Here is a 72089-nt window from a genome sequence, read left to right as displayed (position 1 = left end):
CTTCCATTTCCCCTTCTCTCAAGTTCCTTCTCTCCCCTACAAATCTAGTCTCTCTCTCTCTCTCTCTCTCTCTCTCTCTCTCTCTCTCTCTCTCTCTCTCTCTCTCGTTGAAATCATGAATTTACTAGGAAGAGATGAATTAGAGAGGAAAGGTGGACAGGAAGATGGTGTTAAAGTGGAGGTGTACTGGAGTAGTTTCTTATCCTTGTCCTTCTTCAATTGCATTATAAACTTAGATAATTCTACCGTGCCTGCCCTTCCCCTACCCTCCCACCAGCCTTCTTTCCACACTCTCTTTATCCTTTTCCTTTCTCTCCTCTTCCTTTCTTTCCCTCTCTTCCTCGCCCTCATCTCTTCTCTTCGTACCTCTGCCTCCCTTCCTTCCCTCCAACTCAAGCATTCTTATTTCCACATTCAACACTCCCTTCACCCTTCCGTGTCTATCCTCTCCCTTCCTTCCCTTCTCCCCCTCTATCACCATCATCTCTCCTTCCTTCCTTCCTTGTCTCCCTCCCTACCTACCCTCCATCTTATGCACCTCAAACCCTAAAATACTGAACGAGTACATAAAAAGTTTGATATTTACTTGGAACAAACGACGCTACTTCACCACTTAGCCACCAGAGGAAGCCTTAGGGGAGCTCTACGATAAGGGAGGTGAGGGGAGACTCTGCTTGGGTAGGCAGAGCTGGAAGGAGTGTAGCAGAGTTGACTGGAATAACCTGCTTGACTTGAGTGCATGGGTGTGAAGCAGGTGGTGATGATGGTGTGTGTGTGTGTGTGTGTGTGTGTGTGTGTGTGTGTGTGTGTATCTTTGTCCCTGTATGCGTATGTACGTGTTTATCACCATTTCAGTCTACAGAAGGGGACTACCGTAAAGAAAAGATACACTACTGTCATACTTCATCATCCCCGGTAAATAAATAAAACGATTCACCTCATAACATATATCTCCTGAGCCTCTGACATTTCCTCCCATAATATTTTGGACCATAGATAAAAACAGAAAAAAAACAAAAAAACATAATAGGTAAAAAATAGTGCTTCTTCTAGGTATAAGTTGATGGGATTTTTATCAGTTTGCCCTGAATTTTTGAATAAGAAAATGAGTTAATGTTGGTACAGAAAACGTAGAGAGAGAGAGAGAGAGAGAGAGAGAGAGAGAGAGAGAGAGAAGGGTTCTGTCGAGGTGTGTGTGTGTGTAGGGAGGAGAAACATCCAAATATAAACAGTGCCGCCATTATTCACCTTCATTGACTTATATGCAACCTCAGGCATCAACATTCATCACAGAGTTCCATTTTTGGCCTTATTAAAAAAAAAAAATACGTAAATAAGTTAATGACAAGTACAAAATTCGAAACAAACGCGAACCAGTAAAAATTAAGCTTGTAAACAGAAATAAACCAATACCCGGTATATATAAAAACACGAGGTATACAGGGAGAGCAACATCCAGGCCCACAGCTGGTCTATAGGCCGAATATTTGATCCTGCCCTGTTGCCCTGACCTTCGACACATTACCCTCAAAGTCGACTTACTTCACTCTTACCTAATCAACGACAAAGATGGCTGTGTTGACTTCGCCCAGTGACCCTGTTCTGTGATTCTTCCTCGTGACCTTCACCTTTGACTGACTGTTCTCAAAATCAATTCTCTTCCATCCTTGTTTTAACCTGAAGCCTTCCACGAAGCTTAGTCAACATGGGAGGAAATCGAACTTGATCTGGCAGTGTGACCTTGACCTCTGACCTGTTGTTCTCAGTAACAGTGGGCCAACCTCTTGGGTGATTCTCAACCCAGCTAAGTCAGGTTAAAACTGTAAGTTATTTTGTTCATCGACAGACACACGGGTCTATATTTGATCCTGTCCGTGACCTTCACCTCTGACTGACTGTCATCATAAATGAACCGCCTCGTTCATGCCTGACGCTTAACACTTTCACCAAGTTTAGTGCAATCAGATAAAAAAAATTTAAACTGATATTGCTCTGTGACCTTGGTTTTTGAGACTCCCTGTGGCCTTCACCTTTAACTGACTGTTTTTAAAGTCTAATCTTTATTGTTCCCTGACCTTCAACCCTTCCACCAACTTTGGTTAAAATCGGGTCAAAACTGTTGGACTAGTTTGCTAACAAACGCACTAACGGGTAGAAATTTGACCATGCCCTTTGACCTCGACATTGGACTGTTCTTAAAACTGAATCCTTTCCTTCTACCAGGACTCTTGACTCTTTACCAAAGTTTGGTATAAACTGATAAACAACTTTACGTTTACCTTAACTTTTTCGCTATTTTTACGTTGACCTTGACTTTTCACTTTTTCTATAAAAAAAAAGTTCCTTGGCTGACCCTCAACACTTCCACCAAGTTTAGATAAAATCGAATGAAATGTTTATTTTCTTAACACACCCACTCGGGTCGAACTTATACTTTTCCCTGTAACCTTGACCTCTGACTAGTTGTTCTGAAAATCAAATAGCTTCATTTTTACGTAACTAAAATTCTTGGCTAATTTTGCTATATCAGCTCTTGGTCTATTGTTCTATAAAACTATAGGTTTCTATATGGGCTGGCCCTCCAACCGTTCACCAAGTTTGGTTAAAATCTGTTGACAACTCAGTTATTTATTAAAACACACACACACACACACACACACACACACACACACACACACACACACCGCAAAGAAACATAACACCCGCTCTCGCATCGCCAGACGAATGTCTATCTATCTATCTATATACCTAGGCTGCTTCCCCCAAGGAAAGGGAGGTAGCCGAGACAGGATGACTCACTCTCCATTTACTCATCCATTCAAACACATTCATTCGCATCTTAGCCCCAAAGGGGAGAACGGACAGATCCTCACCGCACCACACCGCACAAGGGTCAACTGGGCAATGCAATCAGTGACATCCGCAGCAGGGCCCGACAGCAGAACTGGTTTACCCCTGCCACATCATAACAGACCCATCCCCTTACCCGCACCTGACCTGACTAGCTGATCAGACCAAATGCGGGAGAATATCCCCTCAGGGCTGCGTCATCACTTATTCATTCACAATTTCTCTCCATTTATTTCTGTCACGCACAGCCACTCTTCCTTGCTCAACAGACATCCCTCTCGCATCCAGCGCTCTCTTCACACTGTCCATCCATCCTATTCGTGGTCTTCCTCTCAGCCTTACACCTCTCACATCAGATCTAGTTATCTTTTTCACCAATCGCTCATTATCCATTCTCTCCATATGCCCAAACCATTGCAACACCCTCTGCTCAACTCTGCCAGCCATCTCCCGAACAACTCCAGTTCTCCTTCGCACTTCATCATTTCGCACCCGATCCATACGCGTCACTCCACACATACTCCTCAGACATCTCATCTCCATTACATTCAAACTTTTCCTCTCTGCTACACCCATATTCCATGTTTCAGCCCCATATAATGCAGTCGGTACCACAACACCCTCATACAGCCTTCTCTTTACATCCATTCTAAGCGAACGACATTTAAACACTTTTTTCATTCCTCCCAGCACCTTTCCTACTTCATTTATTCTAAACTTCACTTCTGCATCTATTCTTCCATCCACAGCAACATGTGACCCTAGATATTTAAAACAATCTACCTCCTCAAGCAACTCACCATTCAAAACTATATTCATCCCCCTACCATCTATCAACCTCGTACACTTCATCACTTTACTCTTATTCTCATTTACTTTCAATTTCCTCCTTTCACACACCCTTCCAAACTCCTCTACCAACTGTCTCAATCTCTCCTCTGAATCAGTCACCAGTGCAGTATCATCTGCAAACAGCAGCTGCTTCAGATTCCACTCTCCTCCATCAACATTTACCAGACTCAGACCACCTAAAACTCTTGCATTCACCTCCCTTACAACACCATCCATGTAAATATTAAACAACCAAGGCGACATCACACATCCCTGTCGCAGCCCCACTCTCACGGGAAACCAATCACTCACAGCATTTCCCACTCTTACACACGCTCTACTATTTACATAAAAACTTTTCACCCCTTTTAGTAACCTACCATCAAGTCCATACAATCTTAAAACAGTCCACAAAGCCTCCCTATCAATTCTATCATACGCTTTCTCTAAATCCATAAATGCCCAAAACACATCCTTGCCTTTCGCTAAATACTTTTCACACACTTGTCTCACAGCAAACACCTGATCAACGCATCCCCTCCCTCTCCTAAAGCCACACTGCTCATCACTAATCACTCCCTCTGTACCCTCTCTAACTCTCATAATTAACACTCTACCATACACCTTACCTACAACACTCAACAGACTTATACCCTTAAAGCTAGTACATTCATACTTATCACCCTTGCCTTTATACAACGGGACCACACAAGCACTTGCCCAGTCAATTGGCACCATACCTTTCTCAAAGCACACATTCAACAATCTTACTAACCAGTCAACAGTAGTCACTCCACCACCCTTCAGGCATTCCACAGCACACCCATCCATACCTGCAGCTTTCCCTGTTTTCATCTCCTTTACTGCCTTCTCCACTTCCTCCTTCGTGATCAAGGAATCATTCAACTCTCCCAACACATTTATACCTTGCACCCTTCCATCCGCCACAATCTCAGCCACCCTTTCCTCCTCTACATTTAACAATCTTTCAAAATACTCTGCCCATCTCTTCCTTACTGCATCCATCTCAATTAACATCCTTCCATCCTCTGATTTTACTCGTTCTTCCTTCCCAGACTCTCCCTTTCGCACCCTTTTCACCTCCTTCCAAAACATTTTCTTATTCTGCTGAAAATTCTCTGTCAGCCGCCTATCCCACCTCTCATCTGCTGCCACTTTAGCATCACGCACAGCCCTTCTCGCTCTATTCCTCTTCTCCTTATACCTTTCATATGACATCTCATCCTTCCTCTGCAGCCACACTTCATATGCACGTCTCTTCTCAGCCACAGCCATACTTACTTCCTCGCACCACCATTCACTTCCTTTTCTTACACCACCACCCACACGTCTCACACCACACACCTCTTCTGCATGCCCCACCACAGCACTCTTAAACAACTGCCATTCCTCCTCCACGCTGCCATTTTCCCGATCTTTCACTGCGTTCCACTCATCTTTCAATTTCTCCTGATACTCTATCTTTTTCTCTCTTTTATCCAACTCACTCACTTTCAAAACCTCCCTGCCACACCTAACCCTCCTAGCTCTCATCCATCTCTTTCCTACTTTTAACTTTCCCTCCACCAGGTAGTGGTCAGACATACCTCCACCCTCCCCTCTCAGAACTCTCACATCCAACAATCTTCCTATTACATTCCTAGACACAACCACATAGTCCATCAAGGCTCTATCAACAACCCTTCCACCCTCCTGTCTCACCCATGTATACTTATAAATATCTTTCTTCTCAAACAGCGTATTCCCAATCACCATCTCTCGCTCAACACACATCGCTATCATTCGTTCCCCATTTTCATTTCTTCCAGGCACACCATGCATACCAACTACACCTTCAACTGCTACATTTCCCACTCTAGCATTCAGATCTCCCATCATTACCACATTCACATTCGCTTCAAAAACTCTGCAGACACTCATCAACATCATTCCAGAAAGACTCCCTCTCTTGTTCATCCCTTTCATTACCAGGCCCATATGCACTCACAAACACCCACAACTCACGTTCAAATTTCGCTTTCACCCACATCAGTCTCGATGACACCTCCTTCCATTCAATCACACATTGCTGAACTTCCGGACTCACTAACAAGGCCACACCTTCTCTTGCCCTTCCTCTATCAACACCTGACAATCTTCCATTCACACTTCCAAACATAGATTCCCCCTTCCCTTTCATCTTCGTTTCACTCAAAGCTAACACATCCAACTTTCTTCTCACAAACATTCTCCCAATCTCCTCCCTTTTAGCCTCAATCGTACTACATCCACGCACATTCATAGACCCAATCTTCAGGGTACGAGGATAACTCCATCCCCCATCCCTTTCTCTGGCCTGTCTCTTTTTAGGAACTACAAAACAGAGGAGGGGGTCCCTAGTCCCCTCACCCCGCCCCTTTTAGTCGCCTTTTACGACACGCAGGGAATACGGTGGCAGTATTCTTCCTAACACAACCTGGCCGCAGAGTAGTAGTACCACCCCATAGTGCGGCCAGGTTGTGTCCCCCCCGCCACAGGGGGGGACACAATCATGGAAATGTTGACAGAGTTACGAGGTGGATAGATTTATATCCGTTGGCCCAATATGATGACAAAGAAAACAGATTACTAGAAAACGTGAGAGAGAGAGAGAGAGAGAGAGAGAGAGAGAGAGAGAGAGAGAGAGAGAGAGAGAGAGAGGAATCACATAAAAAAAAAAATAGTAAACAGCAGCAACTTTCAAACAAAGTATCGCTCCTTTATGGCAGACCAAGTTTTTATCACAACGCTTGAGTTTGAGGGATGTTGTACTTGGTGTGTGTGTGTGTGTGTGTGTGTGTGTGTGTGTGTGTGTGTGTGTGTAAGTCTCATATTTAAAGACACCGACCTTCAAATCCTCTACCCAACACGTCACCTAACACCCGCGCTTATCACTCTTTATCACCATCAATTTCATGCATCACCTAGCTAATCTACAGGTATTAGCCGCAATTAACCCCTTCGGCCAGAGGACATTTACATTGGTGTTGCTGTATTGCCTCCGTTTCCTTCCTCTTTTCTTCCAAAGGCTTTTTCTGCGTGGCGCCATTCTTTTTTTTTTCTTTTTTGTCAGTTGGCTTCAATCTAGACACAACTGTTCCTTGGACAACTATCTTTAGACACCATTTTTCTTTTCTTTTCTCCTTTTTTTCTTTTACTTCTAATTTAGGTATTTCAAAGCGATTTGTGGGGTCAAATAACTTCATATTAAACACTAAAATTTTGAAATTCTCTCTTTTTTTTTTTTTCATTATCATAGCAATTTGCACAGAAGCATGTAAGTGTACGGTAGATGTGCGGAGACCATCTTGCATTCCCTTAACAACGTTGGAGATCTATTCTCCCTACCATCGGACGATTTTACTCAGCTCAGGAGGGATTTTACGAAGTGCAGGGTTTAGATATAAGTCCCTGTTAAAAGTGGAATAGATAATTTCGTAGCACCCTTTTCTTTGTGATTTATTTTGCTTATTACGTCTCCATGATGACGCACCTGGTGATCATCACATGTAGCACCATCCTGCATAAATAGCTAAGAAAGAGGTGTTACGGAATGTCCAAAGCCACTGATAATACGTTCCGTAGTCTTCATTACTGACCGTGTTATTGTGTGTGTGTGTGTGTGTGTGTGTGTGTGTGTGTGTGTGTGTGTGTGTGTGATGCAACCGACTCTGGACACATACTAGTTAGCCCGTTCCCTGAAAACCCAGTACCATTTCAACGCACATCAAATGGCGGCACACTCTTTCACATGTCACCACTTGGGCGCTAAAACCCATTATCCAAGCCGATTAAACACGTCGAAGCTTTTCTCATGCCAGGCTGGTGTGGTGGTATTAGCGGGGGTGTTTTTATGACGGGTCGGTGTGTCTTGAAGATCCGCTGGGGTTGCTCGAATGAAACACAGATTCTCAAACTATTCCCTGCCCCATCCTAGACTCGATCTCACGTCCGTTCAAACAGCGGTGTATGTGCATAGTTAAGGCCGTATTATTGTTGACCAGAGATTTCGTGATCCCTCTTCCCCAGCGACTTACTCTGCATATTACAACTTAATAATCGTAATCGTCATATATGTCTGTCATAAACTACCAATATTAACTCAGGCTCCTATGGCTCACTTTCGGCTGACTAGGCTATAATAGTACGGTGCCACCTGGAATTGAATACTAGAGTTGCCCCGACCGAGAGAGGGTTAAACATATATAATAACGTGTTAAAGACTGCCAACATCCGCGAGGGAATGCAAGATGGTCGCCACACAGCCACGGTACACTGACATATGGAAAGGGCAAGACTTCTTTGCAAATTGTTGTGATGATTAATGAAGGCAAGAACGCTGGAACCCAATGTGTGTGTGTGTGTGTGTGTGTGTGTGTGTGTGTGTGTGTGTGTGAGAGAGAGAGAGAGAGAGAGAGAGAGAGAGAGAGAGAGAGAGATTAAAGGCACCGCAGGTCATATCCTCTACCCCACACCACCACACCACTTATCACCACAAACATCCGCTATATAATCCCCAGGTATCAGCGCCAGGTAACAAAGGTGTGCGTTAGTGCATATCGCTGGTGTGGGCCGCAGTCAGGAGGTAGCCAGGGTGTAAGTGTGTTGTGTTGGATGCCTCGCTCTCCAAAATGGGTAGGTACGAATAAGTAAGTAGATAAGTAAGAAAGTATGTAAGTGGAGCTATAAAAGTGTGACATACTGGTCTGTGAATAAATGAAAGGAGGCACGGTTACTTTCACTCGACAACGATAGTACTATTTTCTCCGGCTTCTGTATTTTCCTTTGAGTAATGGGTGTATTGATGTATGAGCCAGTGTCACTCGGTATTCTTGGGGTAGCTTCTTCTTCGTCTTCTTCTACTTCTTCTTCTTCCTCCTCCTCCTCTTCCTCCTTCTTTTGTACATTCCTACTAAATTTACAACCTCTCCATAACGATATATTTCCCAAGCTGATTATAAAAGTCTGTGGATAATGAATGAATGGATGTATGATCCATGGGTAAGTGGTGATGAAGCTTACCGAACGCATTGCAAAATAAATCGCTACGGAACACATGTTCGGGAGTCTAGAAGGCCCACATGAATACTTCCCAACAGTAGTGACTTTGCGGAAATTCATCATCATCAACATTATCATCATCATCATCATCACCACCATCATCATCATCACCACCACCAGCACCATCATCCTAACCCTAATTCCAATTACCATATGAGGGTTGCAACAGTTGGTAATAAGTGGAGCAGTGTGTGTGTGTGTGTGTGTGTGTGTGTGTGTGTGTGTGTGTGTGTGTGTGTGTGTGTGTGTGTGTGTGTGTGTGTGTGTGTGTGTGTGTGTGTGTGTGTGTGTGTGTGTGTGTGTGTGTGTGTGTGTGTGTGTGTGTGTGTGTGTGTGTGTTTACTGATCACAAGCTCTTAAGTGCCATGAAATCACTTACCTCTACATGACGGTGCTGTACCCGCCTCTGCACCAACTGTAAAGAGAAAAATGAACAGTAACAACAAAACTACTACAGAAATATTGATGATGATGATGATGATGATGATGATAAGAACTATGATAATGATGATGATGGTGATGAAGGTAATAACTATGAAAATGGTGATGGTGACTATGATGATGATGATGACGATGATGACGAAGATAATAAGTATGATAATAATGATGAAGTTAATAACACAATTGACATCCATCTCTATTACACTTCGCTTCGTCCATCTGTCGACCTGTCTCTCCAAATAACTCCTTAAGTACTCCTCAGATTTTCATATTAATAATCATAATCTATGTCATAATGATGCGATTTCTGTATGGATGTTTGTCTGCTACCGTAACACAGCAAAAACAGGCGCATATAGCGCAATTTTCGTTAGAGCAAGGTACCGTCAAAATGCTCTAACTTGAAGACTAAAACAATTTCCAGTCCAATCGGGCCACCGGTTCCCAAGTTATGACTCATTTCTTAACATCGAGCGGAGGCCGCCGAAGGCGGCCTTGAAGCGAGAAATAATAATAATAATAATAATAATAATAATAATAATAGTAGTAGTAGTAGTAGTAGTAGTAGTAGTAATAATAATAATAACAATAATAATAATAAACAGTCAGTCGGCCCGTCATTCATTCACACTTTTAAGACTTTGGGGAAAAATAAGATTCATCCCGATTATCAAATTATTCTTCAAAAATTAAACTCCCATCCAAATAAAACCAAAATCAACAAGTAACCCTGCATTATATTAGTGTCACTTGTTAGCTACGTAATTGACCCGTCCTAAAATAAGCAATTAAGGGCAATTATCGGGTAATTACCGAGAAGAGGTACTGACTCACGAAACTGAAGCAGGAGAAGAAACAAGAGGACGAAAATTACAAAAATGGGTCCAGTGGGTCCAGAATGTGCTGAAAGAAAAGCTGTGATAATAATAATAATAATAATAATGCAAATAATCACCATCATCATCATCATTCACCCTCCCACACTGATATGAGGTGATGAAACCCAATGAAAGGGAATTTGATTTCATTGGAGACACGATTCAAAGGAGAGTGGAAGCCTAAGATACAAATTCTCCCCTCCCCAACTCTGTGTCTTAGAAGGTACGAGACTGCTTACAACACAACTGCTGGGCGGTGGGGTAGCTGCATTCCTTTATCTATCCACCTATCTAATTTATCTCTTTCTTTGTCAGTGTTTCTTTCTGTAACCCACAAATTCTCTCTCTCTCTCTCTCCCCTATCCATCTGCCTCTCATCCCTGGTTTTATCGCCCCATGTTAATACCCAATTTAACTTTCGCCCCATAAACAGACTTCCCCATGTACTCCCCATCTCTCTCTCTCTATCTATCTATCTATCAATCTATCTTCTCCCCACCTCTTTATCTGTCTCCCGTTTCCCCAACCTCTTTCCCCTCTTCCAAAATTGCTCTCTCCCCCCCTCTCTCCCTATCCCTTATCTATTCTCATTCTTCTGCACCTATTTTCCCTCCTCTTGCTTCCCTTCTCACGTTTCTCTCTCTCTCTCCCCTCCTTCCCAACTCTCCATTCCTCCGCATCTCTCTTCAATCCTGCAAACTTTCCCTTCTCCCCACCCTCTCCCCTCTTCTCTCTCTCTCTCTCTCTCTCTCTCTCTCTCTCTCACTCACTTTCTAAATTATTTCATCCTCTCTATTCCTCCTCCCCAGTTTTCTTTCCTCCTCAGTTGTTCTCTCTTCCACATCTCCCAAATCATTTTCTCCATTTCTCTCTCCTTTTCAGAAATTTTCCTTTCCCCCTTCATCCTCCTCCTCCTCTTTTTCGTCTCCTTTAATATATATTCTACTTCTTCTTTATCTTCGTCATATATTCTGTCTAGTTCCCTTCCTCCTCCTCCTCCTCCTCCTCCTTATTCTTGTTCTTGTTCTTGTTCTTCTTCTCCCCCTCCTCCTCCTGTCTATAAGACACCCCGTCTTACATATTTTTCAGTTTCCCCAATGCAAAGAAAGCAATATAAGCACATACTAGGATCTGCACAGATAGCCCTGAGTTAACGGTCACTACTCTTACTTTCGACCTGTGATGGCCTGTGGATCACTGAGGGTTCCTGTTAGTCAAGTGACCACCATCGGGATTTTTTTTTAATGTACCAGGGGTCACTGCTTCAGGAGGAAACTTTTGTACTTGTCCCACATGGGAGAGTTCCCTGTCTCAGTGGAGTGAACGGAGCTATGGCCTGATTGACTGCTGCCTACCTTAAAAGCGTCAGGCAAGGCTGCCACACCATCCCTAAACATCCACACTGTGCAGTGTGTAGTTTCCACGTTATATCCACAGACGCCCCATTAACTCAATGTACCGGTTTATAATGTCATGCCGTAACTGTTAGTTTATTTGATTACTTTCTCTTGCAGGTTACTCAAACGGGTAGCTTATAAACAAAGTATGTGACTTTTCGTTTCCAGTATTTCCTGTGAAATTTCCATGTCAGTTTTCCCATGCTGCATGGTGGTTTTTCTCACTTTTTCCTGGAGGGTTTAGGGGTGGGGGGAACCTTCTTGCTTTACTATCCTTATCCTTCAGCATGCAGAGTTAGATCTTGTAGTCATAGTTTTCTCTGTAACAAGCAGCCTCGAAAGGACCATGACGTCTGTTGCTGTTTGCTTTCCTATGTAATCCTCCTCCTCCTTCTTCTTCTTCTTCTCCTTCTCCTCCACCTTCTTCTTCTCCTCCTCCTCCTCCTCCTTCTTTCTCTCCTCCTCCTCCTCCTCCTTCTTCTTCTTCTTCGTCTCCTTCTCCTCCCTCTCCTCCATCTTCTCCTCCTCCTCCTCCTGTATTATCTACTCCGGTTCTTCTGTACTTCTTCATGTATTTTGTATTATTCCTCCTCCTCTTCCTCCTTCTCCTCTTCTTCTTCTTCCTCCTCCTCTTCTTCTTCCCGTTCCTGCTCCTCCTTCTTCTTTCTTTTCCGTTTTCTTTTCTCGTTCTTGTATTCTGCCTTCTTCCTTTTCACCATTCCGTCTTTTACTGCTTTTCTTCTGCCTCCTCTTTCTCTCGTTCTCTCAGTTCCACCCTCACTGATCTTCCTCACTTCCTACTTTATCTTCCTCTTCGTCTTCCTCCTACTAAATTATCACTTCCTTCCTGCTTCCTCATCATTTGTCTCCTTTTCCTCTCCACCTCCCCTTTTTTCCTCCCCTTCCCCCCCCCCTCCCGTCTGTCTCTCTCACTCTCCCGCTTTCAAATTTCTCTTCCTTTCACTTTTTCCTTTAATGCTGCTTCGTCTCTCTCTCTCTCTCTCTCTCTCTCTCTCTCTCTCTCCACCCCATCACCATCTCATCCGTGCTCCCCTCCACAATCACCGTCTTATTGGTAATTGTCCTCTCTTAATTAATATCCCTAACTATCTCCTCCCCTCAAATTGCCTCCCTAACTGCCCACAACTTAAATTGCTTCCCATAACTCATTTTTCAGGCAGGTTAAGAAATCTCAAGTCCCCCCCCCCAAAAAAAAAAAAAATAAATAAATAAACGGTTTGGTAATTGAGTTGGCCTGAAGTTTTGAGTAATTAGTATTACATTAGTATCCGTTATGGCCAAGATGTATGTTGTTGTTTTTTTTTGTGTGTGTGTGTATATGATGATGATGATGGTGGAGAGTTATCATAAACATACATACATACATACATGCATACATATATACAGTACATACATATACATACTCGTTATGTTCATATATACATAAATACACACAAAAGTCAGCAACACAATTATTTCTGGTCAATTATATATATATTTACCTGCCAAAATACCTATCGTTTATCTACATGCACATCTAGTCATCACACACACACACACACACACACACACACACGGAGAGAGAGAGAGAGAGAGAGAGAGAGAGAGAGAGAGAGAGAGAGAGAGAGAGAGAGAGAGAGAGAGAGAGAGAGAGAGAGAGAGAGAGAGAGAGAGAGAGAGAATAAAAACCATGAAAAAAATGATATCGTCCATTCCCCATAACTCCTTGAAAAGTTCGGAGAGTCAAGGGAGGGGAGAGAGAGAGAGAGAGAGAGAGAGAGAGAGAGAGAGAGAATTAAAGAGGCAAAACGTGAAGAAAGGAAAGGTTAAGTCCTAATCTATTCACCTGAACAAATGGCGTTAATTATGTACAGCTGATATGCAGTATATCTTGATACACACACACAAACACACACACACACAAACACACACATACACACACACACACACACACACACACACACAAACACACACACACACACACACACACACACACACACACAAATATGCGGGACAACTTTCCTTTTTTATCTTTTACAATCTACGGTTCCTATCCTCCCTCCGTCCTACTTTCGATTTTCCTTAGCACAAAGCGTGTGTGTGTGTGTGTGTGTGTGTGTGTGTGTGTGTGTGTGTGTGTGTGTGTGTGTGTGTGTGTGTGTGTGTGTGTGTGTGTGATGGACGGTAAACAGCTCACTAATGATTCCATGGAGGCCGCTCTTATCCTTCCCATATTAACCCCTTGAATTATCTGATGTGTTTTTTTTTTTATTGTATTTTTGATATCGACAGACGATTTCACTCAACTTGGGAAGGGCATCTATCGGGAAAAAAAAAAAAAAAAAAAAAAAAAACATTGTCACTATATCTATCTGCAGATCCTCAAATATTAGCCAAAAAGCAAATGTTGGTTATATCTATCTCCTCCAATTTCAAGTCTCTACTGAAAATTAATATATAAAAAAAAAATAGGTATAAAAACCACATCCTCGTTCTGAAGGGGTCAATGCTTCGTCCACTGGTTCGTATCTTAACTCTCTCAGGGTTTGGACAACTCTAGTGCACTGTTTCACTTCCATTTCACTTCCTGCCAGACGATTATACGCTGCTGAGTTAATAATGGAGACTAAGCGTGTTAATAAGGTTATCATTAACTCTCTCATGGTCGGATTACTCTAGTGCTCTATTCCAGGCTATTCCAGACTTTTTTTAATCCATTTGGGAGTGAGTCATGGGAGCCTGAGTGCTATAAAAAAAAAAAAAAAAAAAAAAAAAAAAACAGCAACTATGGGGGCGACCTACTCTGTATTGTTTAGTTTTTCCTGTGATGTTTCTTGGCGAGGTTACATTGTTTCTCTGGCTAAGGCTGTTTTTATCCACAAGCCAGAGGACGTCATTTCTACATTCTTTTTATAATTTTTGTCACTTCCACGCGATTTTACTCAGTTTAGGGGAGCACCTTGGAAGTGAAGGGGGTAATGAAGGCTGTATCTGTTCCTCTAGTTTCAGAAGTCTCAGTTCAAGAGGCCTCTCCTAAGCCTAACGATGTTTAAAGGTAGCAAGAGTAGGTCTATAGTATCACAACAACAGCAACAACAAAAATAATTATAATAATAGTAGTCATCGGACTGAATAGGTAAACAAATCCATCCATGTCTGTAGAAATTCTCGCATTTTCAATTCCACCGAACTCCAGAGAAGCTGTATTGTATATATATAATTGGGAAGAATGTACTTGCATGTATATAACTGCAGAACAATGTTTAAAGTTTGCCATAATAGTACTTGAGTAAAAGAATAGGAGAAGAATATCAAATAAAACGCTGGAGCTAAACGGGAGAAATGATACTTTCCACCTTATTTCTAGAGTATGAAAAACAAAAACTTGTAATTAATGGGTCGCTACGGAGAGAGAGAGAGAGAGAGAGAGAGAGAGAGAGAGAGAGAGAGAGAGAGAGAGAGAGAGAGAGAGAGAGAGAGAGAGAGAGAGAGAGACGTGAATTAAAGGCGAGCAAGATGGCAAAAAGAAAAGAAAAAGTAGGAGCTGGGTTATAGGACTTTACGACAGCAAGAGTCCTGTAAAACTAGGGGCGTGGGGAGGGGGTGGGGGAGGAGGAGGGAGAGGGGGAGGGAGAAGACTGAGCAGAGTGGGGGATTGAGGGGGGGTGGAGGAGGAAGAGAGAACTGAGGAGGGGGCGTAGGTCAATGAAGGGCAGACAGAAAGAGTACGAGAAGGACGAGGAGATGGGAAGAGAGGGAGGAAGAGCGGGAAGAGGGGAAGGGTAAGAGGAGGGGCAGAACGAGGAAAGATCGGGAAGAGAAGGGGGGGGAAGAGGGGGAGGATGAGAAGGAGAAGAGCGGAGATGAGGAGAGGGAACTGGACAAGGAGGAGGGAAAGGAAGAAGGTAGGGGAGGAGAAGGAGGAGGAGGAGGAGGAGGATAGTACGAGGGAGGGATAGGAGGGTGGGTCATGCTCTTTGCTCTTAAATGTAGCTCTTGGCTCGCCCTTGCGAAGATTTGCTCCGAAAATTTGTTCTGTTCTTTGCTTCGCCTCTTAATCCTTCCTCTTTAACTTTCCCCTAACCCTTTTTATCGGGCGACTTATTTTTCAGTTTACTATATCTCCAGACGGTGTAACTCAGCCAGAAGAGATTTTTTTTTTTCCCCAACAGGATGCAGTCTTCATATAAATCCTTAACTACTGAAAATGTTGGAGTCTGAGAGTGTTAATATTGCCATCATTAACTCCCTCATGGCCGGGACAACTCTAGGGGTTTGTTTGAATGAGTTAAACTACACACACACACACACACACACACACACACACACACACACACACACACACACACACACACCACGTTACCGGACTGTAGGGGTTAGAATCGCCCTAGGTTACATTTTTACTCTACATCCCAACAACCCGAGGAACTTTCTTACTATCATCTTGCCCGTCTTGGTGATGGAAAGAACGAAATACTGATGTTAATGACTAGTGTTGATAAGCTCTTCATTTCGACAGTTATCCCTATCTATTTGTCTTGCCCATTATATGCCTGTCTATCTATCAATTGGCGTCTCTTCTATCTACCCATCTGCTTAGCTCACTGTCCGTCAAACTATTTATCTACTCTCAACCATACTATCTATCTGTCTATCCGTTTATTTATGTGTTTTTCTGTCTATCCATCCGCCAAACTCATAATGTCAGTCCCTCAATCTATCACTTTCTCTTCTATCGATCCATCTGTCTAACTCATTATCTATCCATCTGTTCATCCAGTTACCAGCTTCCCCACCCCATTACCTACCCATCCATCAACTAATCAACCTACCTATCCATCCCTTCACATTCGATCCTCACAGATTATTCACTGTCCTACAAGCCTAATCTCTTCACTACGATGACGTCTTTCGCACTTTTTTATTCATTTTATTCCTTCCTTCCTTCCATCATTAATTCATTCTTGCTCTTCAGACGATCATATTCAGCGTGCATGAGACTCGAACTGGAGGGGTTTTTGATACAATCTTCATTAACGCCTCCATAACGACCCGGGTTTCCTTAAGCTGAATAAAAATCGTGTTAAGGCAGCAAGAATTAACTACAGTATACCTTCATTGTAAGGAATGAATTTCGTTCATCCTTCTTCTATTATCACCCAGAGTTCACGGACCATTTAAGATGATTCTAATTGCTCTCTCTCTCTCTCTCTCTCTCTCTCTCTCTCTCTCTCTCTCTCTCTCTCTCTCTCTCCACCCCCGACCCTTAAACATAACATCACAGTGAAATAATTGAAAGAGATCACCGGCAGTGCTAATCTCTGTACTATTAACCCAGGACAAATGCAAAGGTGAAAAGAAACAACTGACGTTCATAATCGGTAACGATTTTATCATTACTAAGGCCAGATAGATCTGTAGTGACGGGGAGAATTATTTAGATTCCTGAGGGTGAACGTATATACGTTTTGTAGCGATTTTGTTGCATATATATACTGTACACACATACATACATTCATATATACATATATTCACATACATTCACGCATACACACATGCAGTATATACATAAAACATTCATATAAAGAGGCGCAAGAACACAAAACACACATTCATTCACTTTTCACAAACATACAAATCCACTCCCACAGCTTCACCCTCCACATGCCCCCCCCCACACACACACAGAACCCTCCCCCCCACACACACGCCCTCCCCCCGACACACACACACACACACACACACACACACACAGCTACACAGACACAAACACAGACGTACACAGTGGAGTCAAGAGCAAGTTGGTGTCGGTGTACAAAAGGATGGGCCACAAACTAGAGGCGCGGTGGAGTCCATAAGAGGGTAAACCTAATTCCCACACAGCCCCTGTCGCACACTCCATGGCCCCCTATCCCACTCCCTCCCTCTCTCTCTCTCTCTCTCTCTCTTGCTATATCTCTTGTTTTTTTTTCTCTTTCCCTCTTTCTTGCCTCTCTCTTCCCTCCTTCCTTTCTCTCCCATTGTTTCTCATTCCTGTCTTATTCTTCCCCCCTTTCTTCCTCTTTCCCCTCTTTTTTTCCTCTTTCCTTTCTCTTTTCCTTCGTCCCTTCTTTTCCTCTCTTTCTCCCACATTTTCTTGTTTCCTCCAACACTCTTCCTTTACCTTCTCCCTCTCTTTCCCCCCCTCCTCCTGCCTCTCCCTCTTCCCTCCTTTCCCCTCTTTTTATCTCTCATTCTCTTCTGCTTCCTCTTTTTCTTTTCCTCTCTTTCTCTCACATTCTCTTATTTCCTCCAACACTCTATCTGTTCCTCATAGATCACTCACTTGTCCCTCATATTTCTTCGAGTTCCTTAATTTCTTATTCTATTTTCCACTTTTTATTCTTCCTCCCCTGCCTGTTCCCCTTCTGTCTCTCATCCATCACTCTTCCTCCATGCTTTCTCTCCCCTTTCTCTCTCTCTCTCTCTCTCTCTCTCTCTCTCTCTCTCTCTTAACTGAACCTAACCAGAAGTAATTTCCAGACAGCTCCAGTCGCCCATTGAATGTTTCTACCCTCTCACTCCTTCCTCTCTCCCTCCTCCTCCTCCTTCCCTCTCCTATCCTACCCCCTCTTTGCTCCCTTCTACCCTACCCCCTCACTCTTTCCTCTCTCCCTCCTATCCATCTTCCTCCTTTTCACTTCTATTCTCCCCCCCTACCCTCCTCCCATTCTTCTTTCCTGTCTCTCTTGCTCCTATCTCCCTCTCTCTTTCTCTCTTCTTTTTTCTCCTTCCTTCCTTCCTTTCTTTTTCTTCTTCTTTTCTCTCTCCCAGTCTCGCCCTCCTACCCCTTTCCTCTTTCCTTCATCTCTTCCTCTTATTTCCTTCCTTCCTGTCTTCCTCCTATCCCCCCTCTCTCTTTCCTCCCTCCCTCCCTCCTCTCTATCCTCTTCCCTTCCTCTTTCTCCTTCACTCACTCTTCTACACTAAAAGAACCTCCATCCTTCCTTTCCTTCCTTTCTTCACTTTGCTCTCTTACTTTCATCTCTCCCCTTAACTTAAACTAATTCAAACAAACAATCCAACTCAACACAATTTAATCCATTCAAACCTACTCAAATCCAACTCAACACAACTTAATCTAACTTAACCTATTTTTATACTAAGTTAACGAAACTTAACTTTAACCAAATTAAACCTGACCAAAGCCTCTATTAATAAGTTTAAATCTAGCCTCACTTAACCTAACTTAATCCTATTTTAACCTAACTTACAGCCTAACCTCACCTCATCTAACTTAACCCATTTTCATCTAACTACTAAGGTTACCTAACTTCAAACTAACCTAAATTATCTTAACTTTTAACTTAACCTAATTTTCAGACAGTTCCAGTCTACCAAAGAATGTTTCCTCTCTCTCTCTCTCTCTCACCCCTTCCTTCCTTCTTTCCTTCTCTTACATACTCGTATTCCTCTTCATTTATTTCTCTAGACTTCTTATTTTCTCCCTTTTCTCTCTCTTCGCTCTCTTTCTTACCACTCTTCTTCCCCTCTTTCCCCTTCTTCCCTCTCTTCTTCCTCCAGCTCCTTTTTGCCCCTCTTCCTCTTTTCCTTCTCCTCTTTCCTCCCTCTCTTTTACCTCCCCTCTTCCTTTCACCTATTCCTCTCCCTTTTTCCTCTCTCCTTCCCCCTCCCTTTTTCCAACCCCTCTCATATCTCTCCACTCTTTCCACTCAAACTCCCACATCCCCTCCTCCCCCTACTTCCCCACCCATTTTTCACCGCTCTTTCCACCTCAACTCCTTCTCCCTCTTTCCCTCTTCCCCCCCCCTCTCTCTCTACCCTCCTTCCTTTTCCTTCCCGCCTTACCACCCCCTCCCCACTCCTTCTCTCTCCTCCCTCTTGCCTTACTCTCCCACCATCCTCTTTCCACCTCCCCCCTCTCCCTCCCCTTCTCTTCATAACTCTCTTTCCTTCCTTCCTTCCTTCCTTCCCCTCATTCTATTCCCCCCCCCCCCCGTTATGGAGGGGAAGTTCCGAGTTGGCGCAGATCCAGTGAGAGGGGTGGGGGTGGGGGACGGGGGGGGAATGTGACGTCACAAGGGGTACGAGAGGAAAGTATGGGAGGGAAGGAAGAGTTGTGGGCGTAAGGAGGGGAGGGGAGGGGAGGGGAGGGGAGGGAGGTGGGGGTATGAGCGTTGGCGTGTATGTGGGTGTGAGAAAACAGAAAAATGAGCAAAACAGGGAACACATGACGAAAGGACAGGGAGGGAAGAGGAGAGGAGGGTTGGGAAGTGGATGAGCAAGTGAAGAGAGAAGGGAGAGAACGAGGCAAAGACGGGTAGACCAGTGCAAGTACTGAAGAATAATTCTGGTATATATATAGACATTTGCATCACGCTTAAGCTGAAGTACTATAACGTTTTACTTCCGAACAAATATTATATGTGGATAATTTAATAACATTCTTTGTAATGAGATATACTGTATAAGTTTTACTTTTGAATGAAAGCTAAAAAAAAATAATAATTAAAGTATTGAAACAAAATTATCAGATTACCAAAGACATGATTCATTTAGTGTCTGGACTGGAATCTCACTGGGAAAAAGTTTATTCGGGAGCGTACATTCCATTCTACTTTAAGTAACGAAAACATAACTGGTCTCTTAACACTGCAACAACAAACACCTCGGAATAAAGGAAACCTGAGTGGTATCAGTAAATACTTGAAAGTTACGGAAAGTTTTGCCACTGTGCAACGGTAACACGATACTCGGTAACATAAACATTATAGTGATCTGGTTTACAGTGACATGCAACAGTACATGACAACAGACAAGGAAAATATGACTTATCATTACATTTTACAACCATTACACTTTCAGAATAACTGTCCGTAAGCAGATATCTGTCAGGGCTAAACACCTTTCCTGCGGTATCACAACTTTTCTCCTGGTGTAAGGAATGCAGATATAGCCAATTATTTCTGTGTCATCTTAACTAGAGTTGAGAATGCGTCTATGTGTTACTTCCAGAATGTTAATGCATCTCTCTACTCAGAAATGCTGCGCTGGTTCTGGTATTTCCAGATCTCAGTACGGGTGGATTCTTGCTCTTGAGTTATATTTGTTGGTTGCTGAGATGGAGAAGCCACTATGTTGAACAGTTTTCTTCTTATTCAGTTTTTACAAACAGCCTAAAAATTTCTAGTTGTGTTTCATGGCACGGTGAACTGGCTCCATACAATAGATGATGTCGTGCTGATTTCCACCTATTCACTAAATTCACAGCAATGAGTGGAAGAAGGTCTACAAGCTGAGAGAGTGAGAACTGAAGCCGTGGCGGAAAGTCGACAAACGTTCATGCTTCCTGAGAGTCATCAGAGTTGCCTGATACCACTGTTATGCTTTTAGTATGTCACATTCAATTAAAGAAAAACAGAAGTAATATTTGATATTATTTGTATACACGACGCATGTTCGTGAAGTACTGTACTTAAATTTTCGCATGTAGCCTACCGTAAGTCCCGTACTTAAATTTTTTCAAGTGCATTGGGGTTAAGCACATTGCATTTCTCAAATCTCAAGTACTAGTAAAAGTACATTATATCTGTATGTAAATCCAAGTACTAGTACTTGTACTTGAACCCAAGCCTGGAACTAAGAAATGTAAGCACTGGGAAAAGAGGGGCTGTGAGGAGGGAGGGAGGGAGAGAGAGAGAGAGAGAGAGAGAGAGAGAGAGAGAGAGAGAGAGAGAGAGAGAGAGACGTCACAGAGGGGAGAGATGGGGTAGTGGGAAAGCGGAGGGTGGGGAGAAGAGAAAGAGGTATGGGGTGGGGATGGGTGAGGGATGAGAAAAGAAGACGAGGAGGAAATCTGAGAGATAGAAATGAAGATGTGGGTGTGGGGGAGGAGAGGGAAGGGGAGGGAGGGGGAAGATATTAAAGGGAGGATGAGGAGAATAAAGAGGAAGGAGGAGAAAGGCGAGGAAGAGGCGGGGATATAGAACTACAAAGAGGGGAACTATGGGAGGGTAAGGAAGGTTATGGGAGAGGAGAGGGGAACGGGGACGAGAATGGGGAAAAGAAGGAAGGGGAAAGGGGAGAGGAGGAAGAAGGAATGGGGAGGAGAGGGAAGGGGAAAAGGGGAGAGGACGAAAGGGGAACAGAGACGAGAGGGAAGGGGAAAGGGGAATGGGGAAGATAAGGGAAGGAATGGGAATGGGGAGGAGAGGAGAGGAGAGAAGAGGAGAGGAGACGACAGGAGGGGAGGGGAGGGGAGGGGAGGGGAGGGGAGGGCAGAGAAGGGAAGGAAAGGAGAGGGGAGGGAGGAAGATGAGGAGAGGTGGGGGAAGGGAAGACTACAAGATGCAAAGTTGCGGGCGTGGGAGGGGAGGGGAAGGAAGGAGGGAGAAGGGGTAGGGGTTGAGGGAAAAGGGGGGAGGAGGAGGGGAAAGGAAGGAGGAGGGAGACGGCGTCACAAGAGGAGTAGGAGGGAAACTATGGGTTGGAGAAAGGAGCTGTGGGCGTGAGGGAGGAGGGAGGGGGAGGGGAGGGGCAAGGAGGGAGACGGAGTGGGGTAGGGGAAGGAGGGGAGGGGGAGGTAATATATGACGTCACGAGTGGCTTGAAGGAGAAACTACATGACTGAAAGAAGAGTTGTGGGTGTGGGGAATGGGGAAGACATAAGAAGGAGGACGAGGAGAAAGGAAGAAGGAAGAGAAGAAATTTAGGGGATGATGGAAGAACTGTAAAAGATGGAAGAATAGGAATAAGTCATGGATATTGATGATGATGATGATGATGATGATGATAATAATAATAATAATAATAATAATAATAATAATAACAAGCCATTAGCACAGACGTATCCCCACCATGTGTTAAATAATATACAGATATGCACTAATAAGTATGGCAATTTCATATACAGTATAGGACTCATGCAGTACCTTTAAGAAGTGAAGATGATCCAGCATGTAGTTCCCAAGATACAGCTGTTCACAGATTAATTTCCTTATATGAAAATAGCCCGTAAAATACTTACAACGTGTCGATTTCATACATAAGGACATAAACGATTCATACCCTATCTTTCTGTAAGATCTGAAGAGAATCCAGCAAGAGGTTTCCCATATTCAACACAAGACAGGTTTTTCCTTAGATGGCGAAAGCTCGTAAAGTACAGACAACAGGACAATTTTACATATACAGACATCAACTACGACACATACTCCATCTTCCTGTGTGATATGAAGCCAATCCACCCGGTAGTTTCCGAGATACAGGCCCGGACGGAAAGACGGACAGACGGACGGACAGGGACGATTCCTATATCCACACCATATGGAATAATGATGGAGATAATAATAATATGAACAACAACAACAAGAATACAGGGAAATAAAAAAAAAATAATAGCCAAACATTACCGGGTACCTCTTTGACCAATATAAGGGCACATCACTTCCATCCCAGCTCCCGCCCCAAGATTTTATCCTAGAAAGATACTCTCGTAGTGAAGGGGTTGAGGAAACATGCAAAGGGGAAGAACGGGAGGAAAGAGAGAGAGAGAGAGAGAGAGAGAGAAAGAAGGGGGGAAGCGAGACAGTGGAAAGAAAACACCAACGTGATTAGGGAAAGTGGAAGATGAGAGAGAGAGAGAGAGAGAGAGAGAGAGAGAGAGAGAGAGAGAGAGAGAGAGAGAGAGATGGGAAGGGATGGGAAGATATGACAAGGGAGGACGGTAAAGCCTAATAAAGAATAAGTGTGAAAGACAATTACGGAGAGGGGAATGAGAAAATATATGAGAACGAAGGGAAAGCGAAAGACGAAAACAGGAAAGATGAGAGGAAGAAGGAGGTAAAGATAGTCTGATACGGAACAGCTAAGTGAAGGACAGAAACAGAATGAGAGGAGAAAGGGAAAAGAATGAAGACAAGGAGAAACAGAATGAGAGGAGAAAGGGAAAAGAATGAAGAGAAGGAGAAAGAGAATGAGAGGAGAAAGAAATGAGAGTGAGTAGGAGGAGGATGTGAGGAGAAAGGAAAGAGAATGAAGAGGAAGAGAATGAGGAGAAAGAGAATGAGAGGAGAAAGGAAAGAGAATGAGAGAAGAAAGGAAAGAGAAGGAGAGGGAGAAAGAGAATGAAGAGAAAAGGAGAGAAGAGAAAGTCCAATAACGAAAGACAGAAAGAGGAAGAAGAGAGACGATAAAGAGAACAATGGTCACGTTAAAGAGGAGGAGGAGGAGGAGGAGGAGGAGGAGGAGGAGGAGGACAATATATATAAAGAAAGAGGAAAACTGAATGAAGGGAGGTGGAGAAGGAAACGATAATGAGCAGATAATGAAAGATAACTGATAAAAAATGGAGACACAGACAACGATAAAGGGAGAGGGAGGAAGGGAATAGAGAGAAGAAATACGAAGGAGGAAATGTGCAATAAGAGAAGAATAATATTAATGTGTGTGTGTGTGTGTGTGTGTGTGTGTGTGTGTGTGTGAGAGAGAGAGAGAGAGAGACAGACAGACAGACAGACAGACAGACAGACAGAGAATGTGACGTCATAAAGGGGAAGCAAGCCCCCTCTCCCCCTTACCACGAGACCCTGGAATTTACGACACGTGGGACGACTGTTTGGCTGTTTATGCTTTTTCGGCTCCATCCAGTTCGGCTACACTCTCACTTCGGTTTTATAGTTAACATATTTCACTTCTACTTTTCGCTTTCCCCTGCTAGCTAATATTCCTAAGCTGAGAGAGGCGTGATGTGTTTTCCTGCCCATGGATTATTTTCTTTTATATGACGCGTCTCACTATCCTTCCACCTATTTTCTTTTATTTTCTTTCTTCCCCTCCCCCCCTTTTCACACTCATGCTACCTCTGATCGTCTCTATCAACCACCCATTCCCCTTTCTCTCCCTATAACCACACCAATTTAGCACACTCGGATCAGCGCTTTCCATCATTCTATGCCCTCTTCCACGCCTCTCTTACAGTGTCATTTCTCACCCTATCAAATCACCTCCTCCCTTCATTAAACACTTGCGTCACTTCGTAAGTTTATTTCCAACGCTTCTACCCCTTTCCGGTCTTAGTATTCAGAGTCAACATCTCGCATCCACGCAACACACACAGCACCACTATGCATTAATCCTCGTACCTTCCCATATTTACCTAAACAGACACTAATCTTCCCCTCGACACGCCAGTCAACGACACTGTACTCTTTTTTCAATAACCTGGCCAAACACTGCCATCTCTCCATCGTGAACGCTGTGTTGTAAGTGTACGATGCTTGTCACGAAAAAAAAAAAAAATGTTATGGAAGGGATAGAGTCGCTGTGTTGTCTTTTTCGTCCACTAACCTACGTGAAATAAGCTGCAATAAAACGAAAATCTGGGCCACGTTAGAGTAAAAGGAATATATCTAACACTTATATCTGTTGTCCTATCTTATACCTTGTCTGTAGTAAGAACACATACTCATAAAGATATTTTCAACTATACAGAACTGCACACGGGGAATGTACAAATGTACGGAGATGTGAAAATGTTCTGACCGGCATATAAGATGGTCAACATGCAGTCCATCACACATTCTTTCATCGATATTTCATACACAGGACAATGGGCTGTACTTTACATGGCACTGTAGGCTCCGTAGCAGCTTTTTCTCAGCGATTTCTTTTGCACCTTACACCTCAGCATCTTCCTGGTATGTCAATGATGCAAAATGTGTCGATATAAAAACGATGTAAAACAGCAGAGAAACTATTCATCTATATTACGTAAAATAAATCGCTTAGGAAGAGGTGTTACGAATCCTCCTCTGCTACTCAGAATATCACCCGATGGCAGACTACCACGTGGGGATGGCTAGATTAGTAAGAAGAGCAAAGGCAGAGGTTTGTTTGAAAGAGCACGGATTCAATAACAAGCCGGGCCAGAGTGTGGTTTGAATATTTAAATTTTAAGTAAAAGGTGTCTACTGTCTCAAAGGGCACGAGTTCGATTCCAAGCCGGGGCAGGGTGTAGTTTGATTTTTTAAAGTTTGGCAAAAATTGTACAGGTATTATTAACTTCAACTGTACAAGTGAACAAAAGCGGCTGTGAGGGTATGATGGTGTTCCGAGAGAGATTACACTTGATTGTTAATTGCTACAGGGCTTCGTCACGTCCCTATGATTGTTCTGTGTGTGTGTGTGTGTGTGTGTGTGTGTGTGTGTGTGTGTGTGTGTGTGTGTGTGTGTGTGTGTGTGTGTGTGTGTGTGTGAAGGGTGTATCAAGGGGAGTTTTTGGGTCGTCTGGAAACCCTCCCCTTCCCTCCTACTCAATCATTATAATTAACCCCTTCAGATCCGTGACGTATTCTGTATATTTATTTAGCACTGGGGAAACCTCTTACCGCGAAGGGGAAAATAAAGGCAGCATCAAGCCTCTCCAGTTTGAAAAAAAAAAATCTGAGTAAAATCGTCTGGTGGTGTTAAAAAAAAAAAAAAAAAAAAAAAAAAAAAGTCATCGTGTTTTTAAGGGTAAGTTAGCAATGTGTATTTTTGAGATGTCGTTCCAAATATCATCAAAATATGACAAAGAATTCCAAAAGAACCAAATTTCCTCTCTCTCTCTCTCTCTCTCTCTCTCCAGTTCACATACCTACTAACTTCCTCTTGCTTCGTTTTTGTCTTCACTCTTCTCTATCCTTACCCTTCGTTACATTTACCCACTGGAGTTCCCCCCCCCTCCCTCCCTCCTCCTACAATCCCCGATACGCCCTTCTGGATGGAGCAGTGAGGGGCGTGAGGGGGTGAACACTTGAGAGGGAAAAGGGGTTCTGAGAAAAGGAGGATGTAATGAGTGGGAACCGTTTGTGTGTGTGTGTGTGTGTGTGTGTGTGTGTGTGTGTGTGTGTGTGTGTGTGTGTGTGTGTGTGCTTCTGTCTGCAGTGGTGATAACAGATGAGAAATTGTAGTTACACAGGCTGGTAAACAAATCTGATACTTTCTGTGCAAGAGGAAATTTTTAAAGTTAATGCAGACAAGAGAAAAGTAATGAGGAGACTGCCAATTATAGCGTCTGGTAAACAAATAAAAAGACAGACTTTACAGCTTAATAATGATTATCATAGAGATGGGAGAGCATATGAGGAGAGAAATTATAGGGTCTGGTAAAGATGTAGAGGGATAGAATTTAGAAGTTAATATTGACGATCACACGGATGGGATGGCAGACGAGGCGAGCAAGTAACAAAGTCTGGTGAAGAAGTCTAGCAGTGTGAGGGGAAATTTAAGAGAATGCAGACAAAAAGCAAAACGATGAGTAAAAAACGCACACTGGAACAATTTGTCGTCTGAAACTAAATGGCACAAAAATGTAGCATGCAAGGGTATGTGAAGCGATGCAGTGAACAAAAAAAAATGGTACTATGCACAATGAACAGAAGGAAAGATGAAAAAAAAATGAGAAAAATAGTTGGGGCTTTGACAGCAGTAAGAAGATACCGGTATAGGAATGCACGCATGGGAGGACAGAAGGCAGTGCATGACAGACAAACTCTAGATACATGTGCTGACAGATGCAGAGATACAGACTGACAAATGAATGAATAAATACCGATAGGAGACAGACAGAGAGACAGACAGACATAGACAGAGAGACGGAAAGACAGACGGACAAACAGAAAGACAAACAGACAGCTAAAGGGTGATTCGTGACCACTTGAGCGGCATGTGTTGGAGCGGCTTGCAGTGAGTTAGTGAAATGAGAGGAGGCATGTGAAAGCAGAGATGTTTATAATGCATGAGGGAGATATCTGCAGGGTTACAGAGAGAGAGAGAGAGAGAGAGAGAGAGCAGATTGCCTTCGTCCCAAAGGAGCTGTGATGTGGTTAGGGCCGTCGCTCAATCTCTCTCTCTAGGTTTATCTCTAACTTTATCTCAAGTTTCTTATTGCCTCTCTCTCTCTCTCTCTCTCTCTCTCTTGAAGTTTCTTAAAAATCTCAGGAACACAATATATGGCCTTCATATACCCCAGCGCTATAAGAAGCCTCCCCTAAGCTTACTCAAATCGTCCTAAGCTTAACAAAATCGTCTAGAGGTACCAAGAACCCATAAACGTCATCGTACTGAAGGGGTCGACAGCACTACAGTAGGATGACGCTTTTATTCTTCATCTTTTTTCTTTCTTTTCCTTCTATTTTTCTAACACAAAACTTCATTCAATTTCGGAAAGCCCCTGGTACTGAAAGGGTTAGTAAAGGCTGTCTCAAACCCCTAGTTCCAAAAGTCTATACGTAACGCAAATAAAATCGCCTGGGGATTGAAAGAAGGAAATGGGGGAAAAAATACGTCATGCTACTGAAGAGGTTAAGGGTCGCTGAGTGCCCTATGCCCTGATTCACAGACTTACACTTAATTCCATCTCGTAACACTGATATTTATTTCAAGTATAATATTAACATAAAACGTGAAATTTTAGCACACTCCTTCCCTTCTCCCTCAGTAAAATAATAATAATAATAATAATAATAATAATAAATAGTAATTTCTGCAAGAAGAACATGAGGCTTGAGAAAATTCTACACACTATTCCCCCTTACTTGTTCATGTTCCATGTTGAGAGAGAGAGAGAGAGAGAGAGAGAGAGAGAGAGAGAGAGAGAGAGAGAGAGACTCGTAATAATTTTCCTCTGACAACAAAGACTCATTTTCGCAGAACAAGATAATTGGGAAAATTCTACACTCTATTTGTCTTTGTTGCAAAGAAAGAGAAATAAAGCTCATAATCATTTTCACTCACGTAGCAGAGAGAGAGAGAGAGAGAGAGAGAGAGAGAAAGATGGGGAATTCAACACTGTCTCTGTTCTCTTACACAGAAGAGCATGAAAATTATCTTCTCGTAAGTCTTTTTAATAGGGAACAAGATACACGGAAAAATTCTACTCTCCTTGTGTTGTTGGAAAAAAAAAAAATCCTACTATAAGTATTTATATATTTACATGGGAAGATTTGATGCCGTCCTTGTGAGTCCTGCAAGAAGAAGTCACAGTTACGATAGGCCATAAATCTGTTCTTGAAGCTCAAAAAAATGAATAATAATAAATAATAATAATAAATTAGTAAATACGGTAAATAAGTATATCAACCCGAAATTACCTATCAGCAATATATAAATAAAGTAAAATAAATGAATAAATTGATACATAAATCAGTTAAAAATAAGTGAATAAATGTGACCAAATAAATACATAATTGAATATATAAATAAATACCGTATGTATATCAATAATTATATAAAATAAAGAAAATACAAAAATCAACGAAAAATAAAAACAAAGAAATAATAAAGCAGAAAATAATTTAACAAAGGAATAAATGAATAAAAAAAAACAAATAAAAAATAATCATTAAACTTAAGGCGCCTCTTGTGACTTCGGATCGAGGACTTTCACCCCTAATGTCCTCCATGACCACCAGGCGTCTAGACCACTAATTAATTTGACTTACATTATCTCTCTCTCTCTCTCTCTCTCTCTCTCTCTCTCTCTCTCTCTCTCATTATTCATCTATCTGTGTAAGTCTTACTTTGATCTATTATATATCTTCGCTTCACTTGTCTATCTATCAATCGATCTTTTCTTCGTATTCTGTGTGTGTGTGTGTGTGTGTGTGTGTGTGTGTGTGTGTGTGTGTGTGTGTGTGTGTGTGTGTGTGTATGTGTGTGTGTGTGTGTGTGTGTGTGTGTGTACAGCTGGGAGGAAGTGTGTAGCAGATATGCGTGTGCGTGCATGAGTCTGTGAGCTAATGTGTATCTTTATATTTAGTGCCTCTCGTGTGTGTGTGTGTGTGTGTGTGTGTGTGTGTGTGTGTGTGTGTGTGTGAGAGAGAGAGAGAGAGAGAGAGAGAGAGAGCATATCTCTAATTCTTTATGTATGTAAATGTATACATATGTACGTTTTATGCATGTATGTCTATAGCCTATGTATGTATGAATACATAAAGTATATTTACGTAAACATGCATACTGTATATGCATTCCTATATGTATGTACACACAATGTGCACGTATGTATGTAAGTATTTATGTATGTATGTATGTAGGTATTTATGTATTCATGTAAGCGTGCTTAAATGTGTGAGCAACGTCTTTTGTAACAGCAGCTATCCTAATCTGAGCGTGTGTGTGTGCTTGTGTGCATGTGTGAATGCATGAGAGTGTGAGTCAGGGTATAATGATATTTGACCATGTGTGTGTGTGTGTGTGTGTGTGTGTGTGTGTGTGTGTGTGTGTGTGTGTGAGAGAGAGAGAGAGAGAGAGAGAGAGAGAGAGAGAGAGAGAGAGAGTTTATGTATATGTGTATGATGTAGACTGTGTATGAAGAAGTGTGTAAATGCACATGGATCTGTGTATGTGTCTCTGTGCAGAAATGTGTAAATGAGTGCAAGTATAAGCGTTTGCTTTCGTGTAACTTGTGAAGGGTTTGTGATCGTTAAATTAAGGGTATACGTGTGTGTGTGTGTGTGTGTGTGTGTGTGTGTGTGTGTGTGTGTGTGTGTGTGTGTGTGTGTGTGTGTGTGTAACCAAGCACTTGACAGCAAAGTGGTGGGGTTGTGTTAATGCAGCTGCTCCCTCCCTCACTGAGAGAGAGAGAGAGAGAGAGAGAGAGAGAGAGAGAGAGAGAGAGAGAGAGGGGACAATTATTAAAAGAGAAAAGCAAAACAAGCAATCTCTTGAGTTATTAAAAAAAAAAAAAATGAAATAAGAACAATGAAAAAATCCACGCCAAAATAAAAGAAGAAAACAATGAAGAACAACAGAAAGAAAATCCTTAAAAGAAACCCAAGCTGCGAGCAATACAAAAGAAAACGGAGCAATATCGCCCGCGGTGGTGGGGAGAAAAATAGTGTCGGTGTTGGGGAAAAATATCGAGTTACGGGGGGAAAATACCATTCGTGTATGGAAGGCATGCCAGGTGCTAGGGGAAAATAGCAGTTGTTTGGGGAAAATATTATTTTAGGGGGAAAATACCAGTCGTGTGGGGGTGAATATTAATTGTAGGGAGAAATAATATTCGTGAGGGAGAAAAAAAATATTCTAAAAGAATGTAGCGCTCGTTTGGGGACAAATATCAATGGCAAGTAGGGAAATATACGTGTGGGAGAGAAGATGCAAGTCTGCTGCCAAGGAAAATGTTCTTCTTTGTAGGAAAATATCATTCGTTTGAGGAAAAATGTCAAAGGCAAGGGAAAATACAAGCGCTGGAAAAATATCACAAGTATGGGGAAAATTTCAATGGCACAGGGAAATGCCATGCGCATGGGGGGGGGAAATATCATTTGTGCAGGGAAAAATATATGGGAGTAATGACATGCGTGAGGGGGAAATAAATCTGTCTAGGGAAAGTATGTCTCCTGTGGGGAAAAATAAATCATGCAGAATACACACACACACACACACACACACACACACACACACACACACACACACAGGCGCTTGACGGTAAATTGCAGGATGACACGGCCAAGTCCTACCCCTCCCTACGGAATTAAGGCGTCAGGCTATAGACCAGCGTTTCTTAACCTGGGGTGCTAGCACCCCCAGGGGGTTCTGAAATCAATTTTAGGGGGTGCTGGAAAATGCTGCATTATATTTTTTCTTACTGGATTTGCTTAGTATTGGCATCCTTGATTTTTTTTTTTTATAGTCTGTATAAAATAAACTGTGAGGCAGTACTTCACTTTACTTTAACCCTGCAGTAGTGTAGCAACTGTAGTCCCAGTAACCAGATGTAGAGGGGTGCTGGACTGACACCTTATTACAAGGGGGGTGCTGAGGTAGGAAAAGGTTAAGAAACGCTGCTATAGACAGACAGATAGATAGACAAACGGAGATAGATAGATGTACAGATAGAAAGACATACATACATACATAAATACATACATACAAACACAGAAAGACAGACAGAGATACACAGAAAGACAGACAGACAGACAATACACATACCAGTATATATTAAGAAAAACAGAGCTTTGCCGCCCGCGCGGCCCTGTCGGAGGGCTGAGCACTTGCTCCTACTAAGACTCAGGAAATCCACAGAGAATCCCCGACGCATTCCGCATGATGTAAAGCACTGGAAACAATTATGGATAAAGACTCCCCTTTAGATCATTTCAATCGACATGAAACTGAGACGGGGCCATCTCTGACTCAAATGCTACCAAGCTTCACTGAAATCCTTTTTCCAGTTTCGGCTGCGCCACACACACACACACACGACCAGAATTATACTACTGTACTGTATGTCAGATACTGCTTGCATGGAGAAAATATTACTCATGTGGATATATTATTGTTTATGTGAAGAAAATATAAAATACATACGGCTTGTGAGGGAAGAATATTGCTCGTTTGGGGAAAATACTGCTTCTGTGGCGAAAATACTGGTTGTGTTGAGAAAGTATTGTTTCTGTGAGGAGAATACTGCTTGTATAGGGAAAAATATTGCTCGTGAAGGGAAAACTATTGCTTCTTTGTGCTGAATATGACTTACATGTATATTACGGCTAAGAAAAATCCAAGTGTGAGGGAAAAAAAACTCTCCACTTAGGGATCTACATATTTCTGTGGGATGGGATGGAATAATGTTTTGTGTAAATGACGGGGCCGGAGGGTATGAAGTTAGAGAGAGAGAGAGAGAGAGAGAGAGATTATGAGGAAAAGGGAAAACGGCAGCAGACTAAGGGAGAACTCTATTTTAAAAATAGTGAATGAAATGGAGAAAAAATGTACAAACAACACACATGCACTCACGCACGACAAACAAACACAGTACACGATAACACACACACACACACACACACACACACACACACACACACACCACCACCACCACCGAAAATAACCAAGCACGCGAAAATTGTGAAATGCACACACACACACACACACACACACACACACACACACACACACACACACACACACACACCACCACCACCACCGAAAATAACCAAGCACGCGAAAATTGTGAAATGCACACACACACACACACACACACACACACACACACACACACACACACAACCACCACCACCACCGTCACCACCAAAAATAAGCATCCACGGAAAAATTGACGCGCGCGCAAAAGCGCGCAATAACTAAAACAATTTCACCTCTGTGTTATGACAGGAAACAATGATTGGAACAAAAGAAAATATAGTCAAAAGAGATAATACTGAGAGAGAGAGAGAGAGAGAGAGAGGTCTGGATGGTAAGCACAACAAAATAACTAAGACGCCATGACACCTTAATAAGATAATTTACTCGTAATAAAGAAAATAATTTTATATGCTCGCGGAGTTAAGGTCTCCCTCGCCTGAATAAAATCGCATGGCGGAAAACAGGTAAAACCCCTTGATGCCGATGATGCATTTCTTATTCGTTATTACCAGACGATTTTACTCAACTTACGGAGAAGGCGTGGCAGTGAAGGGGTTGATGAAGGTTACACATAACCCCTCCAGTCCGAAAACCTTCTCTGAAACTGAATAAAAAAAACTCATCGGACTGAAGGAGTAAATAACGTTCTGCCCTTTAAAAACGTTGATAAGGTAATGCGGGTTAGGTCATTCCCTCATAACTCCCTTCCTCCCATCCACTTCCTCATCCCCTCCCTTCCCTCATACCGGTACTCCTCTCTCCGCCTTAGTCTCCCTTCACCCCTCTCCCCGTCATCCTCCCTTCACACCCTTCCCTCTCCCCTAAACCTGCTTTCATCCTCCCCCCTCATCCCCCACCCCCATACCCCCTCAAAACATTTTCCCCTCATTTTCCTCCCTCTTTCCCCCACCCCTTCCCCTACCTCCCCCTCCCACGACTGCACTGCACGAGTCGGGTGGGGGTGGTGCCAGTTACCATGGCAACACTTTGGTAAATAAATAATTATTTTTGTCTCGAGTGACTATGCCCGTGGATAATTATCATGCTCAGTGACTGTCTAGCGATGATTATTAAAGTGTCATGGTACTAATGCTTCAAGTGATTTTGTTTATTGATTAGCATTACTGTCTCACAGTACTCCAAGTGATCGTGTAAGTGATGTGACTGTCCGGCTTAAGCCCCCACCAATCACCAGACGAGGAAGAGGACGGCCACACTCTAATCATGGATGTCTCAGGTACGGCGATAATGCAGTCAGAAGTACTATACACCTGCCCTCAACACTTCAATTTACTCATCAAAACTGTGTCAGAGCATCTTGCTACACTAAGCGACAACAATATAATGGGTTCGAATTTGACTTCATATTGCAGAACTCCAAACGTGTAATAGATGTCAACACTAAATGAGATCCACAGTATTCAAACGGGTTGGAATCAAGACCCATTGATTCGGAACACCAACAACCAAACCATGGTTATTTTCTCACCACAATGCTCTTATGAAGGGAGAAAAGGCCCCCTAAACAACACACAACTTGTATTTTTCTTCTTTTTTTCTAGTATGTCTGCACACCCCTACCAACGGAATTACGGAATCTAGCAACGAACTGTTAATTTAGACAAGCAGATGGGAACATAGAACAACAAAAAAACTGAGATGAAGAGACAGGAGATCGACACAGAATCAGACGAAAAGGCACAGACTGACTGAGAGAATACCATAGCAAAACTGTGCAGTCCTAAAAGTTTTCTGTATAGCTCCCATTTCCTACGGCAAAGATTTCCCTTAGAACCTCCTCCTCCTCCTCCTCCTAGATAAATGGCGTACGGTATCTTGTCCACTCCTCGCGCAAGTTGTGGAGTGGGAAAAGGAAACAAACAAAGTGAAGTACACAGTAAGGACACAGAGATGCGACGAAAGAAGCAAAGAATCACACACACACGAGAGAGAGAGAGAGGGGGGGGGTGGAATAAAATGAGACTTGAGAAAATGGAGCTGAATGTTATGCACAAATAACGAGAAACGAAGAGAAAGGATGAAAAAAGACTGAGAGAAAAAAATGCAAAACCTTTTACACCATCTTTCCTTACCTCTGCAATAAGCCAGTCATCTTTAACCATCCATCCTTAACTCCATCCGTCCACACAATTCACCACTGACAATTCATTCTTTTATCCGCGTCCATTCTTATCCAAATCCATCTGAGCCATCTATCCATCCAGCTCTCTGTTCATCCATCCATCCCTCTTCCATCTCCAATAAACCATCCATTCTAACCTAAAATATTTTCAGTCCTTTAATCCATCCGCTACCCATCCCCTCCTCCCTAACCATGCATTCACCCACTAACCATCCCTTCATCCTTAACAAAGTATGCATCCACTAACCATGTCCCCATCCTTAATCATTTACCATCATCATCCATAAACAAACCATTCCTTCCTCCCTCCACTCCCGATCCTTAAATGCGAGTACAGGTCTTTCCATTCTTATCAATTTTGCCCCCATTCCATCCCTTCATGCTTCCACTAATCATCATCTCTCCAGCTTTCATTTTTCAAAATCATCCCTCCATCCTTAACCACGTAACAACTTATCCATCCCTCAATTTTCAACCACGTAACCTTCCCTCCATCCTTCTACTATGCACCATCCCTTCATCCTCCTGCTACTCATCCATCCTTCACTATGCACCCTTACATCTTCTACTAACCATTAATCCCTCCATCCTTCTACTAACCATTAATCCCTCCATCCTTCTACTAACCATATCCATCCCTCCATCCTTCTACTAACATATCCATCCCTCCATTCTTCTACTAACCATCCATCCCTCCATCCTTCTACCAACCAAACCCATCCCTCCATCCTTCTACTAACCATCCATCTTTCCATCCTGATCGATACTGCTCTTGTGGAAGTCTGGTCTCAATTCCACTCCGCCTCCTCCATTACCTGTGCTCCTGCCTTTGATCTTCCACCTACTGCATTATCTCTCTCTCTCTCTCTCTCTCTCTCGTTTTATAGGTTTACTTTTAATCACAAACTGCCCCTCTCAGACACACACACTCTCTCTCTCTCTCTCTCTCTCTCTCCATCGTCCCAGCATCTCCCGCTTCTTGCCCGGCTTAATACAACCATTTCGGCCTGATCCAGTTCCATCGTGGGATAGCAGTAAGTGGTGTGGCGGGGCTTGGGGTGTATCCGGATAATGTATGCGGCGGGGGCGTTCAGAAGCTTCCAAGACTCACTCAACATCGCATTTTTGAATCTCTCTCTCTCTCTCTCTCTCTCTCTCTCTCTCTCACACACACACACACACACACACACACACACACACACACACACACACACACATTTGCTTTTGTGGATTGTAATTCGATGGTTTAATTGGCGACTCGCGATGCAGAGTAGGATACAGTAGATGCATGGACAAACAATGGGAAAGAAGGAAGAGAAAGGAAAATGGAGAAAGGGAGTTGAATCAGCCAGGGAAAAGAGGAAGGGAAAGAGTAGGAAGTCTGAGGAAAGATGGTTGGAACAGAGAGAGAGAGAGAGAGAGAGAATTAGAAAGGAGAGGAGGAAGTGAGGGAACCATGTGAGACAAGTACGGAAGGATGGACTAAGAGAAATGAGGAAGGATGACTGGAAGAGGCAGGAATGAGAAAGAAGAGATGAAATAAGGTGTCGAAAGAGAAAAAAAGTAGGAAATGAGGAAGGGAGAGAGTAAGAAGAGAGAAGAGAGGAAGGACAGTTGGTTGGAAGGAACACGAGAGAGAACCATGTGAGACAGTCGGAAGAATGGATTAAGAGAAACGAGGAACGAAGACTGGAAGAGGCAGGAATGAGAAAGAAGAGATGAAATACAGGTGGAGAGAGAGAAAAAAAGGGAAATAAGGAAGATAGTAAGAAAAGAGAGGATAGCCAGTTGGTTGGACGAAACATGAGAGAGAGAGAGAGAGAGAGAGAGAGAGAGAGAGAGAGAGAGAGAGAGAGAGAGAGAGAGAGAGAGAGAGAAAGTAAGAACAGTAAAGAGGGAGAAGAGAAAAAGGATGCATAGCAAAACACCAGACAAAATTATTCATCAGAGAGCATTCTTATCACTCAGTGGGTCAGAACAACTTCAGTTTGATTATCTATATTCTTACCATCTCCAGACGATTTAATTCACCCGTAGATAGACTGCTCGAACTGAAGGGGTTAGATATAGCCTTGAGTAACCCCTTCACTGCGAGGTGTCTGCCCGACGTTGAATTTAAGTCGTCTGGAGGCAGTAGAAATACAAAAATAGGTAATCGTAGTGAAGGACGTGCTCGTCTGGCAGTAGAAAGGATATATAGGCTGGTCCATATACAACGCTCCTCGTCCACATTGAGGGGCGCTTTCTGGTGTGTTGCAAGGAAGGATGTCATGTTTTCGGTGTGTATGCTACATCACACCGCTTCTATTCCCACAGCCACATCCACGCCTATACCAGCAGACTGACACACACACACACACACACACACACACACACACACACACACACTCGTTTCAAGAGGTGTTACCATACCGTAGTCCAACAGGAGAAAATATATGGGGGGAAGAGGGTTTGTCCGGCAGTTGTTCAGAGGGAAGTATGTCCGGGGGGAAATTCATCAAAGGTGGGGGGAGGGGGAGAGGTGCTCATGGGGAAAAAGTCGCACATTCAGTAAGCCCACGGGTCACTTGGGCTGGGGCTGTAACTACACAACCTAGAGAAGCAAACTTTTATACGGAGACTGTTTGTTTCCACTTGCTACCTATAGCCGTTATATTCAACACAAGGATTTTTTTTTCTTTAAATAGGGATTAAATAAACCATCTAATAACACCCACTACTAGGGTGCTCTCTCAACCCTACGTTCCGACGACCTAATTTGTATTCTATTATTGCTGCCCTCAGACGATTTTATTCAGACTGGGAAACTGATTCGTACTGGTGAAGTCAGACAGCCTTCACTAAGCCTATCGCTCCTAAATATCTGTTCAAAGTTAATAAAATCGTCTGGGGATGGCACGCACGACATGAAAAATGCGTCATCAGACTGAAGAGTACGCCTAATAAAAGTCTAACAGCAAGGAAACAAAGACATCACAATACTGAAGGGTTGTAATGGGTTGGTTTTCATCAGACGGAAGGGAACATTTCACACATTTCAATTTGTTTTCATCAGACGGAGGGGAATATTAACCGACAGATTTGACATACCCTTGAAAGCCACTCAGACTTAGAAAATCAGGTTAGCTTACCCCTTCACTCCGAGAGGAACTCCCCCCATTAGAATAAACTCATTGGGTGGTAGATGTGAAAAAAAAAAAAAAATCGCGGTGAAAGGGTTAACCCTAGGGTTAACCACTGTGGATGGGAGCTATCGCAGGATGAAAGTAGCGCGTCACGATGTGAAAAATACCGTAACTTACGGAACGATACTAAAATACGCATTTGCGACGGAAAGGCCATAGATAAGTCACCTCCCCCCCACCTAATTATTGGAGATAATGTCGTACTCACTGAGCTCTACTGCAAACTGAAATAATGAACGGACGTGGGTGCAACCAAGGAAAATTAAACCGTATTAAAATCGGCAAACATGTTTGCAGTTTTTGCCCAGTGAGATTTCACTCTAAGTTTTAACACTGCGGGACATTAAAACCAATTTAAATTTTCACAGTGCACGGTTGATCCTACTATGAAACCTTGTATTTATAATCAATGCAATTAATAGCTTATAGTTCATGTATAGTAAAAGTAACTTACATTTCAAACTCAGCAGGCATCAACTTGGTTAGACAGCGTAAATACTACAACCAGAACATCTTATTCATTATCTGAGGGCAAAGGCAATAGCTTTAATCCCGATGAAACAGTACTCACCGAGTGCAGGCAGCTAGTTAATCTTTATCCTGGCAATGCTTAGGCATATAATACCGTACGTATCTTAATGTCACTAGCGTCCCAGTGCACAATCATTACACAACCTCCACCTGCCCCTGGCTTCTCAACACCACAACAACCGTCTCCTTGTCGCCGTAGAGGCCCTACATTATTAACGGGGGAAAAAAAAACATAACACATTAAAAAATAAAAATCTTGCATTGTATCCCTGCAGAGCTATGTGGTCCATAGATCCTACCTCGGGGGATTTTTTTTTTTTTTTTAATTCGCGCATTGAGGAACATTCTCATTTCATCTCGTTTCCGCTAAAAGAGCTTTTTAATCGATTTTTATTGCCTAATTGTTGTGTATAGTATTTCCATCCATTTTGTTCCTATACAACGATTGTTTCATGTTATTTTCTCAATGAATTTCAACTTCCCTGCATTCCACCCGAGGTATTTGTTGTCGCCACAGCTCCTCTTTCTAAGAATTTTTTTTTTCTCGCATATGGCACGTTAACACTCTTTTGTATATTATCTATGCAATAATGGTCGGCATTAAAAATAAAAAATGTAGCTAAAAAATTTATTATCCGAAATATTCATTGTTTGTTTACAACCGAATCCAAGTCGAGTCGAACATACCAGTGGAATTCTTGGACAGAGATCGGTAGTGGGGCGGAACTGTCTCAGATATTAATAATTCGAGGGTCTGGGTGTGTGCATGTTGGGATCTGAACTAACCATCTGGCATCATGGTATGCCGATCCATAATACGTAACTAACCATCCGTTAATTAGCTTGCTAGTGCATGTTATGGCAGAATCAGCCTAATGTATCGCTTTTGGCCTTGAGCAGCATTGGCGAATGCCATTCAGCGCCTTACGTGTACGGGGGAATTATTTACTATGAATGTCTGATGTTTATCAAATCCATTGACCCAATACCCTTAAGTGGTATATGTCATGGGAAAACTCTGCATGTTTGTTGTGTTCTGGTCATGGTGCTGGAGCGGAATACCTTCAAGTAGTGGTTGTGATTAAAGCCAGCTTACCTTGTACAAAATCCCTCATCCCTGTCCCTGTCCCCTAAAAGATGGTTCGTGAACTGCAGGAGAAGCGCAATTTCAACTTGCAGTCCATTGGATTTGTGTTCAGATGAACCAGGGACCACAAGCATACCATAACTATAGTCGAGACAGCGAGAGGTGGCGGAGAAGCTCATCCCACTCTCTTCCCACTGGAATGTCTGTGATTGGTGGATGGTGGGGTGGGAGGTGCGTGAGTGAGGTTAGGAGTCCATTTGATGACCAGTACAGGTGTATCGTCTAATCTGGAAAGACATCGTCACCTGCCTGGTGCTACTCTCTCTCTCTCTCTCTCTCTCTCTCTCACACACTCTCTCACTCTCTCTCTCTCTCTCTCTCTCTCTCTCTCTCTCTCTCTCTCTGTATGTATGTATGTATGTACGTTTTTTCTAACATTTTGTTGTGATGTGTTTTTATTATTTTTTTAAATCTTTTTTCATGGTCATGAAATACAAAGGAAAATACTGTATTTATCATGCTGTACTTATGCAGTCAGTATCCTATTATAAGGCTTATCAAGTCATCCGTAATTCATCGCCGAATTTAATAACCTTAAATGTACTGCACCAGCCTCCCCCCTTCTACCCATCTCTCTCTCTCTCTCTCTCTCTCTCTCTCTTCGTGAAAAAAGGAAACATTAGAGGGGTATTGATAAAGGATTTGATGTAGAAATAAGTTTCATAATACATAAGGAAGGAAGTTAAAATGAAAGGCAGCCAAGAGTGTGTGACCTGAGGAGGGGAGGCTAATTCTCAAGGGACAATATATTCTGGTGTGTGTGTGTGTGTGTGTGTGTGTGTGTGTGTGTGTGTGTGTGTGTGTGTGCGCCCCTCTCTCACTATCATACTCCAGGACTTGTACACTGTTCCACGTCAATAAAGTCATTACCGGTATATGCAATCCCTCCACGTATATATATATATATATATATATATATACTATTTTGCTTACATTTTGTTGTGGCGTGTTTCGAGAGAGAGAGAGAGAGAGAGAGAGAGAGAGAGAGAGAGCAACATAGGGAAGAAAGGGTTAAGGAGTGGCAAGTATGGACAGGTGGATCTTGTGACCTGTGATTCCCTTCAGCCCTCCATGACAATCCCCAGGGACGTGAGCGCAGTGTGAGCCTCAGAGAATGTTTGCCTTTGTTTCCTCTGTATTTTGCATCTTGACTCTTCACCTCACCTTCCAGCTGCTTTTTCTGCTTGTCCGACGGAATGCATTGCTTTTGGCTTGAGATGTATATTGTATGGCCATTCTAATGCTTTATTCTAAAATATAAACTTAGCAGACCTGCGTTCAATCGATCAAAAAAAAAAAAAAATCTTGACACAGATGAACAATGTTTTCACAATGAGCGATGCTCCTGTTCGTGTTGGTTTAAGCCAGTTTATTCTGAATATTTCCCAACCATATGGTACATAAATCCTTCTTTATGGTTTTTCTGGGAGAAATAGCTGAGATTCACAAGCATGAGAATTTTACTAAAGAATTATTTCAAAAGTTTCGACCAGTGCTTTAAAGTGACAAGACAAAGCTTACATAGATTATTTTATGATTGTGTACACTCATTGCTTAATTCCCATATATATATATATATATATATATATATATATATATATAACTGTACTGTATGTATAAATATATGTCTGAATGCATGCATGTACGCCCTCCGGAGCGACGGGGTAGGGGAGAGAAGAAAGGGGCTTAGGATTGACAAGTATGTCCCGGTGGACCTGATCTTGTCATTACCACTCCCTCAAAGCACACGTGTTTCTCTTTCTGTATTCTTCTCTCTCTCTCTCTCTCTCTCTCCTCTCTCACTCTCCTCACTCACTCTCTCTCCTTCCCTGATTTTGGCTTATGGTGAGTATTATCCTGTCCTTTCTAATGTTTTACTCCTTAAATGTTTTTGGCTGGACTTTCATATTCTAGAATATCAACATGCACACCTGTATGTATTGTGATATACCATAGGTAATAGTCTGTGTACACATATTAACTGCTGTAGCAATAAATAAAGCATCGAACCATGGCGATCAATTTGGTGACGGTACTATGAGGGAAATATAAGCGCTGTCACATCTCCCCATTCTGCCCATCACCGTAGACCAATCAGGGACGAGAGAAGGAAAGCCTTTTCCTCAGTCCTCCCTGAGGGAGGCGCTTCTCCGCCACCTCTCGCTGTCGCGACTGTAGTGGAGTCATCTGTAGTGCAATTCATTGAATCGTCCCCAAGGTTGGAGTAGTTATTATACATTATAGTATATGAAAGTAGTTAGTCATCCTACTGATATTTAGATACTATTTCTGAAGTTGTGTTAACCAGACTGGGAGCTCCAACGCAGAACAAAGCTGTAAATCTCAGAATTGTCTCCAGTAAATATTTTGAGGTGGTGCTTCACATCACCTCTAGCATTTTTTTTATTTATTTTTATTTTTTAATATAGAGTTACTGAAGCATGACAGTACAGTGTCTCACCACCCCCGGATGATTTTATTCAATATATATAAGGAAGATTCTTGGGAATGAGGGTATTAGAAATAAATGTCTTAATTCCTTCATGGCCAGGGGTCTCTCTTAAACTGAATTAAATTAGTGGTGATAGTAAAAAAAAAATAATAATAACTAGCAAATGGGTTGAGAGTGGAGTAAAACTTCATTGTCAGACAACTTGAGGGGAAAATCCAGTGATAAACTTGTCTGACATAAGCAAACTTTCACTATCTATCTATCTATGGCCCGACGCCCTAATCCCGCAAAGGGTGGCCGCAGACAAAACGCCTCCAAGTTGCTCTGTCACCCACCATTTGACTACCCTCCCCCCAACTCACCCCCTCCTCCCTCATATACCTCTCAACTCCAAACTTTCACGCTTATTGGAATTTGGGGATTTATTTGGCACTTCCCAAGGCGGTGCAAGACAGCCCAACTCAGCGCCAGTCTGAAGCCTGGATAAACAGTGAGAGTTGGGATCAGAAAGAGCATGTAGCCATAAAAACTGGCCAAAACCAAAATTGAGCTGTATGGCAAAGATTGGTCAGACACATCAACCCCATATAGAAATGGGAAAAGAAGAAAGAAAAATTAGACTTTAGTAGCTATATGTAAAAATTTTGTTGTTACTGTAGTAGTAGTAGTTGTTTCCTAGGCAGTCTGGCCGAACAGCCCCGAGCCCCTTAGGAAGGTCCATGGCCTAGACCGGGCTTTCCCACAGAGCTCTCAAAGAGTGTATATTATGTTGTTGGCGTTGGTGATTGTGTGCGATGCAGTCTTCTATAATGTGCTTAATAGTATGGGGTGCTGTGTTGCATCCTGGACAGGCATCAGCGACGGAGTCATCCAGCCTCTTCTGGTAGCTTAAGAGGGCTGGATGGTGCCCACATCTCAGCCTGGCCAGGTGGACCCTGTCCTCACGGGGAAGATAGGATTCAGAAGGGTGGATGTCAGGAGGCCGGGCATGCTGCTGCGTGTTGTCTTTAAGTGACTGAATGGAGCGGCGGGTGATATAAGTGTGGATGTGCTTCTGGAAGCTGGTCTGAGGGGGGAGAGATGACAGTATCTGTGTATGATATCGTGTGCTGGGTGTTGTTTTAATGTTCCTTGGTGCGGGTGGATGTGCCGCCATGTACTGTAGTGGATGTTGTTGGTTTGTGGAGGCTGCAGCAAGAAACTGGGTGCCTCTCATGTCTAGGTGTTCCTTGACTTTGAGGACTTTGGTTTCTTGATGTGTGGTAGGTGGTGGCGACCATCATCCACTCACTTGATGTAGTGCTGCCTACTTCTCCCTTAGCCTTTATCATTCTTTTTCTGTGCCTGCCCTCCTCTCTTCCTATTTCTCCCATCTTTCCTGTCACTTCTTATTGCTTTTCTTTCCTTTATAGGTGGCTTTACATTGAGTGACAAGCCTAATGGTCTCCTGTAAGCCAAGAAACCATTTACAACGCTGGGTGGTAACCATATAACCAAACCATACGTGTTCCCTACGTGTCAACAAGTGGGTTGGTGGAGGGTTAGTGCCCCTCCCCGTAAAACAACTAACTCAAAAGTCAAATGGCCACCCCTTACGGGATTATGGCATCTGGCAGTAGGTAGGTAGGTAGGTTTCTTGATGTAGGTGGTCTGTGGGTGTAGTAGCTGTGCAGCCTGTGATTATTTTTAGAGCCTTGTTCTGTATGGTCTGTAGAGTGTTGTAGTGTGTTTTGGTGAGGTTAGAAGCCCAGGCAGGGCTTGCATAATTCATCACTGAACGTATGTATTGTTTGTATACTGTGGTGGTGGTTTCTTTGTTGTGTCCGAATGTTGTATGGGCAAGTGACCTCAAAGCACTGAGTCTTGGTGTTATTTTATTTTTAATGTTTGTGATGTGTTGTTTAAATGACATTGATGTATGTTACACCAAGGATTTTGGGCGTGTGTGTGTGTGTGGGAAGGGAGTGTTGTTTATAGTGAGGTGTGGGATGTGACTGTGTTCTGCTGTCCAGTTTGTGAGAAGGGTCACTGTAGATTTGGCTGGGGCTATTTTGAGCCTGTTTGTGGTGAACCATTCGTGTACTGTGTTGAGGTAAGGTTGAATGATGTGTGCAGCTGTGTTTGCGTTTTGGTGTGTACATGTAAGTGTTATATCATCTGCATAAGAGGCTATGTGTATCTGTGGTGTGTGGGGTGTGGGTACGTCATGCATGTATAGGTTAAAGAGTGTAGGAGACAAAACAGATCCTTAGGGGACACCGTTTGTGAAGTTTCTGATGTTAGAAGACTGACCGGCAAATGTTACGTGTGCACATCTGCCTGCTAAGTAGTTTGCCAGCCATCTTTTTGTGTTATTGTGCATGTTTGTGTTGAGAATTTTGTTTGTGAAGTTGTGGCAGGGTATGGCATCAAAACCTTCGCTAATGTCTAGTGTGACTAGGAGTGTTCTGTGTGGTGGCCTAGCTGAATTTATGCCATCGAAAACTCTCTGTGTAAGGTCTGTAAGGAGGGTGTTTGTGGAGTGTAGTGGCCTAAAGCCATGTTGTGACTGGGCTACGGGAATGTGAGGTGTGACTAGTTGTAGTACCAGTCATTCGGTGACTTTAGAGGGGGTGCAGAGGAGTGTGATGGGGCAATGTGAGGAGGGTAATGTGGGGTCTTTGTTGGGTTTAGGGATAGTGATGATATTGCCATGTTTCCAGATGTTGGCCTAAAGCCATGTTGTGACTGGGCTACGGGAATGTGAGGTGTGACTAGTTGTAGTACCAGTCATTAGGTGACTTTAGAGGGAGTGCAGAGGAGTGTGATGGGGCGATGTGAGGAGGGTAATGTGGGGTCTTTGTTGGGTTTAGGGATAGTGATGATATTGCCATGTTTCCAGATGTTGGGCATTATGTTGTGTGAGTAGCTGTAGTTTGATATGTTGGTGAGTGCTTGTATGCCTTGTGGTCTTAGGTGTTTAAGGTGAATGTTGCTTATGTTGTCTGGTCCACAGGCAGATGAGTGCTTGAGGTTGTTAATGATGTGCTTCACCTGGTTGTATGTGAAAGGTGCGTAGTCTGGGTCAGTGGGGAACTGTCACTTACGTCGGATGATACGTCGGTCTCCGGGATGGGGGTTTAGATGGCTGACTTGTGAAAAGTGATTGATGAGAGTGTTTGCTTGTTGTTTGTTTGAGGGTATGGTGTCTGTTTTTGTGATGGCAGCGTGTGATTGTGTGGTGTTGCTGTTGGAAAGTGTGATGCTGTTTAGTGTTTTGTAGAGTTTGCTGATGTTTGTTTTGTGGTCAAGTGTTTCGAGGTAATTTTTCCAGTTTAGTGTTTGCTGTTCTGATATTTTATTGTTTATTTAAGTGTTGAGTTCTTGTATTTGTTGTACGATGTCCTGTGTATGGGGTGTTGGGGAGTGTCGCAGTGTGTCCCGTTGTCTGATGAGGCCTTGAATTTCTGGTGTGAAGTTGGGGTTGTGTCTCTTTCTGTTGCCTCTAGGGATGTGTCTTTTGTCTGCGGTTTGTATAATTGTATTGAAAGTGTGCACAGCGGTGTTGATGTTTGTGATGGGTGTACTGTTTAGTGTTTCGAAATGTTGTTCTGTTTCAGTTACAAAGGTCTCCCAGTTGGCTTTCTTATAATTAGTGTATGTGTGTCTGTGGCCAGCTTGGGTGATTCTGGTTTTGGTAGTGATGATGATTGGGAGGTGATCAGAACCTAGGGTTTTGACCACTCTCCATGATGTAGTGGGGGTGAGGTTTGGGGAGCAGAAGGTGATGTCTGGAGAAGATGGGAGGAAGAGGGCTTGGTGTGGGATATGGGTATGTTGGTCTAGATTGTTGTTACTGTTGCTGTTGTTGCTTAACCTTTATATGTGGCCAAGCAGACTCATCAGTCACAGGTAAGCAAGTGCACCTGTGGGTCCACCATGCAGGTACTGTTCAGTGCATAACCCATGTAGGGATCTGGCACCCCCTTGTGATATAAAATATGCATTCTAAAGAGATGCTTGACATCATAAAGTATTGCAGAAATAAATGTCTATGGTTTTTAACTAAAACTTACAAGTTATATATTGAATACTCAAGACATTATTTGCTGTACTTATATTAAACTACATTTAAGAGACGAAAGCCATATACAGTACACCCTCAGTACCAATACTAATTGGTAACAGACCCTTGACATTAAAGCTGAACACCATGCTGTTGGGTAATTTCCCAGGCATCATGGCTTTTATCGAACAAAGATTGTTAAACATAGTGCATTGTTCAACCGTACAGTCGTACCGTACACGGTAACCTACAGCTAGGTCTAAGTGGCTCTTTTTCTCAGTAAATGCTCATTTTTTTTTTTTTTTTATGAGGAAAAAAGAACCAAAGGCAACAAGCCTGCAAAACTGTTCCTTCCAAGAGAAAAACAAAATACAAGAGAGAGCCAAATTCAAGATCCGATCATTTTGAGATGCATGGACACACTGCGTTTGAAAGACTGGAGATCATAGGAAGCAGGAAATACAGACAGAGGGAGACAGTTCCAGAGTTGACCTGTTGCATAAATGAAGGACTGGGAGTAACAGTTAACTCTTGCATTAGAGAGTTGGACAGAAGAGGGATGAGAGTTTGCTGCTAGACGGGTGTTACGCGCCCGTTGTAGAGGTGGAGAAATGCATGCAGACAGTTCAGAGGAGCAGCGACCATTGAAGTAGCGGTAGAAAAGAAATAAAGATGCAACAGTGCGGCGAAGAGACAGAGGTTGAAGGGAGTCAGTAAGAGGAGGAGAGTTAATGAGGCAAAAAGCCTTTGACTCCACGCTATTGAGAAGAGCTGTATGTGGGGAGCGTCCCCACACATGAAAGTTGTACTCCACGCAGGGGCGGATAAAACCCCTGTGTAGAGTCAACAATTGTGCAGGGGTAAAGAAGGAACGGAGTCGGCTTAGCACACTCAATCTCTTGGAAGCAGATTTTACAAGAGATGTAATATGATCTTTCCAAGATACGTCCCAAGTGAATGAAACCCCAAGCATGTTCAAGGATGATGCAGGATTAAGCTGAATATTATTAAACATTAATGGCCATACCTGTTGATTTGTCGGGTTGATAGGTGCAAAAACTGAGTCTTTGATGCATTAAATACAACCAGATTATTTTTACCCCAGTCAGAGATATGAGCCAAGTCAGACATTAGGTGTGCCATAGCCTCATCCCCTGTTTGTTGAAGTAACTGCTGAGATGGATGTTGTGGGAATCGAATGGAAAGGTGAAGGGTGGAGTCATCAGCATATGAGTGGACAGGGTTAGATGTACAGCTTAGAAGGTCATTGATGAATAAAAGGAAGAGGGTTGGTGATACGACAGAGCCCTGAGGAACACCACTGTTAATAGATCTAGGAGAAGAACGATGGCCGTCTACAACAGCGGCTATAGAACGACCAGAAAGGAAGCTAGAGATGAAGGCACAGATAGAAGGATAGAAACCGTAAGCGGGCAGTTTGGAAATTAAAGATTTATGCCAGACTCGATCGAAAGCCTTTGAGATGTCAAGTGCAATGGCAAAGCTTTTGCCAAAGTCCCGAAAGGAGGATGACCAGGAGTCTGAAAGGTAGATGAGAAGATCGCCTGTGGAGCATCCCTGACTGAACCCATACTGATGATCAGAAAGAAGGTTGTGATAGGAAAGATGCTTTAAAATTTTTCTATTAAGAATAGACTCGAAAACTTTTGAGATACAGGATGATAAAGCAATTGGACGATAGTTAGAGGGTTGGGAATGGTCACATTTCTTTGGGACTGGGTGAATGAGAGCAAACGTCCAGCGAGAAGGAAAGGTACAAGTTGATAGACAAAGGCGAAAGAGTTTGCCCAGGCAGGGTGTAACCACAGAAGGACAGTTCTTGAGAACAACAGGAGGGACTCCATCAGGCCCATATGCTAACTATGTGTGTATTCTTACCTTTCAGGAAGTAATTGCACCGCAAATAAAGATTGCAAGTATGCCTTTGATAAATCTATGTTCATTTGTAATCGGCTGGGAGTGAGACAAGCCTTTCTCACTATCCTGGATGACAGTAAGCTTCTCCTTTAAAAATAATATTTTCCTCTTGGCCTTGGTTACTGGGGGAGAGGCTCTTGAAGGTTGTGATGCCTACATCAGGCAGCAGAGGTACCGGGTAGGTAGTACAGTAAACTCCCAATTATCCATCGTCAGAATGTCCACCCCAGCACAATATCAGGTGCTGCTGGCTTGGCTCTATTAATGCATTATCTGGAGAAATTATGCCATATCCAGCACCAAAATGGGACATACCCAGTGGCTCTATGCAATACCCGGCATAGAGATGTATCAACCAGCTTGTAAATGGTAGCCAACTGGCACTGTATTACTGTACAGTAATTTATCATTGTTATACTTTATGCCTAATATTCTTCTTTTACTCATGGGAAAGATTTTAGGATAGAAGGTTAAGATGAATAATATCCAGCTTAGTGCCGATTATTGAGCCAGTGAGGGGTACTATCCAGTATCCAGCATTTTGCAATATCCGGCGTAGGGCTTGGCTGAAGTACGCCAGATAATTGAGAGTTTACTGTATTTGGTGACTTTGCAGTGTGATGGAGGGAGGTCCTCTCATGATGCTAGTCACCCAGAGACATGCCAGGGAGTGTGTGTGTGTAATTCACCAGGTCGGTCAGGATCACATGATGGACGTGATCATCAGCTTTTACCCTCCCGGAAGGGAGCTGAGAGCTCATATAGTCCGATCTAAGGGCAAGGCTGTGACCTTCACATATGCACACACCCATCCTCTTGCTCAAGGGGGACAATATCCACCCACTTCGTCAGTGAAACTTCGCAACCTGAGCGAGGCGCGAACTCCCGTCTACCAGATGGCAAGCGAGAACGTTACCACCGTGCCAGCGTGTGTGTGTGTGTAGTGATGCCATGCTGGTCGGTGTTTCCCTTGCATCTATTCTTTTGCCAAGCAAAAATGTATTAAATGAACATACGTTCAGCCAGCTATGGTGGTCATTAAAACGAAATTCATTAAAAAAGGGTTCGGTATATCGAGGGTTTACTGTACCAGTAATTTTAAGCTATTCAAATAAAACTGTCCAGTATAAGGTTATACTGCACTGCACTAACTGTGAAAATAAAGCCACGAAACTGTAACCTTTCAGTCAGAGTAGGTTGCTGTTTTATTAAATGCAGATAGCTGTTTGTTTTCCATTCAGCTTCATCAAATGTGTCAGTGCAGGCTAGTACAGTACGGTGGTTAGCTTATGCTCTGAACTAAATCTCTGCATCATGACTAAGCTTCTCTAATAACCTTTTAAAAACCTGAAGAGGCATTTGAAATCTCATATACCTGTACTAGTATTTTCACTTTAAACAGCCAGCCCCTCTTAACTGTAAGTCAGTAAGTATATATATATAAATTAATCACTACACAGGAAGTCACCACACCTTCATCCTGTTTTTGTAAACAAACTAATCCAGAAGTGTACTACTGTACTTTGGATTTTATACATATGCTGCAGATACAGTTTTATCCCGTTATGAATGACATTTTCTGTGGTACTGTATTCACTTCATTAACTTTAAAGTACAAAATGAGATGTTATAGATTTTGTCGGAAAAAAAAGACTTTCCAATATACATCAGCCCAAATTAAGTTATACCATAACATACAAACTTGGTAGGATATACCACAGGTTACTTCATCATAATCAAATGGGGCATCAGGTGGAAACCCCATTCCATAGGTTGTGGGACAGGAGGGTGATAGAGCAGTGAAACACTAGTTTGTAGTTTTGTTCACAATAGACTGTTTTAGACAACTGGTAGGCGAGTTAACGGTTGTGTTCACTGTTGTTTGTTTGGGGGCAGTGATAGACTACTTAGTGGTGTTCATTATCATCTGTTTTAGAACAGTGATAAGCTAGGTAGTACTTGGGTTCACTTTAGTCAGTTTGTTTCTGCACGACAGAGCTGGACCATTCCCATAACTTGAATACTGTTGTAGTAGCGTGAAATTCAGCGAGCCTTGATTGAAGTAGGAATGAGTCCTTGGTCACTACTCAGATTGCCCCTCAAATCATATTTTACTTTGCCATCAGTTGAGCTGCGGTTAGAAAAGTGATATACCATACATTTTTATCCACAGGTGTTGATTGTTGGTGGTAGACCATGAGTTCATCTCAGAATGCCAAAACAGGGACATCTCAAAGCAGGGTAGTGACGACGGCCAGAAACATAAAAGCAGCGATAACCCAAAACTTCAAGGCAGTGACAACCCAAAGCAAGGCAGTGATAACTCAGAACCAGGCAGCACCAGCCCAGAATAACAACACAGCAGGAACAAGCCAGAATAAGAATGCAGCAGTAGCAACACAAAATAGTGCAGCAGTGACAAACCAGAACAACAATGCAGCGGTAGCAACACAAAATAGTGCAGCAGTGACAAACCAGAATAACAGTGCAGCAGTAGCATCACAGAATAATGCAGCAGTGACAAACCAGACTAACAACACATCAGGGACAAGCCAGAACAACAATGCAGCATTGACAAGCCAAAATAACAACACAGTAACAAGCCAGATTAACAACCACTCAGGGACAGTCCCAAATACCAAGGGAGTGTCAGCCTTGATTACGAGCACAACAGCACAAGTTACCAGCAACACTACGGCACAGAATATGAATGACAGTGATAAGGCAAAGGCTGAGAAAAGGGGCCCAAGCAAGTTACAGCTGGAGAAGTGGACATCCTCCATTAATTCATTATTATCCGTAAGTTTTATTAATGATTTGACTACCGGATACGTTTATGTAAAGCTACAGAATGTGGTGAATGTTTTTGGCGTATCAGATAGACCCAGGATTCCAAGGACTTGAATGATGAGTGGAAGTGTGGCCTATTGGATTGGGCAAACTTGGGCTGTCTGGATGCTGCTGCTCCTCACCTTGCCCTAGGGTGGGAAAGGAGGGCCAGTCTGACCACTTATTCAGTATTTATTTTTATTAGGTGCAATACATTTATTATACTGCAGTTTAATGTATGCCTGTACTAGAGTTTGTTATATAATGCATTCAGAGTGTATGGAAATCAGTATGGCTTTTTACTTCTCATAACAGTTGGTTATTGAGATTCAATTCCTGTTTGTGGAATACAGCTGTACAGTAGTAGTAGTAGTACCGGTAGTAGTAGTTGTTCCCTAAGCAGTCTGGCCGAACAGCCCCAAGTCCCTTAGGAAGGCCATGGCTGAGACTGGGCTTTCCCACAGAGTTCTCAAAGAGTGTATGTTGTGTTGTTGGCATAGGTGATTGTGTGCAATGCAGTCTTCCATAATGTGCTTAATAGTATGGGGTGCTGTGTTGCATCCTGGACAGGCATCAGTGACGGAGTCATCCAGCCTCTTCTGGTAGCTTAAGAGGGCTGGATGGTGCCCACATCTCAGCCTGGCCAGGTGAACCCTGTCCTCACGAGGAAGATAGGATTCAGAAGGGTGGATGTCAGGAGGCTGTGCATGCAGCTGTGTGTTGTCTTTAAGTGACTGGAGCGGCGAGTGATCTGAGTGGGGATATGCTTCTGGAAGCTGGTCTGAGGTGGGCGAGGGGGGAGAGGTGACAGTATTTGTGTATGGTATCGTGTGTTGGGTGTCTGACTTGCATTAGTGGTTTGTTATCTTAGTATTCTTTTCTAGTACAAAGAAGCAGAACCTTCATTTTTTCCAGTTATTATTGTCTGAACACCTCATGTAGCCTGAACATAAACATTTTGACAGCATGCCCATAAGTTATTAGTTTTCTTTCACTGTAGTCTATCTGAAAGTAGAGAGTAAGGTTTCAAGGTGTTCAGGTTTCAGTATTTAATTTTCTAGTGCATTAGCCTTGGAATACAAATACAGGTGCAGGTACAGCTCGTTGTACAGGAATGACATACAAGCCTTCAAAACTCATTGCTCTGTATCACAGGAAAATTATTCATAAAATACTGTTTAGCCTATTACTTTTCACTACTGTATTTAAAAATGCATCTCAGAGGCCTGTAAAACCAGACTGCAGTATTTCATTGACCACATAGATAAAATAGAGGTGTATCTCATGTCATATGCACCTGTGTACATATTATGGTAATTAATCCATTTTGATCCCACTTACTCGATGTAGTGCTGCTCTCGGGTGACTGTCCTTTCCTTTCTTCCTGTCTTCTTTCCTTTTTAATTCGTCTGTCTTTCTTTCCTTCATTCATTCCTCTTCTTTCTGACTATGGGTGACTCTACACTGAGTGCCAAGCCACATGGTTTCTTTTATGCCAGGATACCATGTACTACGCTGGGTGGTAACCATATAACCAAATTATGGCACCTGGTAGTTTAGTGGGTAATAAGGTGCTCCAATTTGATTAAGCCTGTGCAGGTTTACATCCAAGAGGTGTTTGGGGTTTATTGCTCATGTAATGCCACTCAGGGATGAGTGAGGATGGTCACTCTCATCTTAATTCCCTCACGCATGGTAAGTTTTCTGCAAGTTTGTGGTACATGATCAGAGAATATGCTGCGAGGGCAATCTGGACTCGTGCATAAAAGAAAACATTCCCATGGATTTTATTTCCCACAGAAATTGGTTATATTGGAATAAACTGTATACCATCATCTTTGCTGATGTTTATACTGTACTATACAATAGGCTAATAAAAGCACACAAAACTGATGAGTAAAACTATCAAAATTCAATGAGAATAATGTTGTTCAACAGTGAAAATAACTTCCCAACACCTAGCGCAGAATTTTGCCTGCACCATGCAAGAGTTAAGCATATGTCTAGATGCAGAATATCATGAGCTTTCACGTGATGTTTTCGGAATTCCAATACAACCAATAGTTTTTTTGTAAATTGCAAAAAATCGCACATGTGCACTCCCCCTGCACAGAAAGCTGAGAGAAAGCCAACTGTTTGAGCGCGTTGTCCTTCAAATAGACACCCTCCCCAATGATGCAAAGATTGACACACTTCATGCTAAAACATAATTATTGGTGAATGTTTTTGTCCAGAATTGCCTAATCGGCATCCCTTCAGACAAACACTGATAGTGCGGCAAAGTGCGTCATCGGTTACTCTTCAGCCTAATACCATATTGACGTGTTTTGCTTCATCATGCGCAAGAGGGTTAAATGTCAGGACTAACTCGCCTAGCTGCAGGCTCCTACGCTCCTCATAGAGCAACACAGGATTGGATGATGATGATGATTTTGATCCCATGTCAGTTCCTTAGAATCCTCAACTTCTGTACCTCTCCCACACTCTCAGTTGTTATGTTTATCTTCTTGCACCTTCAAATGCATTCACCTGTAACCTTATTACCATCCTTTTCATATCCACTGTCTCGATATTACTGTCCTACACCATCTATATACTCTTCTACATCCTATCAATAAACCTCCATCTTCTAGAATCTCCCTGATAATGTTTATAGGATCCAGCTTGCATATCTTCCTTAACTGCCCCATTTCTGCTGCTTCACATTCCAAACTAATGTTGCACTGTGTAACATTTGTGTATTATTGTGGTCATTATTTGGTACACTTTCATGCAGTCCACTTACAAACCTTTAATGTAGGCCAAAAATCTGCTGTATGCAGTAACTAGTGTGTTCCAGACAGACTCAGAGAATGTAAGTTTTAATATGATGAATGAATGACTGAATGAAACAACTCTTCATAATTATACTGTATTGTACATCTGGTGTGGTATCTGGTAGTCTAGTGATTAGAGTGCCTGCTTTGAAAATGTGTTTGAAGTCAGTCTTCAAGAGGTGATAGGAAGTTTTACAGTTATGTAATGTCACTAAGGAAGTAAGTTGGTCATCTGTCCTGTGCTGGAATATGGTCTGGTAGCCAAGCCTTGAGCCCCTACTCTTCAAGAGGGGTAATAAGGGTTTGGTTGTTACTGATTTTTATATTGGTAGTTACTGATGTTTATATTCTGTTTCTTCTGTTTATTGTTAGGATCCAGATGGTGTCAAGTACTTCCGACAGTTCCTGGAAGATAAAGAGCCTGATGATGGGAAGGGGGAGCTCACAAAATACGTTGACTTTTATGTGGAGTGTGAGCAGTACAAATCTGAGTTCAAAATACTTGAAGAAAAAGCTCTCAAGATATATGAAAAATATCTTGCAGTAAGTAAACTTTGTTATATTTATATATTTGTTAGCTTTATGTACAGTATATATAGTACTATAGTTGTGTTTTCTAAAGCAAACAAATTACAGTACAGTGTATAGTGAATCTGCTACATGGACTGTGCAGTACTTTCCCGTACTTTTCAGTAACAATAATAAAATAAAACATTGACTAATCCAGAGAGCCCAGTTATTGATGATGGTAATAACATGCCTTTATCATGGATGTGAGGTAATTTCTGGATGATATATGGAAAGTCAGTGAGTGTACTACTCACTGACTTGCAGTAAAACTCCTTTATTGTATCCCTCATTGGGTTAATAAGCAAAAGGAAAAAATGGAATGGATGCCTTATTTGAAAGTATTATGCAATAAGACTAAATTTTATTACTGACTGGAAACTATAAAAATCAGTATGATAATAATTATGTGCACGGCATATCCCATGAACACTTTCAGGCACAGTCATGCTTTTTCAATTGTACGATGTCCCTTAAGGATGAAAATTTCATGACACTGTCAGAGATGAAGGGATTCAAAGTCTCCACTCACAGAACACATGCTAAGTTTCGGATGTGCTTGGTATATAATGTCCTCGCTACAGGCAAAGTATGAGGTAGCTCGTACATCAGAGTTGATAGATTGCTAACGTTGTAAATCTTGTTTTTAATGCAGCATGAAGATTAACACAAACCATCAGAATGCTTGAAGGGATGAACTGGATAAAATTTACAAAAGAACCAAAATTAGAATCATTTACACAACTAAAGAGAGAGAGAGAGAGAGAAGAAATTATTGTACTATACAAGTACAGTATACAACAAGAAAGTGGATTGAAGGGGAAGAGGAAAGGTAGAGAAGAATGGGGGATGACAACAAGGTGCAGAAAGTGAGAAATGTGAATGTTGGGGGTAGGGTTGCAAGAGGCATACCGAAAAAGACCTGGGACGAGGTCGAAGAGTGTGACCTAAGAGATAAGGGACTGAATAGGGAGGCTGTTAGAAGTCAAACAGCATGGAGAGCTGCCATAAGGCGACCAAGGCCAATGCATGCAGGCATGATAGAGCCTTGATAAATGAAATGAAACAACCAAACGAGCTAGTAGCACAGAGTTGTTTGGATATCTATTAATGCAGTTACTTCAGTGAATTCTTGGGATATGGTCAAGGATAAATAGGTGGCAGGGTATTAAATGTTGCTTTCAGTTAACCTCTTGTGGTCAGAGAAATTACTTGCACACTTTTTGTTCTAATACCAAACTTTCTTCATCAGAGTAAGGCATCATGTACCCAGGGAGTTAAAACTACGGTAATTCAGATTTTTTCATGCACAAATGACACAAGGATTGTGTTCCTGCTAATGCCAGGGGATTTTATTCAGCTGGGCAAGTCCTTTCTTACTCATTAGATTCTGTGCTTCTTAACTTGTCGGTTTTGATTGCAGTGGCAGATAACATTCGAATGAAGGAAGAGTCTTTGATAGTAACTCATTAACCTCTGGTCCTTTCTTCCTACCATGTGACTTACAAACAAAAGCTGTACAGTACTAAATATATGAGCAGATTATCTTTACAAACAGATCCTTAAGTTCATAAAGGCTAAAGACCTCATAGTACAGGTATTGCATTCACTTACCTTTGACATGGCTGGAAGTTATCTTGTTCATTCCATCAGTGCAAATTCATTGGTGTCATCTACAATATAACTACAGGCATATTCTCATTGTTCTGCATATTACTGCCAATATTCCAGGTGGGGGCAGACCAGGAGCTGCCAGCTGGGGATGGGTGTGCCGACATTGGAGACAAGCTGGATGAAGAAGGATTGGAAGGAGTGACCCTCTTCGATGAACCTCAGAAGATCATTAAAAAGACCATTGCAGATGATCTGTATGTTGATTTTTGTTTGAATATTAAGGAAAAGCTTAAGCTGTAAAGTACATGCAACAGTAAGGAAGAACTTATTACATGACTTAGTCAAATAAAGCATGAAGAAAGGAATAGTGGAGAATTATATATGTACAGTAATGATGACACTGAAACACTGAAGTTGAAAGCACTACCCTTACATAATAATGTAATTGTATTACTTGCTATGCAAAGTCTAACTAAATACTTGCAGTTAGTTACCTAAGAAGTATGCTTGCCTTTGGCCTTCAGTGTTAAAGACAAATTGAGATAGGAATCATTTGATTCACTTTTGTAACTTTATCTACTGGTGAAACTTGTTAAAAGTATTTATTGAATAAATTATATAGACATATTGTAGTGTAAAATAGCAGTCTTTCAGGACTAACTTTTAAAGAGTTAGTCTTCTCTTCGTCAAACATATAGTCAAAGTGCAGGTTTAAACTGCATGCATACTAGACCATTTTTCAGTACTGTACTTACAAGAAGCTGTTGTATTGAAAAAATCCAGTGTACTGGGTATGTGAAATAATGAGTGAAAATACACTTTAGTTTTGTATCCCAAATCAGAATTCCTTGGGACCAAGCAGCATTTGGATTATAAATATTTTATTTATGAAAGATGCTCCAATTATTCAAATAATGTAGGAAGTTAGCTATTTCTTCGCAGTATATGGCATAGGAATTGGATAACCACTGTAATAAAATATGGTGCCATTGAATCATTAATGTACTTAGGCAGAAGGTTGTAGTAGTCCTGTATTTGTATATCTAATTTAGTGTGTTTTATCCAGTTAGCATTTTGTTGATGGATTTTACCGGCTCAAGGACATTTACATTTAGGATGTCTTGTATAGTGCCTTGAATGCATTTTGAAGTGCGTGCATTCAGTTTTATCCCACCACCACTCCATATTGGCAGGGTTTATAAATTATTTTGTTAGAAAATCATGTTCTTGTCAGTCTTATCAGTTTTCTTGATTTTTTTAAAAATTGATTTCAAGTGCTTTTCTCCCCTTACTAAATATGCAGTATTCCTTGTTATGTTTGTCTAGTACAGTATCTATGGCTCTGTTAATGAAGAAGTCACAAGTACCTGTTATGTGATTTATAGAAAGGAACATAATTTTGATTACGGTATGGCATTATGGTAAAGTCTTCATTATATGTTGTTTTATATTTTTTTTTATGTCAAGTCCACACACACACAAAAAAAATGTCCATTAATTCTTCTGTTCAGCATATATCTCCCATGTTCTTGTTACTTCTAGGTGATTCTGTGCAGCTTGATTTGAGCAGATTCTCATACGGTAATTAAAGTTTAATTAGTTGGAGGTTGAGAATAATATGAAGAAAGATGTCCATGAGTTGAAAGTTTAAAGTTCCTCTGCTACCTGTAAAGCTGATTTGCCAATTTGTCCCAGTTTACATTACCAGTTGTATGGATAAAATTGTAATAGTTTGGAACACATCCCTGACATTATAATGAGAACTTAACTGTTTATTAGGCAAGTATGACACCTGTTATCTCTTACTCGTATCTTAAGTTGTAGTTGGACTCAGAGTTGTGAGTGGTAAAAAGCTTTGACAGTGCTGGTGGGAAGACATCCAGCCAACATTCTTAGGTTTCTGTAATGCATCATCATCTCCATTGCCTTCCTCCCTCCAGGGAACCCCTAAACAGAGGATAGTCATGGCAAGCACCTCCAGGCTACCTTATCCTTGCACAGCACCCTCACTTTCTGAAACCCATCTCATCCAGTAAAAACCACTCTTTTTACCTGTATACTATTCCTCTCTTTTCTCATATGACATAAGGTCTGCCTCTACCAACACTGCCCATAATTTTCCTTTCACAAACTCTGGCATCCTATTTATGTACTGTACTTTCTTTGTACATATCTATACCATCTCAACATATTCTTCTTTATCCACCCAGCTGAATAAAACTGTCTGGCATTAGCTGGAATAGAATACCCAAGTTGCCCTTACCATGAGAAGGTTAACTTTCTTATAGATTACATTATACTACTGTTTTTTGTTTGGGCCAAAATCAGCAGTTTGATCCAAGTTAGGATATGTATGTAAGCGTAATAAAAATGTACAGTTAATTCTCATTGTAAGTTGCTTTTCTGAGCAGTCATTTTACCTATCAGATCTACAGTAAGTTACAGAAAAAATATCCCATTACACCTCTGCTGCTGCATATTAACTCATAGACATACCAATGATGACTTGGGTCGTCATGCGTTTGTCAACCTCTGACGTCAGTATGACGACTTTGCCTGTCATCTGCTGTAATCGCTAAAGAACTATTTAGGGAGTTGTCATTTTTGTTGGATGATTGGCTAAAGTGGGCGGAGCTAAGCCTGCCACAGCTGGTGTGTTCGTGCTCACTTGGTTTGCTGGACTCAGTGTGGTGTGAGGTTCCTCACAGGTAGGATGTACACCTCTTGACCTCTCGCCAAACACTTATGCTCCTTTTTCTCGGATATATTTACGGCGTTATTATTTAAGAAAATACAGCAAATAATGCATTATTGGAAAGGAAATTTATTCTGCTACGTATTGAAGCAAAAAATATTATTACTTCTTGAATAGTTTTTTGTGGGTGAATATTTTTTAAAGGACAGTGTAAAACTTTAGCATGTCAGCTAACTTCTACTCACTTTTTTTGGATTTTATTTTGTATATATTGTCTTTTTGGACAATGTACGACAGAGCAAAACTCTTCATCTTCAAAATGAGACCAAAGTGGCCTTTCTATGATGAATAGTAAATTTCCTACTAGTGTTAGAAGTAAAATATCTCTACATGACTGTTCTGAAAGCTCTCGAGCGAGAGTTACGCACACAGCCAGAATTTACGCTCCTCCCTTTACGGGATAGGGTTAAGTTGTTGTGTCAGTTCCCTCAGTTTGCAGTACCAGTAGCATATACAAAGTATATTTAGTTATGTAAATTCCACCCAAGTAAATTCCATCCATGAAGATTCCTCCATGAAAATTTCACCCATGCCAAAAAACTGAAATGAAAATTCCACCCATCTGAAATATATTTATTAACTTCATCAGTCAGATATAACTTACAATAGCTAAAATGAATATAACTTTGTCTTGAGTTATTTTATTTGATCAGCTTTAAAATGAGTGTAAATTATGGGCAATGTTCCTTAGAAAAGCCATCTTATCATCACTGCTGTAACATGATGCCAGATTCTTTATTTGTGCATTTATAGCTTAGTATTTCTTGCACCTCTTTATCACCTCTTCGAATGTGGGCAATCTTTGTTTGAATGATGGCTTCTCCACCGAGTGTCTTGCCTAGCTTCCACAGATTTGGGTGTGTGGATGTGACAGATGAGCACAAAGCGTTGCGAAAGCCTTCCATTGAGTTGTTTCCCCTTGGGAGAACTCTAAAGACAAGGTCTCTAACATTCCACATCTTCATGAGAAAAAGCAGCTGATCTCTCCTTCGATGAGCACCTCGTCCCCACGTAATTCCAATGTAGGTATTTTCAAAATATGCAGTATATTCAGCAGGGATGTCTTCCATCATCAGACAGTTCCTTGAATGCATCAACAATATCAGCAAGAGGCAAGAAAGCCAATGCAGTGAAGCATTTCACTTTAAGTGTGAAATGTACGTCTGTATTGTATCACACTCACTTACCAGTGTCACATACTTTCCGCCAACATGACTGACCCTGAAGGAACAAGCATCTGACAACTGAAGTAGATGGAAACACTAAAGTGAAATCGTTCTGCACTGCCTTTTCAAAAGTCCATCACACAATCACTAGGTTGAACACTTGGATGAAGATCAAGAAGTGTAGAAAAAAGTCTTCTACAGGTCACTTCAAGTTTATATGGAAGCAGGGCAAACAAACGTGCAACACAAGATTCTCCAGTAATTGCATGTAAAGTGAACAGCTGACTCCATATGTTCGGCGATGAAATGAATGTCCCATCACAAGCCCATGAACGAGATTCTTGAGGTCATCCAAACCAGCTTCTGTTGCGAATATTAAGATAGGATCACAATCGTCAACACCACTGTCCAAAGCCAAGAACAGTGAGCCATTCTAGGGAAACTTACATGAATTCGGAATTTCAAAACCATTCTGAGACACTGGAATAACTGGAATTCCTGATTATTTTTTTTCTCCAGTTTTGAATGTTACGTGGAAGTCCTTGAAGTGAGGGCAACTGTGACCTCATTACCTCATCCAATGGCTTCATGGGAGCAGCAATAGCTTCCTGTGTGGTAGTTGTTCTGACATCTTGAACAGTATCTCGCACTGCATTCACCGTCTTTTGAGCTTCAGCCCTTGCACAACTTGCTGGACGGTTGTGAGCGCCCACCCTAGCACTTGTTATGGGTTCCAGTGAGTCATAAGCCATATGAATCCAAGCTCTGTAGCCATTACAAAAATGTTCACATTGCCAGTACATTTTCACCTCAGTGGGGTTGTCTTGATGCTTCTCATAAATGTACCCCTCCTCATCACAGAGTTTCTTTTTGCCATTTTCAGTTTTAATGAATGACAAAGACGTTTTGGTTATATCAAATAACGGAATCACAAAACAGAGACAACTGGCCTGAAGTTCAGAGCAGCCAGCAGACAACTGATTGACAACTCACCTGCAGCCCAGGGCAGGGTAACTATCGGGTGAACGATCACTTAGCTCAAAACAACTGTCAGATGGGGAAATCATCAGGTGAACGATCTCATAGCTCAAAACAACTGTTAAATGAAGGAATCATCGGGTGAATGATCTGTTAGCTCAAAAAAGCTGTCAGATGGGGAAATTATCATTGGAGGAATTTACCATGGGGGGAATTATTTTGATTTGTTAGCTAAAAAAAAAAGCTGTAAGATGAGGGAATTATCATTGGGGGAATTATTTGGGAAGAATTCTTGTGAGTGGAATGTTCGTGGGGGAAATTTACCTGGAGGGAACTTACAATATACACGCTTACCCAGGACCTTGCTCTCTCCTGTGAAGTCCCCTTCACAACAGGGGACCTTCAGGATAACCTGACCTCTCGTACCTCTCCCATTCTGTCATTCATCTTCCTGTTTTCACCAGTACGCTGTTATACTTCTTTTTTCCATACCACATAATTATTGTCTTTTACATTCCTCTTAGTGTCATTTCATAAAGGTTAATAATTGGTACTGCTTAATATGCATTTTTTTTTAATATGACAGTCTATGCAAAATTCACTTCATCCATTCATTTCCAGATCTTACTCTGGCAGCCTTTTCATCCATTTCAGTACTGATAAATTTCTCAGTTACACCATTCACCCTGCTTATACTTGCCATTATTCTGAAAAAGGTCACTTCTATGGCCTGCAGCCAAAAAAGATCTCCATCACTTGCCACTCACAGTTTCATGAATGATCCTCTTCACCTTCAGACTAACTATCCTTTTCTTCATCACAAACTGTCACTTTTTAAAATTCTTTACATATACATGATTTGCTATATGAAAGGTATTATATAATTTACACATGATCTGTAGTTCTTGCAGATGCTATTATTGGTATATAATTTTTCCAGTATCAAAGTCCAGCATGCTGAGAAAATGTTGCATACTGGAATAAGCTTTACACAGATATGAAATTTGGCACTTCAAGTAACTGTTTAATACTATGTTGTTACTGAGCTGTCTTGGATTATTTGTATGGTCATTGGATTTGTGACACCTGGTGGTCTAGTGGAGTAGGGCACTTCAACCAGATGTTGCCCACAAGGGTTTATAGTACATCCAAGAGGTGGTTGGACTTTATTACTCACATAAGGCCACCCAGGGAAAAGCAACTGGCCATTCTCAATTTTACCCCTTAAGGAATGGTGCATCTTTTTAGTTTATTTTTGCTGCTACCAGACAGTTTATTCAACTTGAGAGGTCTTTCATTTTGAAGGGATTTATTATTATTTCCATTTGAAAACGTTAATCGTAAGCGGAATATAATGAAAACAACATCCAAGGGTTCAATGGATTAAATATTTTGATTAAGTACCCTAACCTCAGGCCCATATGCTCCTGGTAGGGCAGTAAAGGATTGAATGATATGACAGGTAATGGGTTCTCAGTGTCACATCTTCGCCCTTTCTGTTTTTGCATTATACAGTATAAGGGTTTCATTTCTAAGCTGTTTATACTGTGTTTCTGTTAGAGTTGTTTCAGGTATTGTACTTAAAAGTGTTTACATATTGGGACAACAAATGAAACTGGGATAATAAATGGTTTCCTTTAGTTGTCTGCCAAGCCTCAAGATGTGTACTTTGGATGTTTACAGTTTTGCATGGATCATTGTGCTTATGAAAGCCTCGTGTTTTGAACAAAGCCAATACAGATTGTGTTACAGTAGATTAATAAGCTTTGGTTTTAGATACATACCAAGGACATGCCTTAGCATCCTTGTGATGTCAGTTTGGGTTCTTGTTATGTCAGTTTGGGAAGTACCCCACTTCACAAAAATTCCTCTGACAGTTGGACTAGAAACTGAAACTGCTACATTTTAAGTGAAGTGTGCTACAACCAGTTAAATTCTCTGTCTGAATGTGAATCTCAGATATGAGTAGTGTATCATGAAATATAAAGCTTCAGTAAATGTTTGACTTGAATTTTCTGGGGGGGGGGGGGGATTCTAATGTTCGCTGATAACAGCACAGTGCTGTATAACCACTGCTCAGGCAAGACTGAATAAGCTGTGTGTGCAGCTTCACTATTTATACTGGATCTACCAAATTATAGCTCTTTTGTTCCATTATGTTTGCAAAATATGATATTATCAAGTAAATTTTTTGTAACATGAATACTTAGGTACTTGGTTTGTCATCACCATAAAATTACTGTATGTTAACTATATAGGCTGACAGTGTGATATAATTGTACAGTGCATAATTGTTCCAGATAATATTGTATTAATTTTAAATTACTGATAATTTTTCTTTATAAATATCTAAAGACATGAATTTCTCTTGTTGATTTTTGAAGAAGAACTATGTAGCTGGTCAGAAAATTGTTAATATTTACAACCTGTATTTCCTGTAAACTGGGGTTAAATTGGTTGTGTGTGTTATGAGAATTAAAAGTTTTATTGTGCAGTCATGCTTATATTCTTAGAACCAAGCCGTACTGCTACATTGTAGCAAAGTAGATCCTCAAGTTTGTGCAGCTGATGTCTCCTTGATTTTTACAACATATATCAAAATGCACAAATCACACCACTGAAATCAATGTTATATGGCTAACTGGTATGGTGAAATCCCCAGACTTTCTCAGAGTTCCCCCTTTGAACCCCTTGAAAAATTTTTACCCCCTCCTGATAAAACTTAACATTCACTGTAGAACATATAAAACCTCAAAGAACATCACTAGGCATAAAACGGGTTACAGTAATTAGAGTGTACAAACAAGCGATGATCACTTACCATGACAAAACAGAATGATGTTTGGGTGTCCGGGAAAGGGGGGTATTTCCAGATGACAACTTTTCTACCTATAGGTAGGTGAAAAACTATTTCAGTATCATCAGGTTACAAAAAACTTTGCTGAAAGATGAAAATGTACCGTAAGAGATGAGAGGCAGGTAGGGCGTGTGTGCGTGTGTGGCAAGCTGACATAAGTGTAAACGGACCATTTTGCATCCTATTATTTTAGCTGTGTTCAATTATGATCATTTGTTTTAGCAAAATCATGGAAAAGATTGTGTTTTATTTATTCTAGGTGGGGTGTGCATGTGTCTGCATGGTCTGACAGTCAAACCTGAGAGGGCTAACTTCTGGAATTCCCTCCCCCCCCTGTGTGTGTGTGTGTGTGTGTGTGTGTGTGTGTGTGTGCGCGTGCATGCGTACGTGTGTGTGTGTGTTTTACTGAGTCACATCAGAGTTTATCTTTGCATGAAAAACGTTTGGCACAAATCTGGCCCATGTAAACTGAGTCTTACTTTACCTATATAATGACCAACACAGTAAAAGCTTGTTAACCACCTGTATCTGGGTGACAACTTTTTTTACATTATTCTTACTACTGCCAGATGATATTAACCCTTTAACCGCGGGTATTGTTTTGGCCTGACTGTCCTCTCCCGCAGGGGTTTCAGCCAAATGTAAACAAACCTTTAAACCTTAATAACTCTGCACAGAATAAAGCTAGAGAAAAAAATAAGGTACCATTAGAAAGTACTAACCTTCAGCTTTCCATTGATGTAGGTTTCATGATTCTGTTGACTTTCACAGGACGGGCAGTGCCATTAGAAGTGAGGGGTGTAAAATCACTATTTTTCGCTCACACACCATTACCTTCGCTCATACACCATTACCAAATGCCAACCTCATTCTGATAATAATACTATAAACATATATGAACACTGCACATACGATAAACACCCACTCTGTGTTCACTGAGGCAGGTAAAAGGCACTGTAATTACCCGCACTTCACTGCCACATCAGCGGTGTTGTAATCACTATTTTTCGCTCACACACCATTACCAAATGCCAACCTCATTCTGATAATAATACTATAAACATATATGAACACTGCACATACGATAAACACCCACTCTGTGTTCACTAAGGCAGGTAAAAGGCACTGTAATTGCCTGCACTTCACTATCACATCAGCAGTGTTGTCACTCACACAGCTGGACAGATACTGATGCGAGTTTGGTCCGGGATGGGGTGGGGGGCCCAGGGGGTGGGAGGTGGGGCCCCAGGGGGGGAAGAGGGAGGTGGAGGTCGGCTGGAGTGAAAGAACTTAATAGCTACTCTCCCTTGAAACAATTGGCGCACGGAAAAAACGCGGGGTATTCAAAATATTCACAAACATTCGAGAATGACACCCGCGGTTTGGTCCAGTTTTTGCAGTGTCATTCTGAAATGACACCCGCGGTTAAAGGGTTAATCAACCTATGAAAAGTCTTTCATACTGAAAGGATTTATTAATGCAATGTTTAACCCCTCCAGTTCAAAGAGTATCCTTGGCTGAGTGAAGTTGTCAGGAGATGGAAAAAAATAAAATAAAATGAAAAAAGATATCCTCTGGTTCAAAGGGATAAGCAGACCCTTTTCGTTCCAAATTTAATGAAGCCATAACCAGTTTTCACAGCAACAAGCAAAAAAAAAAAGTAGCCCAAACTGGCAATTTTCAAGGTTGATCCAGGAACTGCAAAGCTGCAAAACTTTATATCTTATTTAGGATGACACACCACATTTTTGTTCAGTTGAGACAGATCCCAGCAGCCAAAGGGTTATTGTGGATGGTTATTTTCCTTACCCTTGAAAGTAAAGGTCTATCAATCCAAAATTTACATGTGGTTAAGATACTTTCACAGGAACTACACTTGACACACACTACACAATATTCACAGTTGATTCAGACTGATACCAACCCTTGCTTTACTGTATTAAAAACAAAACCAAACAAATACCAGTAATATCAATTTCCATGGAGCACCTTATAATATATACTGTGTGCATGAATAACAGCTTGCAGGATACTGCAAAAGAAAAATAGAGGAGAGGGAGGGTAAATCCAAGATGTCCTATGATTCATGCCTCAAGAATTAAAGTCCACGTTTGGATGAGGATCAATTTTACACAACTACAAAATACCGTATGAGCTTTTTACTAAACATGGCTCAACCATATATCTCATCTGACAAGAAGAACATACTTTATTTCTTCACTTGCCATCGTCAATGCTGTAGCTTTATTTCATCTTGGTTCTGTGCAGTCCTAAGAATTTTTACACCGTACAGCCTACCAACTATGCCACAAGGTATATTTTCAACATTACCATGTAAGAACGTGCCTGGTAATGGAGGTACTATAACTGCACTTCAGTTTACAGTCACTGTACACAACTCTCATGCCCAGTCTGGCCTCAGAGTGGTCGCTGTGGTGGCTCAGCTAGTGCACGCTCCAGATGCTTTTGTTTACGTTCTGCCCGGCGGGTTTCTGCACGCACCCTTTTCTCCTCCTTCAGTCTGGCTGCTCGTGCCTGCTCACAGTTCTGGTGCATTCAGAGAACACAGTCAGGAATTTCTTATTTGTAATACTCAAAATGTAAGTTGGGGAACTGAACACTTCTTTCTCATGTAAAACCTATCTCAACCTCCAATAATATGATAAGTCATCATCATCATCATCCGTACCTCCTTTCCCACCCTATGGCAGGGTGAGGAGTAGCAATTTTCCAGACAGCCAAAATTTGCCCGATCCAATGAGCCACACTTCCATTCACTCATCATTCAAGCCCCCAGAATCCTGGCTCTATTGGATATGCCCAAAACATTCACCACATTCTGTAGCTTCACATAAACATATCCGGTAGAGTCAATCCAGACACTGCCACGTTAAAAAGGGGTGCCAAATCCCTGATCATGCACTTCTCCTCATAACATTCATCCAGCTAGTTTGATCTCTTGTCAGTTCCCTAGCCTCTCTTCCTCACATACTCATCCACCATATCTCTCCACCTTCTCCTTTGCCTATCTCACAGATATACCTTTTTCACCACTCTATTGTTATCCATTCTCTCCACATGACCATACCATCTCGGTACACTCTCTTTGATTCTGTTGTCCACTGACTTTCTCACTCCACTTCTTTCACGAATCACAATATTTCATATCCTATTCACCCTCTGTGCTCCACATGCATTCCTCAGCAGTTCCCTTTTCCACTGCTCTTACTCATGACTTTTCATTTTCATGCCAAACCATAGTCTCACATCCATATGTTAAAGATGGCACTAACACTCCTTCATGTAAGCCTCATGCAGCTGCAACACTCAAGCCTCTGTTTCTTATCAAGGCCTTCATTGCACCAGCTACTTTTCTTCCTTGTGTCACTCTACTTTCCACTTCTTTTGCACATTTTCCTCTCTTTTCCATCACTGTATCCTGGTATTTGAACTCTCTCACCAACTCCAGTCTCTCTCCATTCACTGTAACATCGCACTGGGAGTCACCTTCTCTCTCAATAATCATCTCTTTACTCTTTTCAACATTTACTCTAAAGGCACGATGCTCACAGACATCACCAAAACTCTGCGCTAGCCTACCAAGTTCTTGTCCAATATTTGCAAGCAGTACTGCATCATCAGCATACAACAAATTTGAGATATTCCATCCGTCACCACTCCTTACCAATGCCATCCCCCTCTCCATTACTCATGTTTTTACTTCTCTCATCACCCCATCCATATATATATTGAACAACCATGGGGACATCACACAACCTTGTTGCACGCCCACACCGATCGTGAGCCATTCACTTAGATGCCCATTAACCCTTACACATGCTTCACTACCATCATAAAAACTCTTGACAGCACCTAGCAGCTTACCATCTACACCGTACATGCGCAAAGCTTTCCACAATCCTCCTCTGTCCACTTCGTCGTATGCTTTTTCCAGATCCATAATTGCTATAAACACCTTATGGTCCTTCTCACAAGCCTTCTCTGCTATCTGTCTCACTGCAAATATTTGATCCACACATCCTCTGCCACTCCTAAAGCTACCCTGTTCATCACTCACTAGGACTTCTGATATCTCTCTTACTTTCTCTACAATAATTCTTCCATATGCCTGAGATGGTTTGGGCTTGTCAAGAGGATGGAGGATGACAATTGGGTGCGGAAGGTGAAAGGTGTGACTGTCAAGAGTAGGACTGTGAGAGGCAGACCAAAAAAGACCTGGGATGAGGTCATAGTGTGCAACCTCAGGGATAAGGGACTGAACAGGGAGGATACCAGAGATCAAAATGTGTGGAGAGCCACCATTAGGTGACCAAGGTCAAAGCATACAAACATGCTGGAGCCTTCATAAATTATACGAACAACATGATTACAGGTCCATGTATTTTGTCTGCTTAGCAGATACCAATTATTACTTTTGTCTGTATACCTTCTTTCCACCCCCAACAAAACTCACCAGGAAAATGGAATCCCTGAGAGCCGGGTCAATGGTGTCGAGTTCAGCACAGAGGTCAGTCACCCGGGCCTCCAGGAGGGCCAGCAGTGCCTCCTGACCCATGCTGGTACTCACTCTTGGCTCATCCACTTTCACCTCTTCTGATGGACTGTCATTCCCTATGGACATTTATGGGAGAAATTACTGTTCTGATATGGGACACATCATCATTTTTATATGCCTAAAATTTATATTAATTCTTTTAACCTTAGGATATACTGTACTGTACTTTATATTTCATTTCTTCTACCTCTAGGTGGCCTTATTCAATTAGTAAAGACTGCTGCATACCTAACCCCTCCAGTTCTAGAAAATCTAAAAGATGTTACCATGGTGAAGGGGTTACTTAAATTCAAATCCTTTTCTGCATTGTTTGTTATGACACTGACTTGCTTAGGAATCATGTAATTCCAGAAACTTAACTTTTTCCATGAAAGAGGTTTCTTCACAGTTGAATAAGCATGTTTAACAGTAGTCTGAACAGAATAAAAAATGTCACGATGATTTTATTAATGTTAAGATTCGAACCTGGAGGGATTAGATATATCGTTCAGTAACCCCTATGAGAAGACTTCTTCCCTATTCTGAATAAAATTGTTTAATGGCAGCAAGAATAAAATTAAAAGTAGCCTAAGTTACTGGACAGAAAAGATGAACCCATTCTATCATCATCATCATCCAGACCTCCTTTCCCACCCTAGTGCAGGGTGAGAAGTAGCAAAATCCAGACAACCCAAGTTTGCCCAGTCCAACAGGCCATGCTTCCAATCACTCACCATTCAAGCACATGGAATCCTGGCTCTATCTGATACGCCAAAAACTTTCACCACATTCCGTAGCTTCACATAAATGCGTCCGATAGAGTCAATCTGAACACTGTCACGTTAAAAAGGGGTGCCAAATCCCTCATCATGCACTTCTTCTCACAACATTCATCCAGCCAGCTCAATCTCTTGTCAGTCCCCCAGCCTCACCAATTTCCATACCTCTCTTCCTCACACACTCATCCACCATATCCCTCCACCTCCTCCTATGCCTATCTCGCCTCCTCCCTCGTTCAAATTCGCTCAGATATACCTTTTTCACCACTCTATTGTTATCCGTTCTCTCCACATGCCCATACCACCTCCGCACACCCTCTTCGATTCTGGTGTCCCGATTCAAGGATTAAATACTTAATAGTGATGTTTAAGAATTTTTTCCAGTGTGAGTGAAATCTAAAAAGGAGAGATTTGTCATTATACATAGCCTCTTTTATATCCTTTTTTGCCATTAGGCCCCCACTAAATCAAACAAAACTGCCTACTGAGGACTCATTGCTACCTATACAGTTGATCTGCCACTTCTCACAAATTCACAGTACCTATTGCGTGTAAAAATTCGTGATACTCTAGAACTCCTCTCTTACTGACCTTTCTGTTCATTAGAGGCCTTGGTGGGAATCATCTTGAGTGCTGGTGATTCTGCTGGCTGGGACTGTGGCACCAAAGGGGAGTATTTGCTTGACCCAAACACGTCACTTACCACTTCTGCAATCTAAAGTAGAGTTCATAGTTTTAACTCAGTGGAGATATTAGTCTTTTTGCAGTTCATTTCCCCTAATTCAATGGGGAAAGAAAACAGTACTATGGCCCTATGTTCTTTCCATGGCATTCTTTTACTACAGTAGTATCATGTTCGTGTTAATCTCTTATTACAGGTCAGCATTCAGGACAGAAAGATGGCATTTTTTGCCTTGTTAAGGCAAATAGAGTATGGGGGAAAAAAAAAAAAAAAAAAAGCCTTAACCCACTGACCTCTGGGATGATTTTTTCATCCTATTCTTGCTACCTCCTGATGATTTAATTAAGCTCAGGACAAACTTTTTGAATTGGATGGGATTAGATATAACCTCAATAAACCCATTCAATGCACAAGACCTTTCCTAAATTGAAAAAGGCATCATGTGGATTCAAGGGGTTTATCCAGTGAATTCTGTGGTGCATTTTTCATTTAATTCTTGCTCTTTCCGAATAGTTTTATACAGCTTAGGGAAGTCCTCATATTAATGGGATTACTGAAAGTTTTATCTAACCCTTAAAGTGACACACATCCCCCCTCAGCTAAATAAAAATGACTGGAGGTAGCAGGAATAACTTAAATCATACCACTGAGCTGAAAAGGTTAACTGGGTATAACAGTGCACACAGAATGTCCATGTTGGATGTCTGGTATGTAATCAAATATATCACAACAGTTCCATACAGAACATCTGCTGCCGCACAGGTGTACTGGAATAATGGCAGGTCAGCTTCATAGTATCAGTGGAAGTTTAAGTGACAGAACTTCAGCAATTTACTGAGGAAATAAAAGCAAATAATACCATATATAAGGTGACACTTAACATGGACATGATGTACGTAGACAAACATATATATAGGGTGTAAAAAATGGCTGATATAATTTCATGGTCTTATAACATAAAACTAAGTGATAATAATGGAAAAGTTAAGCAAAAACATGTACAGCAGATTCTTCAGTGTTTTTTAAGCATTTGACCTGGTAATGTATTTGTCTGTGCTCATGTAAGTGTTAAATATAAATGATCATTTGTAAAACCAGATCAATATGCAATAAGCTACAGTGAATAAGAAACAGCATAGGCTGTAACAGCTTAAAGAAAAACATTAAATGCAGAGAAAGAACCAAGGAAGACATCAAATAAACTCTAGATAATTTCTCTGCACTCAGTGTTTTCCTCAAGTAGGGTACTGTATTGTGCGGTACATCCTTGCCATTTTGCCATCTATCCCACCTGTGCAACCAACTGTTGGAGCTGTGACCGAGCCCCCTCATCCCCTGATACTCGAGGCCATTCAGAAATAAGTGTCTTTAGGTCTCTCAGCTGCTCTGTGTGTCCCGCTCCTCTAGCTCTCTCCTGCAGCTGCTGAATTTCCTGTAGTCGTGCTTCTAGCTTTGCCTGACGTCCCACCATCTCCTTCCCAATGGCCTCTGTCTGATTCTGGAGTCTATTTTTTTGTGTTTCAGAAAAGATTAAAATATATTTATCCATCCATCCATCCATCATCCAATCCTAAGTTGCCCCATGAGGAGCATAAGAACCTGGGGCTAGACAAGTTGGTCCCGACATTTAAGATGCATTAAAAAGTGTAGGCTACTGAGTGCCCATGTTTTCACTATAAATTCAGTAATAAGAACATAGGCAACAGTAGAAAGAACACATACAATCAGTAATTACAAACTCTTATTATTATTATTTTTTTTTCAGTGTGGTAGGTGGGGGCACTCACCATCCACTCACTCGATGTAGTGCTGCTCTTGGGTGTCTGCCCTTTCCTCTCTTCCATCCTTCTTTCCTTCCATCCTCTTCTGTCTTTCTTTCCTTCATTCTTTCCTCATCCTTCTGCCTATGGGTGACTTCAGACTCCCTCTTATGTCTTTCTTTTCTTCATTCTTTTCTATTCCTTCTGCCTGTGAGTGACTCTGCACTGAGTGACAAGCCAAATGGTTTCCTGTACACCAGGAAAGCATTTACTGTGCTGGGTGGCAACCATATAACCAAATTTTGGCACCTGGTGGTTTAGTGGGTAATAATGGCACTCCAATCAGACTGAGCTGGTTAAGGTTTATATCCAAGGAGTGGGTGGGGTTTATTGCTCACGTAATGCTACTCAGGGATGAGTGAGGCTAGTCACTCTCATCTTAAATGTCAGGACCAACTTGCATAGCCCCTGGCTCCTCATAGGGCAATGTAGGATTGGATGATGAATGAATGAATGATGTATAAAATAGTGTTTTCTTCATTTCTAAGGATGATACGTTATCTTATACCTTTCTGACCTCCTGTTGGAATCCCAATAACAAAGAAATATGAGGGAGGATAGCTGATAGGTGACATGAAGTGCACAGTGTGGAGGTTTATGCTGGTGGGGTGAAGTCAGGATTCTGGGATTTCAATGGTGAGCAAATGAAAGTGTGACTCACTCAGACATGGGGTGATTATACGGGTATTGTAATCGATTACGATTACGATTAATATGCAAACGTCAGATTATGATTACAATTATGATAACAGTAAAAGTAAGAGTAATCGATTACAATTAGGATTACATAAGAAGTAATCATGATTACAATCATGATTAC

General features: G+C 41.8%; 2 protein-coding genes across 4 annotated transcripts in view; one reads left to right on the top strand and one right to left on the bottom strand.

Moving 5' to 3' along the window:
* Positions 1 to 38966: 38966 nt before the first annotated feature.
* On the top strand, positions 38967 to 57721 carry LOC145392401 (uncharacterized). Of its 3 annotated transcripts, none has more exons than XM_080266810.1 (4): positions 38967 to 39021; positions 50025 to 50650; positions 53869 to 54039; positions 55795 to 57721. In XM_080266810.1, exons 2-4 carry the CDS (start codon positions 50048 to 50050, stop codon positions 55975 to 55977), a joined length of 957 nt encoding a protein of 318 aa, XP_080122936.1. In that variant the 5' UTR covers positions 38967 to 39021; positions 50025 to 50047; the 3' UTR covers positions 55978 to 57721. The 3 variants fall into 3 exon arrangements, with proteins under 3 accessions (XP_080122936.1, XP_080122935.1, XP_080122934.1); XM_080266809.1 differs by lacking the exon at positions 38967 to 39021 and adding an exon at positions 39023 to 39069; XM_080266808.1 differs by lacking the exon at positions 38967 to 39021 and adding an exon at positions 39026 to 39088.
* A 7729-nt stretch (positions 57722 to 65450) lies between these two features.
* Positions 65451 to 72089, bottom strand: part of LOC145392490 (uncharacterized) — a 35017-nt gene continuing 28378 nt past the window's right edge. The window contains exons 9-12 of the mRNA XM_080266883.1: positions 70741 to 70954; positions 69359 to 69482; positions 67908 to 68065; positions 65451 to 65980 (exon numbers count right to left, since the gene is read on the bottom strand). Coding sequence (XP_080123009.1) covers positions 65852 to 65980; positions 67908 to 68065; positions 69359 to 69482; positions 70741 to 70954 — 625 coding nt within the window. The 3' untranslated portion in view covers positions 65451 to 65851. The remainder of the gene's footprint in view (positions 65981 to 67907; positions 68066 to 69358; positions 69483 to 70740; positions 70955 to 72089) is intronic.

This window comes from Coenobita brevimanus, chromosome 22, assembly GCF_032717465.1.
Source record: "Coenobita brevimanus isolate Jiangsu-jjx chromosome 22, ASM3271746v2, whole genome shotgun sequence".
NCBI classification, from domain to species: Eukaryota; Metazoa; Arthropoda; class Malacostraca; order Decapoda; family Coenobitidae; genus Coenobita; species Coenobita brevimanus.
Note: the sequence above shows the minus strand (reverse complement) of the source record. Positions and strands in the feature narration are given on the sequence as shown.

Excerpts from the sequence above, each read along its gene's own strand:
- LOC145392401 (XM_080266810.1), top strand. The coding sequence starts at position 50,048 with ATGAGTTCATCTCAGAATGCCAAAACAGGGACATCTCAAAGCAGGGTA. Across the intron at positions 50,651-53,868 it reads CCATTAATTCATTATTATCC|GATCCAGATGGTGTCAAGTA; the intron begins GTAAGTTTTATT and ends GTTTATTGTTAG. Across the intron at positions 54,040-55,794 it reads TATATGAAAAATATCTTGCA|GTGGGGGCAGACCAGGAGCT; the intron begins GTAAGTAAACTT and ends CCAATATTCCAG.